Source organism: Dermacentor variabilis, chromosome 1, assembly GCF_050947875.1.
Source record: "Dermacentor variabilis isolate Ectoservices chromosome 1, ASM5094787v1, whole genome shotgun sequence".
Lineage (NCBI taxonomy): Eukaryota > Metazoa > Arthropoda > Arachnida > Ixodida > Ixodidae > Dermacentor > Dermacentor variabilis.
The window spans coordinates 155,497,042-155,569,130 of record NC_134568.1 but is presented as its reverse complement, the minus strand read 5'-3'; the positions used below and the strand labels follow the sequence as shown (position 1 = coordinate 155,569,130).

Sequence of the window (72,089 nt, the reverse complement as noted above, 5' to 3'; positions counted from 1 at the left end):
ATGGACACTCCAGGCAAATTTTTTCCGTTGGCATTGCCGTGATCCGTATAACGTCCAAGTGCGATAACATTGCGGCCACGTGCCACTTGCTGTACGTTCAAGTTAAAGCTTGCAAGGGTAGGTTAAGAAGTATAGTGGCTTGATGCAGCGGTGTCTTCTCGCAAAGGAGGAAGGTGGGGAGGGTGCGCGCCATCTTCTTACACGCACAAGGGGGAGGGAAAGGGGCCAGGTCAGTGCACGTATCCTCTTCTACTCCATCTGCAGCGGCCGAGCGCGGCCGCACGCATCCTATCTTGGAGGCAATCTGCACTGGGTTCAAAGGCTAGCTGGCCGGATAAAGCAGATGGCTTGGCGTACACTGTGTTCTCATGCGCCTAGCTCGTGTTGAAGCAAGAGGCAGTACGAAGCGGAATTCACTCGCCACTGCTGCCGCTCTTCATCGCACCAGCGTTCTGACAGCGAATGTCCGTGGTCATCGAATGAGATGTGTTTGTGTTTTCCTCTGCATGAGTGATATCGTGCTTGTTAATTTAGTTAGTAAGTGAATTTTTGCAGCAATTTATACAACTGATACTCTAGTTGACATTAGGAGAAATAAATGGAGCTGGATAAGCCATGTAATGCGTTGGGTAGATGATCAGTGGACCACAAGAGTTACAGAACGGGTGCCAAGGGAAGGGAAGCGCAGTCGAGGATGGCAGAAAAATAGGTGGGGTGATGAAATTAGTAACTTTGCAGGCTCAGTTGGAATCAGCTAGGGTAGTGCAAGACAGGAGTAATTGGAAGTCGTTGGGAGTGGCTTTCATCCTTCGAGGGACATAATAATACGTTAATGATTATGATGCAGCAGATAAAATGACTAACCTTACTTTGTATCGCTGTTTAATATTTGCTGTCGCCATTAATGATTTGCCTGTCGGGCGAAACTGTAATTTCTTTAATAATGCTAGGAACTTATGACGTTATTGTAGTGATAAGGTAGTCATCTTCAGTAATGTCGAATTTTTGTGACAGTGAAGAGCACAGTAGTGAAAACTGTGAATCGTGAAAGTAACTCCTTATCGTGCGAACCTGTGCCAAGAAAGATAACAAGCAACAGTCAAGCACGACAACAGTGGCAAGCACAGTCGGCGATTGTCGAAAATCTGATCTGCAGGTCAAGCGCATATCCTTTTATACATGACTCGTCAAAGGTTCCAGATGCCCATGTGGTGAACGTTTTGCCATGATTGCGCATAATTGTTTTATGCTTCTTCACCATCAGAATGCAGCTGCTGCAGCTAAAATTCTAACCCCAACCAAGTGTTTAGCGGCAGAACGTCATAGCCAGTGAGCGGCAATGGTGGTTAATGAATTTATTGTAGCCTTCCCACATTGCAGTACATCAGCATAGTAGTGACACAGTGAATATTTAAGGCCAGCATATGTGCACCGAGTTTGCCTTATTTAGATACAGTACTTGAATTACGTCAGTGTGGTTCCTATAACAACATTGTGTATAACAGAAAAGTCTTAGCATGCAATTTTGGCATTCTATCTTTACTGTATACTGATCATCACTGGCTTCATTGTCATCATCAGCCTACTTTATTTCTGCAGGACGAAAGCCTCTTCCAGCGATTTCTAATTGCCCCTTACTGCATCGCCTAATGCTATCCTATATGCCTGCTAATTTCATAATCTCATCACATCACCTCTGCCATCCTCGATTACATTTTCCTCTCTTTTGCTCTTGTTTGTTGCTCTGATAGACCACTGCCTACGTATTCTACACACTACATGAGCTGCCCAACTCAACTTCATTTCAGTCTCAGCTAGAATATCGGTTACACCCATTTGCTCTCTAATCCATACTGTCATCTTACTGTCTCTTAAATTACACCTGTGATTTTCACTCCGTTGCTCGTTGCGTGACCCTTAGTTTATTTTCAAGCTTCTTTGTTATAACTTAAGTTTCGTCAACATTGGTTAGTACTGATGGCTATAGAATGTGCTGATTGTATACATTGCCATTCATGATGTAACAGTGCCTGCCATGTAACATTACAAGCCATTCTTCTTTGTCTGAAAATTTCTTTCTCATTACATGAATTCCCTGTGACTATTTGCCTAGATAAATGCATATTCCTGCACAGTTTCAGCAAACTGACTACGAATACCGAACTCTGGTTCCCTTTCCAAGATGTTGAATTTTACCTTAGATATTTTACATATTAAGCCTCATATCTATCCTTAAACATTGGTTGCATTGCCTGCCATAGCTTAGGCAAAGTTGCAATGCCGAAAATGCCTGCAGAACAACCATTTCGCCACTACTAAGTGTGGTATTCAGACAAGGTCTGTTATAAAGTATTATAGAGCCATGGTCACGCCAAAATGTCAGGTATAACTTTCCATGTGCTGGCATTCTTGATGTTATTGCTACTAGTTACCAGAAGAAATGTTTAATGTTGATAACCAAACGTGTGAAGAATGAAGTGAAAATTACTTGCATTAGGTAAAACCTAGATAAAAAGGCTTTTCCAGTCAACGGCCCATTACACCCTCCTTTCCCCTTTTCTTAAAAGAATAATGTAGTAAGTGCTACAAAGGAAAAATACGTTTAGAAAAGCACATAACTCAAGCAGTACAGAGCAGAGCAGAGAATAATAAAAATCATATTGTAAAGAGTCATCTAATTGCAGTTTTACCTTATCTTTGAAAGAAGTGTGAAAAAAAATTCACTCTGCACTTTGAGTGGAGAACAGCGTCACCTTCTCGTAATGGAAAGAACAAAGTTAGCACGCAGTGGTTTTACATTGGTGCATTTCATATTGCCTAGAAAACTGTGCCACGTGGCTTAGTTCTGACAAATACAAGATTATGCTCAATAGAGATTATGTGTGATGGTCCAATAGGCAAAGTCTTCATATTTATTTTGGTATGTAAAATAATAGAATCATTCCCTTACAAGGGCTTGTATTCTGTTCATCCCCTTCAGTCATAAACTGTGGTAGGCTGTCAGCAAAAGTGCCAAAATTGCATCATTTTATGCAACTGTGGTGCATAATCCACCGAGAAAAATTTTAATGGCACAATAGCGTAATGTTCAATTTTATTGCATAGTTGTAATTACAGGGAAATTAAATCTAAAATTAGCATAATTGCAGTCATTTGTATATTTTCTTGAAAAGAGCCGAGTTACTTGCTCAAAGTGCAAGCTGAAGATTTTCAGTGGCTGGTGCCGACATGAGGCAGGAAATGCTATCATTCACCATGTCAAAATTCCCATGAAATGTAGCAGTGCCATCAGTAAAGTTGTCAAGTTTAACAGTATTCTGAGCATTGCAGGAAAATGAAGCCAGATTAGGCAAGCAGAGGGTTCAGTTTAGTTATAGCTCAATGTCTATAGTGCTTTCGTAATCACAACTGCACGTTATTGGAACAAATAACCAGTGATGTACACAAATGTGCACACCATGACGAAAGCGGTTATTATAACGAGCCTGGTAATAAAAACTTGTTTCTTCTGTTTTCAGTCCTACCTGGTACTCGGTGGCGTGCAGAATCGTTCTTATTATAATCTCAATGGCGGAGTGCCCTCGATGAAGCCCCTTCTTGAGGACCATTCAGATGACGGTGAAGGCAGCGAAGCTCGTATGTATAGGATATATATTTTCAGACTTTTTAACAACAAGAATATTTTCATGAAAGGAAAATAGTCCTCCACTTCGTTTGTTTCTGCATAATTTATTTTGTCTAAGAATGCTCTTTCATTTATTTAATGCCATCAATAACGTAAAAAATTATTTTTGGTGTGGTTATATGTTCAGAAAAGATAACTGCACAGTGAAGTGGAGGGACTAGGCAACTGTCTATTGTCCCTTGGAGTCATAGCCCAATTCAACTCCTGAAAAAAGACTGCCATTGCAGTGGAAAACTTTTTGATCAGTACAAACACACGTTAACGTACTTTCTGTGTAATGACACAACCTGCTGTGGTTGCTTAGTGGCTATGGTGTTGGGCTGCTAAGCACGGAGGTCGCGGGATCGAATCTTGGCCACAGCGGCCGCATTTCAGTGGGGGCGAAATGTGAAAACAGCCATGTACTTAGATTTAGGTACACATTCAAGAACCCCAGGTGGTCCAAATTTCCGGAGCCCTCCACTATGGTGTGCCTCATAATCAGATTGTGGTTTTGGCATGTAAAACCCTACAATTTAATTTTTGTATGTAATGACACTGTGAGTTGCATCTATTTAGTATTTACTGATATTAGTTATCTACTTATGCCTTTCTTTATCTCCATTATGACAGTTAATATTAGTGTCAGTATGTGATAACACCCCTATTTGTTGTATAGTGAAATGATGTAGCTGGAAAAATGCTGCTTCCAACAACTCCATCTTAAGCCCCCTCATTCTCTAGATCAACAGACCTAGCTAATCGTAGAATTACATTACAGGATGAAAACTTTTCAATCCTTTATAGGGCCTTCATGCACTCTGAGTGACAAAGGCATCGTGAAAGCTGAACAATGCTTCATTATATATAGTCTAACATTTCAAGCATGAATCTTTGCATCCAATTACGATTTCAGTGCCTACGAACCTAGCAAGTCAAGACACATTCAAGATTGATTAGTTTCGTTGATGCTTTGGTTTCCACATGACTCAAGATACAAAGTGTGTCACTGTGTAGCGACACACATTTGTTCATTTCATTTCATATTTTATTGACCTCAAAGGCCCCGAGTAGGGGCATGTTACACTGTTTAGACTGCATATCCAGTGTTGCCATTTTTCTTGCAGATATTCTGCTAAAACAGTATCTAAAATTCACCAGAATCTTCTAAATTTCTGCAAATCCACTGAAAATATGCAATAATATTTTTGATGAGTAAGGTGATGAGAATTAGTAAACAGACCTCTTTGAAGTCTGCGAATATCAGTTATCATCATAGCAATGCTGCAAATATACAAGAAAGGCAGGCACAAAGATGTTGATTACATTGATGGCAGAGTGCTTGTCGAATGCCTTGGCAAAATATTCTCTATGTTTTACAAGTAAAATATGCTGAGAGAATCGTGTGAACAGCGGTTTTATTGCAGTGTGCATTACTAAGGATAGGCACTCCAAAAATTTCACTAACACAGCATTCAACATCAGCTAAAGTCTTCTAAAATCATGCCAGGAAAACAATTGTATAATTTGCAAGAATGCATATTGGCTACTAAAGAACCCATTCACTAGCTATACTGTAAGATCCATTAAGGTGGAAACATTGTGCTCACCTTGTCGATTCACACAACAGCATCATGTCATGAGAATAACACTGGTAGATAGTGTGCCTGCACATGCAGCCCTTTGTCGGGTCTGCTTCCTCCAGTTTAGCTACTCGATATGGACTGACATTTATACCTACAAAGTGGTCAATGTGGAATACAGCCCTGCAAACTTGCACACTTGACAGGTGGCATTGCCAGCCTCTAAAAATTTCCTAATTTTTGCTGTACTGCACATAAATGTCGACTAATGCTCATATTTATTTTTATTTCAGCCGAGTATGGCTGCATGCAATTCGAGCGCCGTGGGTCGTTCTTCGATGTCGATGTGTCAGAGGATAGCAATGTCCACTTGCTGACCAAAAAGAATGGCTTCCTTGTCGACTCTCCAGTTGCTTGCTGGTTAGCTCGGCCTGAAGTTCTGACACGGGATGGTTCCAGTACTGAACGGCCCAAGCAACTCCTCTAGTCACCACATGGCATGCCTCGGTGGTTCAAGGTGTCCACTCCTCTGTGGGATCCAGCTAGATAGCCAAAGGCCTCTGGCCTACTCATTGTCAGAAATGGCTGTGGTAACATGGCCAGTGCTTAGTGGCGCTTCTGCTCACCTGGCAGCAAGGACTGAACTGTTAGGCTTCCTTGTGTACTGGAGGCCATATCGCCAACATTCCTCAATGTGTTGCATTTTTGTGGCGAAAATAGCTTACGAGGAAAAAAAGAAACTGCATTGTAAATGTCGCTCACGTACTTACTGTCACCGAGCATGACATGTATCTTTTTTTCTATATTTTCACCATGGCATTTATCATAGGTCGTACGGCACTTCACACTGATGAGGTCAATATTTTTCTTTTCATTGGTACAGTTGAATTTTGTTGTAATGAAGTTGCATCTGACTTGAAAATATCCTTGTTATATCCAATATTTGTTATAAGCATATATCCGTTACATACTGATATAAGCAAGAAAAATTTTAGATTTACTTCATTAAATCTGATATTTCATTATATATCTTGGTTTGTGAAATCGAGGTTCAACTATAATAGCAGCTAAGTTTTCCTTATTATTTAATTTGGCCTTAGGTTGGCTTGTTATTTTTTATGGCAGCGATTTTTCAATGTGAAAGCCAAGCCATTTTGTTTCTAGTTGCCCTTGGCTGACTGTTGCCAAAAACACCAGAGGCTGGTAGCGTTCGCTGAATAGCTTCATAGAGCAGCAAAACTTATTACTTCCTTTGCTTGGCAAGGGAACGATAACAAATTGTATCATGTACTGTAACACTGTCCGAGTAGACATTTCAGCTACTCGCTCTGAAGCCATAGTAGCCAGTGGTTGCAGTGGCAAAAGGAGTGCTTCTTTTTAATTCTGAGTCTCACTACTGATTATCATTAAACAAACTCGGAAACTTTCTCAGGCACCAATGTAGCACATAGATATTTTGTACTTGTGCTAAAGGAGAAAATATTTTGCGATCTGCATGAAAGATAATTTTTGAAAAATTTGGCTAAACTTGGGAGCTTCTTCTAAATTTAAAGAATGAATTTCCATGGTTGATGACAATGGTTCATTAACTTGATGACAAGGAACTTTATCATGTTTTTTATTGTGAGTATGTATTGCATACAGGCGAACTCTTCTATATCAGTGCCATGTACTCAACATCTACTTGGCCTTAAGCCATACTGGCTTTTGCATTGACAAAAGCATCTTCTTCTTACTGTACATGTATGATGCAATAGTTGTTTGGAATTGCTTCATGGATACTGACATTTGGAGAGCACTTTTTGATTCTTAAAGGTCAGCTGCATTGAAATTTCGGACTGTGTAAAAAGCCTTGTATCATATAGTCAAGATATAGAGCAGCCTATGTGCAAAAATGTATGCTTGAAATATGAGTGGACGCGTTTAGTCCTTTGGTGGCTAAGTGCACTTTACAGACAAAATTTCGCTCGAAGCATGGAATCGTCACAAAATTCAGCCCAAAATCGCCCTAATAGTCTTGGAATATATAGAAACAAATGCTAAAAACCGTGCTTGCACCCGCACAGCCTGCAATATATTCGATTTGATTTGAACATTTGTATGAATATTAAGAATATAACACTCGATAATATTCGAGCGTTTCAAATATTTGCACAGCCCTACTAAAAACCTTTTGCACAAGCTACGAAAAGTCCTACAAAATTTAAGTGTACACATCCACAGGGTGTTCTGAAGGACTTACTTGAAGTCACTGCTTTTATGTACGCGATCATAAAATCCATAATCTCTTCCTTCCTAGTACCTCTTAATGGACAAAAATGCTAATTCTTGCTTAATTCAAGATCAGCACTTATGTATAGGAGTATAATATTTGTTGTATTAAATACTCGATCACATTTTGGTGGTGAGCACTTAAATAACTATACTCACATTGTTTCATGAAACTGTGAGAAATGATGACCATTATATATTTCTACTTAAACTGAATAATTGACAATATATCTGCTAGAATATACTGAACCCTTGAAATTTTCCTCTGAAGGTTATCACCTTTCTTGCTGGTTCTAATATTTATCATCTCAAATGATGTATATAATCTCAAAATGAGCAAATCCACTCTGTTCCTAGGGCTAACTCTCACAGCAGCATGAATCATATGAAACTGTCAATTGCGCTCCCACTCAGGGGCTTGTGAAGCATAAATTGAAGGAACGTAAGTACATGGACAAATGTGCTGCACCATTGGTACTACCTGAAACATTGCTCACTTAAAGGGATACTAAAAAGAAAAATTATTTGTGCTGTGTTAGTAAATTACCCTCCAAAATACCAAAAAAGCTACTCTTGCTGCAAGAAGATGCGTGGTAAGGCAGAAAAGATGAAAAAATGAAAGACAGGTGGTGACACCGCCTTGAACTTTCTGCACCAGATCACTATGACCTCATGGATTTTGAAGTCATCTGCTCGAGACCAGTTTAAATTTTTTCTGTAAAAATGGATTACCTTGCATTCTAAAGGAACCAACGACTGAACTTCGGAAGTTTCACAAATTTTTACTGAAGTAGAACAGCCGAAATACAATAAAATACTTTACAATTTAAAAATGAAACTTTGATCATCATTTCTCTTCCAATAATCAGCCTGTTACTGTGAAACCACCAAAAGCAGAGTTCTTCAAGAATACTTTTTCAATCTAAACTGTTTCAGTGCTTCTCTTTGATGTCCCTTTAAGACACTCGCTTTTTTATCTTTTGTTCGTTCTTGGGAATGACGTCTTATGTTTTGTCTTTGCTTAAGAAAGACATTTTATGGCCTATTTTATGGAATGAGCTCCTTTTTTATTCATATGAACGACACCCCTTGTATTGTTATTTTTTACTGGTAATGTTGGCTGTATTTTTGCTCAACTTCAAAACTAAGATATATTATGTACATCCATGCACATAAGAGAAAAGGAATCTCAAACAGTGTGTTAATGGCAAAAAAGGTTGTAAACACTTGTTGAAGCCAATAATTGGTATACCTTTGTATGGAGAGTTAGAAAGCCTGGATCAGCCTGCTCATGAGCCAAAATGTTGTTATTGTGGCATTTTTTGGTTCTTTATTGCCCTATATGTATTTATTTACTTTGCAGGGTGGCAAATAGTACTCATTCAAATTTTTGCTCCCTGGGACACTGCTCTTGTTGGAGCATTGAAGTCATTTGTTTGTGCTGCCACCTATGTAAAGGCTTAAGCAGCGGCAGCTATTTATCCATTGAATGATGTCAACAATAGTATAACACACATGCTAACTTCGGCATTTTTAGTAACAGACAATGTAAATTGCTTGACCGTGTGAAACTTAAGTTGCTGCTTATGAAACAAAGCCATTGCCATCGTCAAGAACTGTAAACTTAAGGACCAAAGCAAACCATCCAGCTCAACAAAGCCTTATCAACAAGTTTCTCTTTCTCCTATAAAATTTTCTTGGTGCTGAATTTGTGCACAAAACAATAAATAAAATGAACGAAAGTGCCGAAAAACATACATATGACATTGTAATATTGCATTTGGACTTGCTGATTGTTCTTAAAAGGTAATTTTTTTTGCACTGGTTGCTTCTACAGCACTATAGTATAGTGCTACATAGCTGAGAAATACACTTTGCACAAATTATACTGCGAATGCGAGTTATAAGGATATCACATGCAGGCTAGCATTACGTTGCTGTTCCAAAAGCCCGTTCTTTCTTCTGTGATGACTGACATGAGCCAGTGTTTCACACAGTGCCTAGTATATTGCAGCTTTGAATACAACCATTATTTACATTGTGTCCATGGTGGTAGCATATACTGTCACTTGTGCATTTATTTTCACATCCTTAAATTTTTTCACATGACCAATAACTTGTTAGCATCTCAATATCGGAAATGAACTCCATACTGTTCGATTTATCTGGTATACCTATTTCACTTACTTTGCGGCTGGCAAGTATACTACAGTTGAGCCCACTTAAACGCCATGGTCACACATGATGCATTCGTTATTGCAGAGCGTTTGTAATAAGTGAATACACAGAATAAGCCAACGAAATGGCATAAACATTTATTGTTTTCCAATGTAATTGGCAAGCTTGCTTTGCTTGTGAAGAAGCAAAGCAAACTTATCTTACTTAATAATTACAGCTTCCAGATTGTCCAAAACTGACAAGTGCTCATTGCCGAGAGCTTTCCTGCATATGAGCTGTTTCAGGGATGCATTGCAGAAGGGTTGAAATCCGGGCCAGTTGGTACATAGGGGAAGGAAAAACCAGTCACAAAACACAACGGACAAGAAGAGAGGTTCACACCACAATGACTGGTGTGGTGAGTCGTTGTGGTGTGAATCTCTCTTCTTGTCCTTTGTGTTTTGTGACTGGTTTTTCCTTCATCAGTGATGCAATGTACTCAACTGTGGTTGATGCGCTTACACATGGTGGTATTGGTTCCGTAGTCTCCTCACTTTCTTCATCCGATTCATCGCTGACAAAGCCTTTCACCTCACGGACGATGTCCTCATCCATGCATGACTTGTGACATCGGCTTCGTCGTCAATGTCGACAAAGTTGTTCCAACCAACGTCAGCAGCAAACCAACTGTGTTTCAATGATCCATTGCTGTAAATCTGCAGACGAATCCACATTGCTTCTGAGGTCTGCAATCGCAAACTCTCTTGCTCCAGACACATACAGGAACCCAGCCTTGCGAAAATAGTTTTGATGCAATGTGTGGTAACATCCATTCAAGCCGCCTTGTTATTTCTACAGCCATGAACATCAGCCATAGCAGAATGTTGAGTGCTCAATTGGAAACAGCATGCACTCTATTGCATGCTGGAACTTGAGAGGTACTGTTTCTGCATTTGTGCTGGGGAATGCACAGCTGAGGAACCTGCTAAGCAGTGGGCATGCAAGGAGGTTGGTGCCTTCTCATCGGACACTGAGAGGTACTTGCCTGTTCGCCCTAAATGAGCTCAGAACTGCAACTTGTTTGTTCTATCTGAGACATGCTATCGTAGACCGCATGAAAATTATAACCGTTTTGCCATCTTCATTTGTAATAACTGGGCATTCATTATAACTGAAATTGTCATAAGTGAGCTCAACTGTAAGCTAAAATTCAGCATCGGGGATGCTCTGCAGATAGAGCATGATGCCAGTGCTCTCAGGTGGCTGAACTCCCTTCTTAAGTTCTGGGCTCGTATGTAGTATCATAGCTTAACAACACCTGCAGACGGGCTAGCTGGTGCATTGCAGATCGATGGAAAATAAGCGCACAGGAAGATACACACAAACTGCTGAGAAAAAGCACCTGTCCTGTGTCTTTTTCAGCTGTTTGTGTGTACCTTCCTGTGCGCTTATTTTCCATCTATATGTAGCATCAGTTTCTTCTTTTACTAATGCAAGGCCTAATTAGGAATGTGCTAAAGACTAAGGTGGCGCTACAAACTACACTACAAAATGTACTCTAGCAAACCTTGTGGTTGAGCGAGTCCGTGCTTACATGCAAAGAGTGCCGGACAGGGACACAAACAAATGCCATGTGTTTAACTAGTTGTTCATGCCCCCCCCCTTCTTTTTGTCCTTGACCAGTTTCTTTGTGCCGACTATACCATAGCAACTACAAAATGTGTTCAAGACTAACTGTGCACCAACAAGTTAGTAGTGAAACCAAAAGGCAATGTCAAAATGAATGTGCCAGTCACAGTATAAATAATTGCTTTGAGTATACTGTAGTTTTAAAACGTTGTTGCATGATCCCTTTCAGTCAATTCGCGGTCATTATTATATCTTCTCTTCGAATTCCCTCCCAACGATGTATATTGCGTGGACAAAATGGTGTGGTCCTTGGTGTTCATATATTTAGCGCAAGTAGATGCACTGATTGCTTTCATAGTAGCATTCTTACTGAATCGCATTTCTGAAAAATATCTGCACCTTGCTCTAAAGCATTCATGCATATACTCCAATAGCACCAATCTGTTCAAAGTGATTATCTCGTTCGCTGCATTGTGGTGTACTATGTAGTGACACATGGCATGAGAGATATCCACCAAATCAACTGTAAATTTTTATTCATCTATATATTCAGTGGAGAATTATTCTTCGTAGTAATTCAAGAGGATAGCTGTTGGATCACTTTCATGGTGAAATGTTACAACTCAGGTTTGAGAAGTACCTGTGCACGAAAGAGGTGAGTTTATGTGGCAGTTTAGAAACAAGACCCTTTAGCGCAGTTTACCATGTAGACTTCATGGTTGGATGCTAACGGCGGTAGAGAAATGCACTAAGAATTGGCATGTTGAAAGCTTTTTGAAGAGAATTTACAGAAGGTAAAAGGCCTGCGTTTTGATAACAGGATTTTTCCGACTTTGTGAGCTCAGACAATTGAGAGAAAGTGCCACTTGTTCGTGAATTATAACAAATATGTAGAGGTGGGCGAATATAAACTTTTTTGAATGCAAATTGAATATTGAATAGTCAAACACAAGGCACACTAATTATAGCAGGAACGTTTAGTTTAGTATAAGTAGGTACCATGACTGTATTTACTAGCAAAAAAAGAAACATAGCTGACGATCACTAGTGAAGCATCAGTTTTAAACACGAGATCACTTATTGTCATTAAAGAAACTGCACGAATAGCCTCTCAACATCCTTAGAGCCTGGTTGCAGACAAGTTTTCTATTAATAAATTGCTGCTGTATGAGCAGTTTTCCAAAAATACTAAATAAATGGTCACCGAAAAAAAATCGGATATTGTGGGAAAAGAAAAAAAAATGCTCCTGAAGGGCGTGTTTGCCACAGGCACATGCAAAAGGATTTGTTGTAAGGAAAACATAGCTCATTCTAGCGTAAAAGATAAAACTGCTACATGACTGAACTGCCAAAAACACTAAATGACAGACTACAAACAAAAATTGCAGGTTGGTGTGTTGGCTGCAAATCTTACATTACCCATTTTGTTTCTGCATTCTTTCGAAAAATTTTATCATTGTTTCACGTGCCATAATTTGCAATACTTTGTTTATCCGACAGAGAACAGTAACCAGACTTAAACATCCAGTTGTTGCAAACTATTTCATTAGTTTTGATTATTAGAAAGTAGTGACTACTTCATTTTCAAATGCGAATAGTTAGTGTGTAATATTTGATTAGCTTTCAAAACTTCGAATATTCGCCCACCCCTACAAATATGTGCGCTGCAAGGAAGGTGACCTCAAGTTAGTAGCCTACATTAGGCAAATGTCTCAATGGCCACTGAGTTTATTCAGTGTAAAGCTCCTCAATGAATCCCATAATGGTTCTCGGTATTGTTGCAATGAACCCCACAATGGTTCTCGGCGATCAAGTTGCTTGCGCATGGTCTCCAGAGTGCTTCCTGTTGTGGTGCAGTCTGACAAAAGGCCAACACAAGCCTAAGGCCCTAATCGACGTTACTTATTCTGGGAAACACAGTGTTTAAATGTGGAGTATGCTACATCTCATTTAGCCGAGAACCATTGCTCTCCCTTCTCCACGTAAGAATTGAGCTGCAGCCTTACAGTAGCTGTAGTAGATCCAGCAGAATACCTATGAATGTCGTTGCTAAAATATTTATGTTATGTTTCTGTTTTGTAAAAAACTATTGCATATTTCGTTAAATGTAGCCATGTTCTCACTATGACTTTGTTCTGTCTCCATGTGTGTGCAGTAATTATTGCATTGTACTGAGTCTTCGTGCCAGATGTTTTGAATTAAATTAAAGAATGTACAGCATGTCTCCCAGCAGTTTCATGCTTTGTTGGCAGTGGTAATGGCGACGGCAGCAGGTGAGTGTTTAGCATTGGCTGCTCATTACATCATAGCAGGCACAGGTGCAGTGCATTTGTGAACATTGTTTCTGTTCAGAGGTAAGCTGCCCGGTGCTGAGCCACACGATGCATCCAAGTGCTGTAGCATCGCTCTCCATGCTGCCAATGCCACAGTTGTGCATTGCAGAAGCAGGCCATGGCACGCTGGCTCCCCTCAGCTCAGTGACATATCCCAACTTGCCAGTGACATCTGCTCAAAGAGGTGCCCTATGCACTCTCTTCTGGCTGCTGTCTTGCCGAGCCGACAACATGGGTCACTGGGTATGTGCGTGAATAGACAACTTGCTGCAGGCTGCTGTCTGGCCTTGTAGACAACTTGGGTCACTGGGTATGGGCCTGAACAGACGGCTTCGGCACTGTGTATGCGATATTGGTATGGCCAGGAATGGAATTGCCAAGGGGACCACAAGGAGTAGCTTTAAATCGATAGCGTCCCATGCGAAACAGACGCCTTCTCTGCGAGCGCGGCTGCTTGATGGACAACGAATGCAGCAGAGTTTCAGCTAATATAATAGGGATAATGAGGGTTGCTACGGGGTTTCAACTAGGGTGCTGTGATTACGAGATATACTATGTTGTGGTATCATTTGTCATTGTGGATGGCAGCAAGATTGCCACTTCATGTGTCTGCTGATGCGCCCATAAGGTTTCGTGATTTATGGATGGCATGGAGATATGCAGCAGGTCACACAAGCTGACATCGGCAATCACCTATGATGGTTTCTGCCATAATTTTTTTATCTTAGCTAATTAGTCAAAATTATTTAAAGATTATACTATCAAATTTTTACTGTACACCTGCAATCTCTCCCAAATTTTTATATAGTCTACACATTTGGGCTTGTTCTATAATTTTCGCAAATTTTGCATCAAGCTTTACGAAAAAAGTTGCCGTTTTACCGGAAGCATTAATATTGTTAGCAAAGAACTAAACAACTACATGAAGTAAATTCGTAGTTTTGTCGGCAGTGTAAAATGCAGTGAACATTCGCTTACAAATTAAATTAACAGACATGGTGTCACGCATGCAACGGCAAACATGAACAGCTCTCTTTCACTGACCATGAGCACTTGTTACAACAAGTGTATGAGTGATGTGATGAGTGATGGCAGTGGGGATTAAACATTTCATGCTGCCTCTTGCTTCACAGAAACTCTGGAACTTCTTTTTTTCTGCATTAGTTTTGAGACCTTGCATCTCCCTGTCTTTCAGCACCTTCACAACTTTCCCACAAGTAGCATGTATTTTATTCATTCAACTATATAAACGCTCCAGGCGAATTTTTGCCGTTGACGTGATGTTCTGTATAAAGTTCTAGTGCAGCGAGATTGCACCCTGCACGCTGTATTCTGTAGGTGCAAGAGTAATTAAGTGCGCGAGTGTGAGCCTATAAGGATAGTGGCTTCATGCGTGCAGTCTTTTCGTGCACCTAATGTTGGAGGTCATGTGATCAAGTGCGCGCTACAGGAGGAGAGTGCATGTCTCTTCTTCCAGCCCGGTTGTGGCTGCACACAGCTTCCTCACGGCTGAGTGCATGAGTGGCCCACGTGCTGTTGCTTGGAGGTAATTGGCAGTGGGCACAAATGATAACAGCAAACCAAGATGGTGGTGCGGCCTCACACACGCTGTCCCTCCACGTGCCTAGTGTCGGAAGTCGCGTAATCTCAATTGGTGGTGGTACCTGTGCCGCACTAGTGCCTTGCGGCAGTGCAAGATGAAATATATATATACCAGAGGGGTCCTTGCTTCGAGCAAATTTAGTAAACATGTTTCTGAAGCAGGTGCAATTGACAACAGCAAAATCACTGAAAGTAGGGGTGTGCGAATATTCGAAACTTTCGAATAAAGAATCGAATAGTGTGCTATTCGATTTGGTCTTCGAATCGAATAAACACTACTCATTAATCTGAATATTTTTCTAATATTTCAAAGCGTCAACTGCACCCAATTGAACATAAAATTACAGAAAGGGTATGGTAAACTTCCACCCCCACGGGCATAGTACAGACATAAAACACGAAAACTTGCGTAGTGGAGCAGGCTACGTCACTTAGGTATCATTCTCTGTAGAGTCATGTGCATGCGAAAAAACTACTTGTGTGCCCCCTAATGCTCCATTTGGGCTTTTAATAAACGACTCTTAATACAGTACTGTGTAACAACAAAAACTTGCTAACATTATAAATATTGGGATGTGAACTTGTGCTTAACGGTCAGTTCTCGAAAACTATTCAGCATATTTGATTCTGGCGCCACTCGATTACCATATTTGCTCGACTGTAACGCGACCATGATTGTAACACGAGAGTCGACTTCTCAGTCCACGAAATAACAAAATAACACCGCGAGTGAAATGTGAAATGAATGGAAAGATAAATGGCACCTTTATTCAAGCAATCAATTCGGAAATGAGTTCACGTATCATCGTCGTGTAAGTGAAACAGGCCAAGTCCTGCAAAAGCGAAACTATTTGCGAAAGTGATCTCCCACGAATGAACTCATCTGTGCTGCTGAGCTCGTTTGACATTTGGTAATCCTTAAAAGACCACACAACCATTAATTCGGGGCAGTACCAGGCCACTACGAGGTCCTTCCGAGCAGTTCCACATATACAAAGGGCCTCGCATTGGTACGACCATCCGAGAATCAACTCATTAGACATATTTAGTTCAGCGTACGTTATACCACTGCGTACACTATAATATAGCGGGTTGGTACTACGCATGCGCAGAACGCTAAACGACCCATAGCGTATAGCGTACGCACGCTATTTCTCAGATTTAGCATTAGTGTCTTTGTGTGGTTTGGGTACCTTGCTTGAAACATGGCGGCGGTCCCAGCTGCCCGCTTCGAATTGAATTTGGCGTTGCTTTTCTAAAATTCACTTCGCTCGTAGCAAGTGACTGTGTAAATGGCTTTCTCTTAGTCTCAGGCCGCTTCGACGACAAAGTATTATGGATAACCTTGTGTATTTTTCAAGATCGCTCCTCGTTTCGAACGAGTCAAAGCCTAATGAAAGAAACTTAGTGTGTTTTACGAGCGACGTTAAACTTGTAGTGTTGTCCTAGTGTAATTACAATTCTTTTATTTACTCACACTGTTGGCTTGTCGGCCATTACAGGATGGGTCAAAAGCAGCACTTCAACAATTAGTACAATACATTGTCGCGAAGCATTGTCGCGAGAGGTACTGGGATCGATACCCAGCACCTCCACCAAATGTCGCGAAGCACTTTGAGCAGTAAGCGTTCGCGACTAGAACGTTGGAGCAGCGAGAGGTAGTGTAGCCGACCGAGCACCGAAACAAGGTTGTTCTTTCTCGTCGTCGTTGTCCCTCTTCTAGCCACAGCCCCACTGCTCCCTATTTTACAGTACAACATGAATATTACAATAATACATATAGCGCAAACAAAACAAGTCAATAGCAGTATTTTGACAATAAGTACAGTACATGAATAAGGCAGTACATGAATAGGCAAACATAAGCGAACAAAAAAGATACGTAAGCGAAACATTCTGCACATACTCTGATCAACAACCGAGGTCAAATTTTTCAAACATAGGGGAAGTCTACGCCAAGTTTGTGTGATGTTAAATTCGTGTCGATAAAATACAGCTTTTGTAAAGAAATCTTAAGCAAGCGTTTGAAAGTTTCAAGCTGCCGTTACTACTATACGTTTCCTAAATTCCCAAGAGAACACTGCATTTCACAAACTTTACACTTAGAAAGAATGGGTGCAGCTTAAGTGCAATTTTTTGCGAAGTTTTAATGTTCTGGCTTATTTAGAAGCATTATAAATAACTATTGAATACTTGTTTTTTGGGGTGGAAGAGCGTATGCGTGGTACGTATATTGGATTCGCCTGGTGTCCTCAGTGAACTAAACAAGGCAGCTTTTTTATATTTGGTATGTGACAGTGAGGACAAGCTAATGGGTGATGTGTAGGCATAATTGAAAGCCAGTGGGTATCGTTGGGGCTGTGGTAATAAATTACGTATAGAAGCGCTCCAGAGCATTATGAGTGTGTCTAACAAACAGCGCAGAATTCGGTCCGTTGCCCTGGCAGAACTACACGTGCCACGGAGATGAAATTTAGCGAATATGGATGGAACGCTATGAAAAATCTCTGTGCGAAGTTAAGCGAGTTGGATAAAACACAGTTTTAAAAAAATGTCTTTATCAAGCTTTAGAACGCCTGATACGGCCACTATCAGCAACGCTTCCCATTGCCCTGACATAGCTGTATGTTACGTGTTTATATTTCGCGGAAATTATAGGAGTGGTCAGGGTAGTACGTTGTCAGGCAAAATTTGTACGTTCCTAGTCCAGTTACAAGCGTTGAAAGTAATTACTGAACCCTCGCTTTTTTTTCCCCGCCCCCCCTATATTCATGCGTAATTAGACGTCCATATGTAGTTAGTTTCTCTGAGGTCCTCTGTGACCTAATCAAGGTACCTACCTTAGTTATATAAGGCTAAAATAAGGAGCGCGTTGCAATGGCACCCTGCAATGAAGCTTGGCTGTATATGTCGCGCCATCTAGCAGCGACAGTGAGCACCCGCGAGCAAGCTCTCACCATTCACCATTCACCGTACTGCGCTCAGGCCCACCTGAAAGCCTCCTTTTCCAATTTTCAATGGATTCACCGCGGCCTCTCAGCAGTTCATCCGTGAGAAATGTGAACAAAAAGAACAAGCGCATATATTGTTGCGTTAAGCCCGGCCCAAATGGTGCGATCTTACACTGCGTTTTTCGCAGCTACGATTTCCGCAAATGCGAACTTCGCATTATCGTTTCACATGCACCGAGCGCGGCAGCTGCGATTTTCGCATTTGTGAGCACCTAGCGGAGCACTGAATTATTCTTGGCGTCAGTTCGCTTCCGTAAGAACAAAGTCAAGCAACTTAGAAGCTGTTTTCGTCAAAGTTCTTTGCGATTCAGTGCGTTACTTTATCAAAACAAAAATTAAGTAGGAAGGTCACAGTGACGGGTATACGATCCACGTTGTGATTGGTTCCCCGACCATGCCGCATGTGGGTTTTCGCAGAGAAGTTCAGCACTCCAAACATCGAAAAACCGCACGCACGAAGGGTCCGACGGCCCATTTGCCGCAACTACGAATTCGCAAGAGCGAAGACGCAGGCAAATTCGCACCATGTGAAACGGGCTTTAAGGATTCTCACGACCGCAAAGGGGATGTCGGCATCAAACTGTACCGCTTCCCTTCAAGACCGTGCGAAGCAGCCCGGCGGCTGAAGTGGATCGTCGTGGTTCGGCGCGTCAGGCAAGTGTCGCTCTTGCGAATTTCTGTTAAACGAACTAAGACGTAAACGCAAAGAGAGAGAGAGAGAGAGAACCAGCAGGCAGCATCCGTAGAAAGGCACAATAAAGTGACAACTGCATCAAAACGCGTGATCTAATTCCAGCTGTTATAAATTGGTTCAAGTATATAAGTAGTTTAGCTCATCTTGTTCCAAAACAAACACGTACCTGTCAAATTTAGCTACGTAAGCGCTCCGTGCTGGAGCTTTGCAAGCACTGTGCTTTTTGTTATGTATTAATAAGCCAACATGAAGCTCCTTTCTGCGCCAGGATCAAGACGCGACTACGGGAATCGGGCTCATTAGTGCCCATGTTATTGTGCTTAGAACAACAGAACTTAGGCTGGAGTGCACCGCGGCACACGTCGAGTATTCGGAAATTAGCTTTTCTATCGCACACGTTAGCATACATTTGTTCAGTCTTCGTGTTGTTTAGTCTCAGCTGATTGCTCTCTATTATGTTTCAGTAGTGATGACCTCTTACATTGGAGCCCGACAATACTACAACAATACTATAATATGCTCGAGGCACTTTGTCAACGGAGGAAAAAAGATGGAGGATGCTTAAGCTTCGCCTTTAAGAGTGGAACGCGATAGCATTCAAAGATCTTTGACTGCTTCTCACACTTCCCGGAACTGGAGCGTATGTAACCGTAAAGTTTACCGGGAAACGCTAGCCGCAAACGCTATGCACGAAGGCGGGCTTTCTGGTAGAAACGCGGCCTCTTGCGTGGGCCGCGATGCTGCGGAGGCGAGCGGCATCAGGAAGTATTGCAAGGAACCGGGTGCACCGCTGCGTGGCCCCCGAAATACTCGCGTGCCGGCGCGCGCAAACGGCGGACGCCGTGGCCGGTTTATGTATGGTGGAAACGCTGGAAAAGGGGTTCCTTTGAGTTTGCGCGTAACAGAAAATGTTTTCTCCTATAATCAAAGTACATGCAATGCTACGCTATATTATGTCTGTAGTTTGTGCGTAAGTCGTACTTTACGATTTTTCTGCGTACTTTAGCTTGAGAAATTCAATTAGTTCAGTAGCTTCCTTGCGCCACATGGAGGGCCTGGGTCGTCCGACGCCGGATTTTCTGTGACATGTGGCCCTTAATGCTATCGCATTAAAAGCACTCACCTGCCAGCTCCCCAAAACTTCGAGAATTGTGAGGTGTAAGGCAGGCTCGAAGTAATGAAGCTACAAATGACAGTTGAAACACGTATACGGCCGTATTTGCACACCGAAGTGGAATAAAATGATGATTTGTTAACTTAATTACTTTGCTTTCGACGTCGCAAGCATGCTTGCTTTGTCTTCGCAACCCGCGGTGGTTGTTTAGTTGCTATGGGGTTGGACTGTTAAGCACAAAGTCGAGGGATCATATCCCGGCCACGGCGGCCGGCCGTTTTTAGATGGAGGCGAAATGGGAAAACACCCTTATACTTAAATTTAGCTCTACGTTAAGGAACCCCAGGAGGTTCAACTTATTCCGGAGTCCCCACTACGGCGTGCCTCAGAATCGTATCGTGACTCTGGCCCGTAAAGGCCCATAATTAACTTAATTTAAACACTTCGCTGTGATGTCCGTGATGTTTATTTCTTAATTGGCACGATATACATGGTGGTAGTCGTAAAGTTGACGTCCTTTCTGAAGCGTCGGTGGTTGAAAATGTGCCTCGGTGGTTTCGATTGCCTTAAAACCACAATTTAAAACACCGACATGCTTCAAACGAGATGCGCAAAAGCATGCCTTTGTATGAGTGGGCGCCTCGGTGTTTTGCGGAACTGACACGGTGGCGCTGACGGCTGAGCCGATCGCTGCGCCGCCTTACCATTGAAGGTAGCCGATAGGGGTAATGTGTATATAGGCTATGTTCAAAGTGAGGGCACAAATTACAAAATTTGCCGTAAATTACGCACGCAAGCGATCCGCAATCTTATCATTGTGTTTTACAAACAAAGCCGAATGTATGCCGCTGCACTTGGAGAACTGGAAGCGAAACCAAAATCAAATCTAGCAAAAATAGGAGGGGATGCTGTGGATAATGTTCTGGCGAAGTAAAATATGTGTTGATGAATTACTGGCTTTTCAACATTCCTAAGAATGAGTGTTCGAAATCGTTACATGCGAGCAAAGTTTCAAACTTAGGCGTCCTATAGGGATATCTTTTTAAAGTGTAATTATAGGAAACTGAAAATGTTATTTAAAGTGCTGGAAAGAAACAGCTTCGTTGGAAAATGGTTTGTAATTCTGCAAGGTCGCAAACACCTGCTGACGTTTGCTTTTTTCTTTTGTTAGGAATATAGCAAGTCTTTTATGTTAACTGTACTTCGTTGTGTATAACCTTGACAATACTACTACCTTAACTAGCCGTAAATTTGTGCGTTGACTTAACATCAAGTAGCGATATTTGTTCAACTATTAAAATTGTAGCGAATGTCTATTTTTATATGCGCTGTACTACTGCCACTGTACCTGGTCACGGACTTATGTACTCACTGCCTTTTGTCACTGCATAATCTTGGGATTTTATATAATTTTGAAAAACACATTGAAGTAATTTTTGTTCACCATGGCTCACCATGTGAGATTGATAATAACTTATATGGCTGGGGACAATAAAATTAACTGACAAACGCGTTTATACACAGTATTTCACGTAACTTGTGCCAAGATTACAAAAAAAGTGCTTAGCCGCAGCTGAATGAAACCAACGACATATGGTTTGGCGTCAACTGGCGCTCCTCACAGTATTCGTCATATTGCGCTTAATTTGTTAATTAACTAAAATTAATTATGCAAAACTGTTAATATTCACTTTAGGGCCAAGTGCGTTTCGTTGCGTTGTAGAGGGGATTCAGAAACGACCAATCGAATTTTTTTATGGCAACGTACATGCTACGTGATTTCTTTCAGAGTTTAAATAACGCCTACGAAATATTAAAGGAAACCACGTGACTGCGCCGATGCGATATCGTATTGCAGCGCTCTTCAATCGCGGTTCGTGCGAAAGAATCGTGCGCACGGACCGTGGCGAAGTGAGCGGCCGCGGTTCTGTATATATATATAGGCTTCGGCTTCACAGTGCGTCAGCATCTTTGGCGGTGGCGCACGGAAAGGAAGCGCCGTCGTCCCTGATAAGCGATAGGCTCGACGCACGCATGAGACAACACCCTATAGAGAACTTAAGGCCTTCTGGCTGTACCCTCTCCCCTTGAGCTACGTCACGCAAAAGAGGCCCACATAGAAGTTCCGTGCAGCGTGCTACAAAGCTGCGAGCGGCGCACCTGTGTTAAAAATGAGACGCGGAAGACCGAGTGGGCGACGGCGGCAATAGCAATTCGATTAGTTCCGGGAACCCTGCCGCTCCTTGGATAGCTTCGGGGTTATAAAAGTCCTGGCATCCTGTGACATGCTTCAGAGCGCACTTTTTTTTTTTGAACGTGAACCGTGCATGAGTCTCTGCGCTTGTGCTGCGATTGCGGTTGTGTCTCCGGCAAGCCTTCATTGCCGCGGAATGTGGATCACGTTCATGCCAGGATATGCCTAATAAGAACGGGGTGTCCGATTGCTGGAGCAATTACATATCGGGGCCAAAAATCATGCGTTCATATTTCCGCAATATCAATGACAGAATATTGGGCGCCAATGCTAAGGCAAAGAAGAGAAAAGCTGGAATTCTGCGGAATAGGGCGGCTGTTTCGTTGTAAATAGTTGCACGAATGTTCTGTAGCTTCATTGCTAAACTCATTTTAGGTGTTGTATATATGTGGACTGCGGTGCTGTGTGTAATAATGCCTCGAAAGCAAAATTATTCATTTAGAGCCCAATCTAGAATGGAATAAATACATGTGTCCCGAATGTGAAGAAGGGCACACCAGTGAAGTTGTCATTATGGTGCAGTGCTAACATCTTGTTGAAGAACTTTTGTGGTAGCATGAACGGCAAACTCTTTGACTCAAGGCAAGGACGCTACTCTGAAGAAGAGGGCAGCACTGTGACTTTTCAACATAAGCCATGCTCCCTGTCATCATTTACCCGAAATTCGTTCTCAATCCTAAGGTTGAGCCATTTCATTTCTTATGGACGGGCTTTTTAACAATGCAGCGCGTAAATAGTGTTGCATAAATAAAATAATCTTGGAACACCCTCTGTTCTCTGCGGGCCATCTGCTCAACTATGCTTTAAAGAAAAAGCAATAACTGCGCTCTGGTTAACGATGCCCATAAGGGCGCGATCCCTTCATGCAACCTGAATCCTCGAGCACGCCGCCGCCCTCTTCTCCGTGACGTCAACTGAAAAGAAAGGTGCGCTATTCAACGTTGGTGGGGAAATGTAAGGTAGCGCCGTGTGTCAGCCGGCCGTGTGTTTTGTCGCGGAAGGGACCTAGAAGACCGCGAGGGGGGGGGGGATATCACCGCAACAGAGACTGTAAAGACCCGTTATTGCACGCATATATCAACCAACATCATTCACCGCAATAAAAGCATGTTCTCGCCCAACGTGCAAAATCTGCAGGCACCTTCATAGTGACCTTAATATTAAAAGCACCGCAAATAGCTATAAACACAAAGTGAAAACTAGCCTTACATGTGCTAGTTCCGATGTGATTCATATGCTTGAATGTTCCTTCTGTAAAGCAACAATATATCGGTAGAACGGGACAATCAATGAACGTCAGGTTCAACGGACATCGCGCGGACACAGCTAAAGAGCTCTCCAAAGCCGTCGCCGAGCATTTCAACCAACCAGGTCATAGCTTTGATGAACTTAAACTCTACATCCTGCAGTAAAATTTCCGTTCTGCGCGAGACAGAAAATATAGAGAATGATACCTCATCCATACGTTCAAGGCATTTCAACCAATTGGCATAAACGTTTCAAAAGGAGTTTCAGAATCTGTTCGCTATGCTAAATTTCAAGCTATAGGCAAAATCACTTGGTTATTTTTCATTGGGTTGCTTAATGTTTTGCTTTTACATTCATTTATATTTTTATTCCATCTTAGTATTTTTTTTTCTACGAGCACCATTTTCTGCCACTTCTTTTATTCCCTCTTTCAGAGAGACGATAGCTCGCTAACCGCCAGCGGAGAAAAAAATCGCCCTCCCCCCAGTCGTCCGGGCTCCTTCCACGACAAAACACACGGCCGGCTGACACCACGGCGCTACCTTGCATTCCTCCACCGACGTTGAATAGCGCACCTTTCTTTTGAATTCTACAACCTCGCCGCTAACACACCCTCAGTCGTTGCCTCGCCCATCCGCCTTACCCCCACTCCCCTTTAGAAGAACCCTACCTATATGTGCTGTGCCGAGGAAAGCATATGTCGCTTTGAAGAAGGCAAGTCCACTTCTCGAAACGTTGGCTCCCGCTATCACCTTTTTCAATGAAATCAAATCAAACATTTATTTATTTTTCTCGATGCATGATTACAACAAGAAGGACACGGAGAATAGGGTCCCAAGGTCACAAGACCGTAGCGGGTGCCTCGTTTGATTTGCTCATCGTCTTGAATTTCCATCTCCCGCCTTAAAAAAACCCCGAGAATTTAACTTTTCTTTAAAATATAACTTCATAACATTTAGAGGTAGCGATTCTAATGAAGAGGAAGAACATGAAGTAGACAGAGGTAAAAATTTCATTTATTTCATTTCATTTATTCAACCTTAAGGGCCCGAAGGCATTACATAAGGGGGGGCGTGCATCAAAGTCGAACAGCTTCATAAGAAGGTTACATAATAAAGTGCACATTGGTTGTAATAGGTACAAAAAAGAAAATATCAAAAAAGAAGAAAACGGAAACATATACACAGCACCAACAAGGCAATAAATAAATAGATGTGGTGTTCATGTGGTTATGTTGGCATTATCAAAATCGTTTAGTTTTTCGCGAAATGTTTTGCGGTCGCTGCACGAGACAATGTCATCCGGGAGTGCGTTCCAATGTGTTATGGCATGGGGGAAAAATGAGCTGCTCATCGCCGTCGTCCGGCACTTTATCGCCGCCAGGGGGTGAGTGTGAGATAAGCGGGATGATGTTCTGAACGGGCGTTTTAAGAGGGCGTGTCCTGAATGGGTGAAGTAAAAGAAAGTGTGAAGAAGGCAAAGACGAGAAGTTACGCGCCGTGAAGCAAGCAGTGGAAGAGACAAAGTTTGTTTTAAGGTGGTTACGCTGATATGTCTTGAATATTGTGACGTAATGAAGCGAGCAGCGCGGTTTTGTATGGCTTCTAAGTCATCGGCGAGATAAGCTTGTGAGGGATGCCAGATGGATGATGCGTACTCAAGTTTGGGTCGCACATACGTTAAATATGCTAGTTTTTTTATTTCAGACGATGCGGATTTTAAGTTACGTCGTAAATACCCTAGTGTGCGTGAAGCTTCGCAGCGAATTGTTTGAATATGTTTCACCCATGAAAGTGATGGCGTCATATGAACTCCTAGATATTTGTAAGTACACGTGTGGTCAATAGGAACAGAGTTAATGCGATAAGTGTGGTGTACGGTGGTGTGTTTGCGCGTGAAGGATATTACCTTGCATTTAGTGAGGTTAAGAGGCATGTGCCATTTTTCGCACCAAGAAGCGATAGTGTCAAGGTCGTGTTGTAGGGCGATTGTGTCGTTAGATGTATGAAGGGGGTTATAAAGAACGCAATCGTCTGCAAAAAGCCGCAGCTTCGTTGATATGTTAGTGGGAAGGTCATTTATGTAAATCAAAAACAATAGAGGAGATAAACCTGCGCCTTGTGGAACCCCGGAAGTTACACTGGTAAGGGTTGACTGAAAATTGTTAGCATACGTAAACTGAACGCGTTTCGTTAAAAAATTTTCAATCCATTTGATAATCTCGGGGCGGATACCGAGGGAGGATAATTTTGCAAGGAGATGGTTATGAGACACGCGGTCAAAGGCCTTAGAAAAATCTAGAAAAATTGCATCTATTTGGAGGTGATCGTCCATGTGTAGTAGTAGGTCGTGGGTAAATTCGGCAAGTTGAGTTTCGCAAGACAAACATTTACGAAAACCGTGTTGTAAGGGGTAAAAAAAATTGATTGATTCTAGGTAATCCATTAAGTTAGATGCTATAATGTGCTCAAGGAGCTTAGATGGGACACTGGTTAGAGAGATCGGACGGTAATTAGTAGGGTTATCGCGCCTTCCTGCTTTAAAAATGGGGATTACCTTCGCTTTTTTCCAATCGTCTGGAACGTTTCCTGTGTTTAAAGATTGATCAAATATAAGGTACAAAAATTTTGTAGAAAGAGTTATAGTACCTTTAAGTAATTTGGTGTTTATCTCGTCGCAGCCAGCCGAGGATGATATTTTAAGAGAGCGAATTAGATTAGATATGCCATCCGGGTTTATTTGCACTTTAGGCATTGTTTTTGCCGAGAAGCTTGGTAAAGGTTCCATAGTGCAGGGATTAGGGACGTGAAATACTGACGTGAAGAATTGATTTAGGGCTGCTGCGGAATTATTAGGGCTTATTAATTCATTATCTGAGTCAACGAGATTTATTTCGTTAGTTTGTTGTTTCGTGGAGATGACACGCCAGAATTTGTTTGGGTTTGAGCGGAGCATTGTAATCAGGTCAACAGAGAAGAATTTGTCCTTTGCCTCATTTATTGCTTTAATATATTCAGTCTCACAGAGGCGATGTCGCTCCCATACTTCAGGACTATTTTTACTTTTGGCGGTTCTGTAGAGGCGTTTTTTTCGGTTAAGTAGTGATTTTAAGTGTTTGTTAAACCATGGGTTATTTGAGTCAGACTTAATAATGATTGTAGGGATATATTTGTTTTTTAAGCTCAGCAACGTGTTTTTATAGAGTTCCCAATTCGCATTCACAGAACGGGTAGCGTAGGACTTTTCGAAGTGTTCATAAACGCGAGTGAGTTCATGATTGATTAGCTGAAAGTTTCCTCTATTATAGTCGGTGATTAATTTCTTCGTAGGTGATCTTCTTTTTAGTGGTATAGAAAGGGATACATGAAGAAGGTTGTGGTCGCTAATTCCGGGCAGTATTGTCACACTTGATATGTCATCAGGGCAGCTGGTGAGTAAAAGATCAATTGTGTTATCGCCTCTAGTGGGGTTGGTTATTGTTTGATGGAGGTTGAAGTCTAGTGCCAAGTCTAGGAATTGTTTGGATTCATTCAATGGCGACTGATTAGTTACTGAAAGGAGGGCCCAATTGATGTGAGGGTAGTTAAAATCACCGAAAAGAAAAATAGGCGCATCGGGGAATTTATCTTTTATGTTTGTAAGGGAACTGCGAAGGTGATCACAAAAAAGCGGATGACTGTCTGGTGGTCTATAGCAAATGCCGTATACTGATTTAATCGAGGAATTATGTACACATACCCATGTTAGTTCTAAATTGGAATCATGGCAGATGAGTGAGGACGATAGGTTGTTGTTCACTGCTATAAGGACGCCGCCTCCTCTCCTTTCCTTGCGGTCATGACGGTACAGCGTGAAATTCTGATTTAAGGGGAAAATTTCACAATCTTTGATGTTGTCAGTCAGCCATGTCTCGGTGAGAAGAATTAGGTCTGCGTCGATGTCTGTGATAAAACCATGTAGCTGCTCACGTTTCGGAATTACACTTCTGATGTTCGTGAAACCAATGTTTACATTTACTGACAAAGATGAACGGTTGCTTGAACGACCTTTGTTGTTTAGTCTGTGTCATTCGCTGTACGTATCAGTCTTATCACGCGACTGATGTGCGTAAGGTAGTAATGCAGGGGGTTTTGCGCATTCTAGGACAGCATCGGTTGCAGTGTCATAAAAATATGACTTACTGCCTACGTGAAGTTTGTCAACGGAAAGTTTAAAGGCACATTTTTGAGGGCGTATGAACTGGATTAATTTGGAGCGCGCGTGGCGAGTAGAGGGAGCGAAATCTTCTCTGATAGCATAGTCAGTTCCTTTCAGTTGGCGGCCGTAAGCAAGAATGTTTTCTTTAGTCTTGTAGTGATTTAGCTTTACAATAATTGGTCTCTTCTTTTCGTTACCATATTTGCCTAAGCGGTGCGCACGTTCAATGGCGTTTCCGTCCAATTGCAGTTTAAAAGTGTCAGCGCAAAGTTTTAGGATCTTTTTTTCAGACTCTTGCCAAGTTTCTTTTTCTGTGTCATCGAAACCAAGAAACAGAAGATTCTTCCTGCGCATTCGATTGTTAGTGTCGTTGCTAGCCGCTTTAAGAACCGCGATGTCACGCCTGATTTGAATTGCCTCGTGGGCAGCTGGGTCGGGATTGGTTTTCGGGTGTGCGATTTCCAGTGCGGCTAGCCGGTTGCTAATTTCTGTGAGCGTTTTGTCCTGTGTTAACTGAGCGGTCTTTAGTTCATTAAGTTCGGTCCGCATATTATCTTGGCATTCTTTGAGTTTAGTTATGACAGCCAGAATTTCTTTGGTAGGACCGGGGTTCAGCTCAACGTCACCGGAAAGAATCAATAGCAGGTGGTATAGCAAATTGAAGGCAACAGCATCCGTACACATGCGAATAGCACGGTCCCAATCGGGGTCGTAGGGGCACGACACCGCAACAAGATAACGGTTGTCACTCCGGTACTCGGCTGAGTAGCGGAGGTAACTAACCTGCAGAAATAGACAATTACGATTTCTAATAGCATATCCCCTTCGAAAAGGGGCGGCGACAAATAATCACCTAGCCTGCTTAAGCTAATCAGGATGCAACACTTATCAGGATGCAACACTTACTTATCGCCTGCACGAAGCAGGCGATAGGCAGCACATAAGCACCTGCAGAAATAGACGTGGGGTAAGCATGGTGTTGCATGCGGTGTCGTGCCCCAAGTGGTCGATTCGTTGCTGCGCCTTAAGTAGCCTGTGCTCGGAATGCGTGATCGGTGACGTAATCGATGATAGGGGTTGCCAGGCCAGGAGAAGAATCCGGGCTGGGTCTGGGATTTCCGGGGGTGTCGGCGGGTCCGTAGGCCATCCAACGATGCAGTCGCCTGCCTCGTGAAGGCGTAGGGTGCTGGGCTGTGGCAGAAGCTCAAGGGAAGAGCACGAAGCAGGCGATAGGCAGCACATAAGCACCTGCAGAAATAGACGTGGGGTAAGCATGGTGTTGCATCCTGATTAGCTTAAGCAGGCTAGGTGATTATTTGTCGCCGCCCCTTTTCGAAGGGGATATGCTATTAGAAATCGTAATTGTCTTCCTAATGCGTTTCATTATTTGGGTCAGTTTTCTAGGCCACTCTACTGGGGCTGAAACCTGTCTTCTTAGCAGTCAAACTACGGACTGTTTTGAAAGCTAACCAAAATTACAACACATTCTAAATCCTACAAATGGCTTACTTAATTGGCGACAGCGTAAAAGTAAGAAGGTGTGCAGTGTAACTGTTGGCTGCTGCTAAGGGCCAACCCTAATTAGGTTTTCAATTTTCGACGTGAATGCAATGTGGTAAGAAAAGCGAACGGAACGGCACGCTTGCAAACTCGTGATCTGCGCTGGGAACAAGTCAGCGCTAGTGCCCGGCACAAATTAAATTAAAGGAACTGCTTAGCCGACTTGCTTTATACAAGGGATGTAACTGCTGATCGGTTGAACGAATTGTACTTTAAGTTTGAGTCTATGTATTCGAATAATATATTTCTTGCCAACAGAACACAATACGTAATCGCGAACAATTCGTCCTCTGCGCCCCTCGCGGTAACGTCAGGCGTGCCGCAAGGGTCGGTTCTCGGTCCTCTACTTTTTCTAATCTATATTAATGACCTTGCTTCCTGTGTGAAATTTTCAACTATTAGGCTTTTTGCTGATGACTGCGTTATATATCATAAAATTACTGACCTCAATGATTCTCGTAAACTTCAAGACGACATTAATAACGTTCTGTTATGGTGTAACCAGTGGTCTATGAAGCTTAACTTAAGCAAATGTAAATGCATGCGCGTGTCACAGCGTACCAATACTACTAATCTGCATACATATTTCCTCAATAATTGCCCTCTCTCAGTTGTCTCATCGCACAAATACCTTGGCCTAAACATCACCAGCTACCTTTCCTGGCACATGCATGTCGACATTATATGTAGCAATGCCAATCGCATGTTGGGCTATTTGCGCCGAAACTTATCATCCACCCCTTCGTCACTGAAACTAACACTCTACAAAACATTAGTTCGCTCCAAACTAGAATACGCATGCGCCATTTGGGACCCGGCTAATATTACCCTCATAAACAGCATAGAAGCCATTCAAAATCGTGCAGCACGTTTCATCTTATGAAACTACTCCCGACCACGCTAGCGTTACCTCAACGAAAACAACGCTTAACTTGCCGGAACTTTCTTTCCGTCGTAGATGCTTCCACCTTCCATAAAATCTACCACCACAACCTTTTGTTGAAAGAACAGCTTATCACACAACCGTCATACATATCATCTCGCTCTGACCACAGTTTCAAAGTTGGTGTGCCGTCTTCACGTACTAAACTTTGTAGTAATGCATTCATCCCTAGCACAAGCAGATTGGAACCACCTTCCCTCCACCGTTCCAGCCATCCTGGATACTGGCACATACAAAACCAGCATTCATGAAACGCCACGTTGAATATGTCTTTGTATCTTGCACAATTTCTTTTTGTTAGGTTCACCCACTCCTTTCTGGAATGCCTTCGGGCCTTGAAAGTATCTCTAATAAATAAATAAATAAATAAATAAATAAATAAATAAATAAATAAATAATGTAACGTCAAATAGAAACTATCGAAGCACCAGGTCCTGCACTAGAGGCTTGGCTCATGCCATATTCGTGTACTGTATGCAGCTTTAGGGAAGCGCGCATTTAGCACGAGGGCGAAAAAGAGACAGTGTTTAGAAGTACTGACCGCTGGGCGTGTTGGTAATCAATACGCGAGGAAGAATGGCGCAAACGAACAGGGACGAGATTGAAAACACGGACGAGCGCCGACTAGCAACAATGGTTTATTTTGAAAAACACGTGAAAAGTGCACCCTGTCCTAAACACATGTAGCAGCTTAAAGAGTAGTGCTTAAATAATCAATTTATAGTTCGTGCAGACTCACCGATGGCCTCGCCACGCACGTGCCACGGGACTTATGAATAAAGAATGCTTCAGCAATCTCCCTTGCTGTCCTATCTTTGTGTGCGTGGGGAGGCCATCGGTGAGTCTGCACGAACTAGAAATTGATTATTTAAGCACTAATCTTTAAGCTGCTACACCTGTTTATGCCAAGGTATACATGTGGCGTGTTATTCAAAGTAATCCATTGTTGCTAGTCGGTGCTCGTCCGTGTTTTCAATCTCGTCCCTGTTTGTTTGCGCCATTCTTCCTCGAGCACAGTATATAGGCGTTTGTATTAGTGACACGTCTTGCATTTGCACATCAATGAGCAAAAGTTTCTGAAAAAAATTTGCTATGATTAGGCTATATTGTTATACTGGAAGATAAGTAAATATTTCTTATGTGCGATGTGCTCAGCGTCCCGTATTTACTTCATTGCATAGGCACGTTGTATGTTGTCAAAAAGTTTAGTTGTGCGCGCCTCTGTATCTCTCTCGTCCTTGTGCAAAGCGTACGCTTGTTTAAATGCTGCAAGTATATGAGCCAACCAAGCCCAACAACGCGTTCTTTTATTGTAGCGTTTTTTTAACGTAATCTAAGACAAAGCTATTCAAAACGTCTTCTTGATTGCAACGACAAGCTGTATAGTAGCTTTACTTTCACGTTCACAGGAACAAATATATTTCAATGAATGTCTGTGCTAAAAGTGCTTGTGATTCGACAAGGCGGCAGTCACTGTGGGACCTCCATGTATGAGAAATATGTGACAGCCACGTAGTTATCATCTATGTCGTTGTTGTAGAAGTAGCGCACTTCCAGACGCACGGACAGTCAAGCTGATGCAGTACTTGTGTGTATTTTTGTGGTTGTCCATCTGTTTGCGCGACGCTTCTGCAACAGCGGTCCACCAACTAGCTAACCAATAACTTCTTAGCAAGTCCGTTGTGTCCACTTCTTAAAATTCGGCACACACACAGACACGCACGCACACGCGCATGCACATTGCCATAACATCCCTGTTATCCCAACACAACGCGAGTGCTGCACGTGGTTGCCTGTCACCCGCGTAATCATTCCGCCAGTGGGTGCCAGTCAGGATGGAACCCTTCGGAAACAGCCAATAGCATTCTTCGTGACCTGGCATCGCTACGAAATGATTCCAGTCTGCGTCGCTCAAAAAGAAGGCAGCTCGCTCCGAGTAGCGTTCGCAAAGCCACTATTGCACGCAAGTAAACAAGAACCATAAAAGTGTAAACCGCTGTAAAAAAAAAAGAAATACTTAAATGGATACTGGCTTCCCGCTTTATCTAAAGCCACCTGCCCCCGCCGCGCCATGGACGATTTCGCTCAATGGGCTTGATCTTCATTGAGGCTCCTATCCAAATGAGTCGGCCACAATCAAGGCCGTTCGTTCACTGGGGTCCAACAGATCACGCATCCCCATCGCGATGTGAGTCAAGGATGGTCTCCGCTTTGTTGCTGTCTTGGCCCGAACGATGCTGTGGGGCGGAAACGTTCAGGACGGCGACAGCAGTGGCCAGTGCTGCATGGCGGCGGGCCCCACATTCCGTGCACTGACAGAATCGTGCGCGCCACTCGTGCATCCCGTGTTCCCCGATAAGGAGCTCACGACGCGGGCCGACCGGCGGGCCTGCGGAGGAGGAGGAGGAGGGAGAACGGGGCTGGCCGGCGCAGCCTCACCTGTCGCCGACGGTGCGCCGCGCGCCCGCGTTTGGGCTCCCGAGTTGTTCTTCCGGGTTTGACCAATCGACGGTGCGCGCCTCTTCGACGTCATCGAGTCACGTGCCGCATAGCGCCTGTCAGGATAAAAAAAGCGTCCCTTTACGCGGGAAGCGTGGCTATTCATCGCCGGCAAGCACCGTGATAGAAACGAGCGGCGACGCGATCGACCTCAATCATGTGTGGAGCACTCCGACTGGTGAGCCTCTCAATTTTCTGCCAAATGGGGTAGCACCCTACGAAGAGCTTTTTTTCTCTTATGATAGTGAGGTTGTCATCAGACGAAACGGTCGATGTGCATTGTTTATCACTGCGCTCCCTTTCATCGTGTGGGGCGCCTTGGCTAATTTCGAAGAAAGTGTCACCAGTCCGTAGAGCTGCGAGAACTTCCGCTCCATTCTCCAGACACCACGTGTCACCAAGTTCTTGTAGTAGTATAACTAGTGTCATCCTGTCGTCAAACATATAGACTGTTCCCTGAACCAAAGTGGCCGGCTGCTGTGAACTCGGCTCTCGCTGACTATAACTGAACAAACTTCGCCAAGCTAACACTGTTCGAGCATGCTGTCCGGTAACGTACAAAATTCGTTAAAGCAATCATGCAGCGTTGGCCAATTTCCGTACCTGCAAGCTCACATAAATGCTTCTAGAGAAGATAAAAAACGCACGAATTGCGCAAACACTCTACCGCATTAGCCTTTAACATCTACTCGTATATCGCGGAAAGCTTTCCAGTGTGCTGTCAAATGGTGAAAAATGCAAAGCTCGATTGTTGCGCTTTGTTCGTCGCTGGCTACGCGATTTTGTTTTCGCGTGCTGAACGACCCACATATATTTATTCACATTCGTATTTTTAATCATTCTTCTGGAAAGAATCAGTTTATATAAATCAAACGAAGACTGTTACAAAATGTTCGCGAATGATGTCGTCGTGGTGTTACTGCAAATTAATTTTGCCCTCTACAGAATTCGCCTGAACACTGGTATGGAGAGTGATCGGGTACATTTATGTCTGCTAAATATTGCTCCTGTTCAATTTAGTAATTTAACTGCCACTGCGGATTGCTTCTGCAAGCACATACGTTGGTCTGCGCGTCAGAATTGAGAAGCGATGGGGCTACCTACAAACAGTTGGCTCCACTTTGTGCTACTTCTGCTGATCGCAATCTTTCTATTCCCGATTCATTCATTGTCAGTGCTCAGTGACAAGCCTGCCTTTCTCTGGCAAGTTGTTATGATACGCGTGCAAACAACGCGAACGTGGGGCACAGGAAAGACGCCAGGGCAGCGCCAGTGTCATTGTACTCTTTCCTGCGCCCCGCATACGCACTGTTTCCTTCGATTTACGGAGGCTATGGGCCAGTCAGCCCCAGCTAGCATATTGCCAGGTGATTTCAGCAGACATCAAGAATGACGACACAAATTACTCAAAGCCTATAGAATCATCTTTTTCTCACTGTTTGTCGTCTAATGGCGAATTGAAAGTAAAAGATGCGAATCATTATGCCGGGTTCCTCGTGCCTTCTGACCTGTGCCGGCGCGATGATGCCGTAATGCTAAGCTGTGTATAAAGTGAATTTCGCAGAGGTCAATGCCGACAGGGCAATATGTGCAAGCTAAAAACGCTACGACTTGAATGGGCATACGGCTGGCTGGAGCAATCTGTCTTGTGCACAGTTTTCTCTGAGGCAATCAGCAATTAATTTATGTTCACTGAATCATCGCTTAGAGTGACAACACCCTGGCCAGAAAGAACTCTGTCACTAAACATGACTTGGAACAAAGAAGGCTTATCTTTGTTTTTTTACTGCGCTACAAAGATAAGTTCATTAGGAAGCGTACACTTATGTACATATGGTTGGCGTTCTATTGGAAGCTAATTATTTCTAATCATATTCATGGTGTAGTGCACTGTGTCCGCCTGATATGGTCTTTGTTTTGTTGGCTAAATGTGTTGATGTCTTAAAGGTAGTCAAGGGATCTTTTGTCCCTGCTTCCTGCGCAAACATATGAGTTTAATTGAATGTTTGTCTGCAGCGCACATCTGCTTTAGTTATGGTTTGAAGAATGCACGAAAAGATGCCCATGTTAGATCGCTTACAAAGTATCGTACAATACACATGGCACTAATAGCACTTGATTAATTTGGGGGTTTATAGCGTCCCGAAGTGACACCAAGGCTAAAATGAGCAATGTGGGGCTCCCTGTCGAGCGGGGGTCTCCGAGTCGGGGGGTTCCAAGGAAATGTTGGCCACCTCGAGTTTTGAATGTGCCTCGAAATATCGTCACATGGGCGTGTTTTGATTCCGTCACCATCAGAATACGGTCGCTGCGACCGTGAATCCAATCCGCCGTCTTGCGCTGAGCCATGTACCCATCGCGTCTGGGTACAAAAAAGGTCGTTGCAGTTGCGTTTCAAATCGCTGTGTAGCAATGCTGTGGTACCCATCGCACCGTGATGGAGTTCCACTTAACATCAATTTTTTGAGCAAAGGCTGTTTAGAGACGCCAACTTCTGGCACATATGATAAAACAACGAGAGAAATCTTCACGCATGATTCATGCACAGTGGTCGCTGATATGAGGCAAAATTCAGGTTTATCTCATTACGTCTACTCCTTACGCTCCTGTATCCACTGTCTTTAGCTTTTTGTTTGAGCAGCAGTTTGAAACTAAGAAATGAGCCGATAGTGTTCGTTCTATATACTTTGGTATACGGGCATGAGCAGAACGTGATAAAATATCTGGCTATAGCGTCGGACGAATGACTCTTACGTTTTCAAGCCGAATTTACCCACCCGAGCCGAGACAGATTAACCATTGCGAGCAGCTAACATTTGAATTTTGTGCTGACGAACGTCGGCTTTATATTTTTTACTTTTCTATTTTTTCAGTGTCAGTTTCACCTCATACATCGTACCATAGTGCACGGCAGTGCACAGCCAGGCGCTGCCTTTAGGTAGGGTACGAGCAAAAGCTGGCAAATTTCCCTATAGGATCAGGCGTACGCTGCACAACAATAGTGAATTAATTACCGTGAGAAGTTCCCGGGCATTCCTCGTGAAACCGCCAGTCCTTTGAAGGGATTTGCATCTTACACACGCGCGCAGCTGTGCCGCCTTTTAGTGGCATGAGCAGAGCGGTAAGAAATAGTGCAACTCTGTGAGCGCTCTACAACTTGGCTGGTATAGAAGCATTATGCTGCCGCCCTAGAGCGGAAGCCTATACTTCTCTCCATTCCGTTGCGCGAGTATCGTCTTATTTGCTCATTTGCAGCGGAAGAGACGGCGCTTTACGCACGTGTAAGCATAGTCAACGTGAGCCACAGAACAAAAGAAAAAAAATAGATTTCACAATTGCGGCCTGTCTGTAAAAGGTGAATCTTCGTTACAGCAGCTATACGTATATCGAACGCGTTCAAGCTGACAAAGCTTGTCACAGTAGACTGCACCAGGAAGTTCAGACAAGTCGCTCACTGCACTCCAAGAGGCCCAGTACGGCGAGAGAGCACGACTTGTCCTCCGAATTTGGGCTGCGCCGAGGATGACACTGTATTCAAGCGGCACGGTACATAGGCGTATTTACTTGCCTCCACATTGTTAAAAGTGGACACGCAAAATATGTCATCTGCACCCCCCCCCCCCTCTTCGTTTTTGAAAACGCCCACTGTCGACTGCGCACTGTCAAATCCAACAGAACAACAGCGATGACCAATTGTTCTTTCAGGAATAGCGGCCAGGGAAGTAATGCTTTATGTATTACCTATCCTCTGCTTCTGCAGTGAAGACTCTTTGGTGGCTCGCTACGACGCACTGTTGCAGCCAACGTTTATAAAACCAAATTCAGTTGCCAAACTGAGCGATGTCATGCGGACGGAGCCGCCACCGTCAGTGATGTTCGCGGCGCCGTGCTGTCGCGGCAGCCAGAAGAAAATGAACCTAATAACGCGGCCGCAGGACCCGATGAAATCTCATTGCTGGCAATCCAATAGCTGGATCCAAAGAGCAAGGCACAGCTCACTAGAGAAAGTCATTGAAAGTCACTAGTGAAGTCATTGAAACAAAGAAAGTTTCGATTGGACGGCGTGAAAGCAAGATCAACCTTATCTATAAATGCAATGGTGGCAAGGAGAAGAGCTCGTCCAGGTCTGTTACAGTAACATCGGTGATACATCGAGTGACAATGCAAGTAACAAAATTAGAGCTGGTGAAGTGGGGGGGGGGAGGGAGAAAGATTACATATTGGGGGAACTACAGAATAGGTTCAGACCAGGCATAAGCTTAGAGGATATATTTTATTGTGCAAACGCAGTGTATATAGATTTCAATAGCTCAGAGTAGACCTTTACGGGTGGAACTTCTAAGTACTGAGGGAGCTTGCGACAACGTAGACAGGGAATTGCTATGGGATATTCTCAAACACGAAAGCATAGATGGTGATTTCGTGGAGCTGTTTAGTGATATATATATATATATATATATATATATATATATATATATATATATATATATATATATATATGCAAAGAACTAGTGGAAATTCATCTAAACTTGAAGGAAGGATTCCCGCATAGCGTTGGCATACCGTTCGTTGTCGTGTGGTCGAGTGTACATCGGACAGACGGGGCGCTGTGTCAATGTTTGCTTAAAAGAATATAAAAAGTCTGTGACGTCAGGTGGAGGGGCAAACTTGCCTGCTCACTGCCGAAGGTGCCCTTGCTGTCGTGTTTATTAAGACACCCAAGTTATTGGCAGGGGAGGCGCGAAATGCGGGAGAGAAGTCATGGAAGCTTAGCAAATCCAAAAACATAGTCACAATCAGTGCGTGAGCGCACCCTCCTTGTCGCTGTCTTGCAAAGAAGAGACTTTTTGGAGAAATGCCGTCTTTAGAATGTGTCATTCATCGATGTTTTTTTATGTTTTTTATGACTGCCTGTTTTTGTATGGCGCATGCGCGTGTTCGTTTTCTTCTCTTTTCGACCCAAGTGTTTCACTAAACTCTTTTGCTAGGCCCAGCATGAGTGGTTGTGTTTCTCTCCTCTTGTGTACGCTCGAAGGCTGGGTGGGTTTCGTTATTTCTCCAATCTATTGATGAAAGGTGGTTGGCACCATGGAGGCAATCGTAGGCGTCGTCAATGTGAGGCAAAGGGTAGGCGTCCTTTTTGATAACCCGGTTTATGTGACGATAATCTACGCAAGAACGCCAGGTCCCGCCTTCCATTTTAACAAGCACTACGGGCGACGCCCAAGGGCTCGGCGAGGGTTTAACAATTCCTAGCTTTGGCAAGCATCTTGTTCACATCATCTAGAATAACCTTACGCTCTGATACAGAAACTCAATATTGGCGGCGATAAATGGGACGAGCATAACAAGTATTTATGTGATGCTGAACAAAAAATATAATTATGGAGTTTTACGTGCCAAAACCACTTTCTCATATTGAGGCAAGCCGTAGTGGAGGACTCCGGAAATTTCGACCACCTGGGGTTCTTTAACGTGCACCTAAATCTAAGTACACTGGTGTTTTCGCATCTCGCCGCCATCGATATTCTTAACAAGAGAAGTCCGACCCAATGGTTGATTGTTGAGGTCGAAGATCTCGCGGTAGGGAACCAAAAGGCGGCATAGAGCTCATGCTTGTTCAGGCAATAGGTCCGGAGCAATCACGGGACTAAATGTTGCATTGAGGCAAATTGCATCCTGTGAACATGGTGAAGAATCGGAGCAGAGATCTACGAAAAAAGTCGTGACGGGGTCATCCGTTATAGCACGCAGCGTGACAACCGATATGCCTTAGGGTAGAACTTGCTTTGTCGGGCCAAAATTGACGATGGGGAGTCATTTCCGGTTATCACAAATGGTTACGACGGAGTGGAGCACAGTGATATTGGGCGTCAAAAGTACACCAGGAACAAGTGTGACGAAGTAATCACCATCGGGCACAGGGAAAGATAACAAATCGACGAAAGTCAAGGATTTGGGCGGCAGGCGGGAAACCCTGCTGAGATGGCCGTGCTATTGGAGACTATCGAAGCATACCGGTGAAAGGGGTTTGCCCACATAACGGTAAATTGCGGAATCAATAGACAGTTCCACAATCTAACATTCACACTCAATAATCCGCCTGTGAACACATACCATTGACTGGAATAGTGGTAGTCATGTGCTCACGGCTATGAATCTTGTAGGAGACACTTATGTACATTGTTTCGCGTGCAGAGATGATATGGTAAGGCGGCATTGCAGCACTTCGATCAATTACGGTATGCTCAACTTGGTTATGACATTTTCGCAGTCAAACGCACAGGACCGTCTAATCGCTACTGAAATTGGGAAACAGTGTGTGATTTCAGGCGTGGAAGTAGCACTTGAGCGGTTGATGTCTTCTTCCTGCAGCCGGAATAGCTGTACAGGAAGTCGTTGAGAAGCTTGCGAGCGTCTGGACATGCAATCCAATTCTATCAGCTTTTTTTTTCTTGTGCTGCTTTTTCGGCAACTTCTAGCTGCGCTCTAAGACATTGGCGGCCAACGATTTCGTGGCGCCCCTGCCCACTTTACGATGCAATGAGTAAAGCACGCTCTTCTAATAACAAGTAACTAGAGGCACTGCATGCGACTTGAGTGCAGAAAATGGGTGGCTGCCCTAGTTTGCATCAATGGGCACAAATTATTCTGTGTTGGGGCAATACATGCAATACTGGCGCATGAAATTAAATTTTCAATTTTAATTTCAATTCAGTTTATTCACGTCGTGTAGATGTGCGCAAGCTTGGGCAGAAAACGAAACAATTCGCTTGAGGAAAGCGTTTAGACCCTCATTTACGAGGCTGGAAAAGAGAGTTTTGCCGTATTTCTCCCACACAATGTATCATTTAAAGCAGCTATTATTAGTAGCCTGGCTTTTGCAAGTTGTGAATTTATTAATGCGAATAGCATTCTTTGCATACTTCAGCCATTTTCATACAGATAGTCTCAAAGCGCCAACCAAGTGACCTAAATTGTCTACCTGCTTGGGCCGCTGGGTGTGTGAGTTGAGCTGAGTGGTTGCAGGCTACTGGTGGGATTAGCCTTGCAGTGGCTGCCGGCAATTGCTCCACCGTAGCGACACTTAAAATAAGTGTGTGCTCCTGGTCGAGATGCTATCGTAGTCGTTCCATTGCCGTCATTTCAGCCTCGTGATCTTACTCTCGTCATGCCGTCGTCGTCACGTCATCTACCTCGACAGAGACGCCCAAGTTGTCTAATAGGTTGGGCCAATATATATGGTCCCATGGTCGTGATGCCATCGGGGTCGTTGTATCGCCGTCATTCAGCCTTGTCATCCGACACTTGTCATGCTGTCGTCATCACACCGTTGTCTTCATACAGTCCTTATGCATTTGTTGTCACACCGCCGTAGTGTGGCCATCGTGGTCGTTCAATAGTCTTCAGTCCAGATTTGTGATCTAACTCTCATCATGTTGTTGTCGTCACGCCTTCTGCTCCGACTCAGTGGTCAAAATAGCTTGGGTCACTAGATGTGTTCGGGATCGTGATGCCGTCGTGGTCATTGCATCGTCGTCATTCCAGCTTTGGCATTCGACTCTCGTCATGCCGTCGTCATCACGACATCGTCGACACGCAGTCATCCTCACGTCGTCGACGTCACGTTGCTTTTTATAATTGTCATCACTTCAGTAACATCATCCCATTGTCGTTTCGCCACCGTCGTCATCCTGCCTTCAGGGTTCCATCGACGTCATTGTTTTCTGTTATTGCCTTGTAATCGTACTGTCATCATTCAATCGTGATTATGACGCTCTTGCCATGCCGTCATCGTCTGTCGCTATCATGCCTCCATTGGCAGACCGTCGTCGTGATGTTGTCGTGGTCGTGCCATATCATGTCATTCCTGCTATGTCATCCGACTCTCGTCATGCCATCGTCATCAAGCCATAGTCGTCATACTGGTTTCGTGATACTGTATTCGTCACGCCATTGTCATCATGGTCATACCACTGTCCTCATGCCATCGTCGTCATACCGTTGTCGTCATGCCATCGTCATCACGCTGTCATTTCACCATCGTTATCACGTCAGTATTAGCTTCCCATTGTCATCATGTCGTCATCGTCACACCACGTTCGTCGATTCATCGACGTCATTCCTTGTTCGTTATTTTATAGTGATCATGCTATCGTCATTCAATCGTGATTATGCCTTCGTCGTCACTGCGTCGTCGTCACAGAGACGCTGCTAGCATGCATCTGTTGTCATACCGTCGTTAACATGCCGTCTTGGTAGTGCGATTGTCGTCATTCTCGCTTCTTCACTCGTTTGTCTTCATACCGTCTTAGAAGAAACCGCTGTTTTATGCACTGAAGCACAAAAGTAACTGGAACACCAATGCATTTCGACGGACACCTTGAAAACTGATGTCCCGGAACTGGTGCTGTCCAGAGAATTCATTCCAAGTTGATACACCGTGCGAACTCAGCGGCTATAATTCGTAGGTTGAAATATTTGGTCTAAAGTAAATAATTTAGAAAGTTAAATAGCATAATTACGCTAATTATCCAATTGAACATTTCGAGTTCTCGTAGAAGTAATGACCGCCTCATCGTATAATTTAGATCAAGGGTTGGAATTGCTATCTGTCATAGGCAATCTTTCAAAAAATGTGGTACAGCTAAAAAGCACCCTGTATAAATGAACAACGCATATACGAATTGCAATACATACGAATGCAATATAGGCGAAGCACTGAATGGAAGTACCAACAAACGGGCTTATGTAACCCTTGTCTGCTGACTGACGAATTAGTGATAGTAATCACACTTCTAGTCTGCACAATAAAAAATACAGCCCTACACAAAACCTGAGCATGTTATGTCGCCTCACATAATATCTTTAAAGCACACCGGCCTGTTAATGGGATAGCGCATTATATTCAATGGATTCTTTGATTTTCTTGAATATTCCTTTATTTTAGCCACTTGATATGTGCCACCGAACGTGTGCCTATATTCTTGACCAATGCTACAGAATGGGTATGTGCCAATGTGACACCATAGGTGGACAATCTTAAAAAGTAGCTACTTCTATGTGCATATAGCTGTCATCGTCTACTTTTACCTCGCCAAGCATTATACATCGCCTCCGTCATCGTGACATTGCTTTGTATACGTCTAGCACTGTACATAAGCCTCTTTTGGCGTGTGAATTTCGGCATAGGTTATGAACGATGTAGTGCAGAAACAGAAACATTCTATGGCATTAAACTTCTGACCTCTGCGGTGGATAAACATAAACATTGCTCGAGACTGCACGCTGCATATATAGGATGAAGGTAAACTCATCCTCTAGGATCACCTCACATCGATTGGAACATGTTGCATCGGCATTATTTTTATTTTATTCAAGATGGCGCCAAGTAAGAACACCTGTATTTTGTGCTCCCGGCCTTTTTCCGGCAAACAACCATTCTTACGCTGTGTTTCCTGAGGAAAACGTGCACACGCAAAGTATATTGCGTGGTCGGACAACGACCTCGAGCTGCTTAAGTCGGGTGAGCAGGCATTCACATCCACCTGTAACTTCTGCGAGAAGGCCGACATTTCTGCGGTTAGGCTTAGCGGCGTCAACACGCTAGCCTCCCCATCGGTGACCGCGTCTCCTAACGCGACAAATTTCGGTGGGGTCGTTGGCTCGACCACCCTCCGCGGCGCCGAGGCGGTCCTGACCACCCTTCGCGGCCTTCTCCTTCGGGCGCTTGAGAGAATATCATACCTCAGCCATGTAGTGGCGCTGCTGCGGAATGATAACGCACAGTTGCACAGGGAAAGCGCGCAGCAAGCCGAAGCTATATGGGCGCTCTTCGAGCCGAGGTGCGCGTTCTACGAGACAAGCTTGCCAAAGAGCGCAAGTCGTCATCGCCCACTTGTGCTGCTGCGCCACCGGCGCACACGTCCAAGGCAACGACGTATAGAGTGAGGACGGCTTGCCCAATACCACTGACCATCTGCTGCGCTTACCTCCTGCACTGGATCGGCCTGCTACGTGGAAGGCTCCCGCTGCTGACCAGTTGCTGTGCCTACCTGCTTCAGTGGACCTGTCATGTGCCAGTCAGCCAACGTTGAAGCGAAAGTCAACACTCAGTGCTGGCTGTTGTGCCACCGCTGGGACTGTTGCTGTTTCGCGCACTCCTCGGGCTATGTTTGTGACAAAGCTTGCGCCTGACACCCATCCCTTACAGCTTGCTGTCCACCTATCAGTAGTTGGTGCAAAGGCCATGTCCTGCACTCGACTAAATACCACATACAATTTCTACGCGTCATTTCATGTGTATGTTAATGAGGACTGCTATCAGCGTCTAAGGGACCCTTCACTGTGGCGGCGCTCTTGCTTCTACAAGCTCTTCAGAGGTGAACATTACGATGCTAAGATACTGAAAATTGTTCAGCTAGACGAAAAGAAGCATCAGTGACGTGAGAGTTTTCTATCAGAATGTTTGTGGATTACACAAAAAGGTGAACGAATTTTTCTCCAACGTGATTTCATCTTGTTTCCCCATCATTGCCTTAACCTTGTTGTGCCCTGAAATGCCTTCTAGTTTATACTTACTGTCCACCTATCAAGATTTACGACGAGACCGCGACCATTCTTCACTGAAATCAAAGGGTGGTGGGGTCCTAATTGCGATCAATCAATCATTCAGATCCGTTCGGTGCCTTCATTTAGAATGCGCAACAGAATGTGTCTGGACGGAGATTTTTGGTGCTGGTAGTAATAGGCTATTAGTACGGAATTTCTATGTTGCGCCTGATATGAATATTGTGATGTAAATGACCATTGTAGACACTATTGAAAATGTTATATCGTCCCATGCTAACCATAAAATATTCATAATTGGTGATTTTAATACGCCTGGCATTTCCTGGCAAACTGGTGAAATTCAACCAATTCTTTTTACTTATCTGCCGAGTTCAACTCGTTACTTGATCTTATAACTTTTACATCTGTGCGCCAATTTAACAATATTCTGAACTCTTATGGCAATGTACTAGACCCATGCCTAAGTAACGCAGAAGGTGTGAATGTGGTCATGTGGCGACTTTCCCCTTGTTAAGCCAGAGAAATTTTATGCGCCGCTTCATATTTCATTACAGTTCGCGATACCTAGTAGCAGGAGATTAAAGGATACAACAACACCTCGGTCTTTTAATTTCTCAAGCGGAGATTATGTGGGTCTTTTCCACTGTTTGAATAATGCGGACTGGTCCCCAGTAGCAGAACTAAGAGATGTTAATGACCAAGTCACGGCATTCACGAATGTTATTCACGATCGAACGAAGAACTTTGTGCCACTAAAAGGTGATAAACGCTCTAAATACCCCCCCCCCCCTGCTTTTCTGTTGAACTGAAAACAACTTTGAAGCTGAAAGACCGTGCTCATGCACTGGAAGGCACAGCGTACAAATAAGGAACACTGGCATATATATTTTAAAATGCACAGAGTACTCTCTAAACATCTTTACAAGCATGATCATTCTATTTATATAGCACATGTGGAAGCTAGTACTTCTAAAAATTCAGTCTTTTTGGAAACACGTTCGTTAACAGTCACCCAACAATACGAAACAAGATATCTCTCTACTTAGTGGCGACGGCCAACCTGTCACATACGTCGCGGGGGCTTTCGCCCTACACTTCTGGTCTTTGTACGGTGAAGGGTACAGTGACGGAGTTAGTGAACTTTCCAATCACTCTTTCCTGGATGTCTATCGGTCTCAGAGGAACTTGACTTTAAGAGCATCAAACGCTTAAAACCGTCTTTTTCGTGTGGTCCTGATGACATTCCACCTGCTTTGATTAAGACGTACGGGTCCTTGCTTGTTCCAGTGCTTACTTGTATTTTTCTGCTTTAAAGACGAACACATTCCCAAAGGCTTGCAAAACAGCGCGGGTCGTTCCCGTCTTTAAGTCAGAGGCAAAAACTGCTGCGAGTAACTACAGGCCTATTTCTTTCCTATGCGCAGCATTTAAATTATTCGAGTCGACTCTCGACTCAATAATTTCACCTTCGAATAAAAACACAATCATTCCTCAGCAGCATGGACGCACATCGGGACGCTCCACAGCTGCCGACCTCGCTAGCTTCGTGACGCACGCCTCTCAGGCAGTGCGTAAGAAAGGACAGCTGGATGTCATTTATTGTGACCTCAGTAAGGCGTTTGCTGTCGTATGCCACAAAATACTGCTTCAAAGGTTGACACAACTTAATCTGCACCACTCTGTCACAGCGCTGATAAAAAGCTACCTACGCGACCGGTATTGCTACGTTAGCGTAAATGGTCAGTTGTCAGAATTTCATGCGGTTACAAGTGGAGTTCCTCAAGGGTCTCTCCTGGGCCCTCTTCTTTTCTCGCTGTTTATTACTGACGTTTCAACAGCCATTCAAAATATTCAATTTTATTATATGCTGATGACGCGAAACTTTTCAAAGCCGTAAAAAGTGGTAATGATTGTGTCGCTCTTCAGAAGGACATTGCAAATTTTGCGTCATGGTGCGCTGAAAACAAGGTGGTCATAAGTGCATCAAAAATGAAAGTTGTAAGCTTTATGTGGAAGGCTAACAAGACTTTATTTCCGTTTAGCGTTAAAAATGTTCTTGTGCAAAGAGCTCAGGGAACGAAGGACCTTGTAGCGTACTTCGATAGCTCTCCGAGTTTCTCGTCCCACGCGCAACAGACAAGGCAGCGTGCACTTCGAATGCTCGGCACAGTAGGTCGAGTGACGAGAGACTTCAAACAACCTGGGTCATTTGTAACTTTACCGTATGAACGCGTGTAAGGGCCGCACCCGTGTATGGGCCGCACCCCCAACTTCCCGAAACAAATATTTAAAAAAAAATATCCGTGTAAGGGCCGCACCCCGAACTTTCCACGACCCACGTGTGATTAGCCTTCAAAATGCGCGCGCACGGAAGCTTCCAGATGCCGCCCACGGATGGCGCCGATGTCGCGGGTCATCATCATCATCATCATATTTTCTTTCTGCCGCGAGCTTCCGCAATCCATATCGTCATCGGTATCATCAGCCCTGGCCACCATGCTGGCCACCCCGGCTTTGTTTTGCGACTGTCGAAGGCACGCGAGTTGTAGCAGCGTTGTTGGCGTGGGCGCACGCTGTTGTTGCGGCTCTCGTGTGTGCTCTGCTTTATTTTTCACGAATTGCCATCGAGCGTTGCCATTCTAGCACGATGGGCAAACATATCAATAGCTACACGGCAGGCTTTAAATTGAAGGTAGTGGAGTTTGCCCTCGACCATGGCAAGCGTGCGGCGGGTAGAAAATTTAACGTGCACGAGAAGTGCGTCCGAAGGTGGTGCAACCAGAAGGATGCGTTGAAGACCACCAGCTCCAAAAGGCGTGCTTTTCGAGGCAAGCCATGCAAATATCCTGAGCTCGAAGAAGAGCTGTTCCGCTACGCAATGGAAGTGCGGAACAATGGATATGCGCTGACGACGGACATGCTGCGCGTGAAGACGCAAGCTTTGGCGCGTGCGAGAAGCATACCCCGCGAGGAGTTCAAAGGTAGCGTCGGCTGGTTGCGGAGATTTTTAAAGAGGAAGGGCCTATCCTTTCGGCGAAGGACCACGCTGTGCCAGAGGCTCCCCCCGACTACACCGACAAGGTGCTGAACTTTCAAAGGTACGTGATCGGGATGCGCCATGAGCACAACTACATGTTGTCGGAAATAGCAAACGCCGACCAGACCCCCGTGTGGTTCGACTGTCCTGAGAACTGCACAGTTGAGCTTAAAGGAAAGAAGAGCGTTTCTGTGCGGACAACTGGCGCGGAGCGCCAACGGTGCACAGTTATGCTGTGCGTCACTGCAGACGGGCGGAAGCTGCCCCCGTATGTGATTTTGAAAAGGAAGAGGATTCCGAATGAGGCTTTCCCCAAGGGAATTGTAGTTCGAGCCCAAGAAAAGGGCTGGATGGATGATGAGCTCGTCCTCGATTGGATCAAGAGCGTTTGGCAGAATCGCCCAGGCGCGATGTTGGCCAAACGATCGCTGCTCGTCTTGGATAGCTTCCGCGGTCATTTGACGGATAGAGTCAAAAAACAACTGGGCAGTATCCGCACAGACATGGCCGTTATTCCGGGCGGCCTCACCGGCGTGCTGCAACCACTGGACGTGAGCATTAACCGGCCTTTTAAGGTTGAGTTCCGGAGGCAATACTCGGAATGGATTGCAAACGGCGGTCACGATGAGACTCCGACCGGGCGGCTCAAGAGGGCACCGCTCGCGACTGTGCTGGGCTGGATTTTGACCGCGTGGAATTCGGTGTCTACGGACATTGTATCCCGCAGCTTCAAAGTGACCGGGATTTCCAACGATTTGGACGGAACTGAAGACGACGACTTGTGGGGTGATGAGCCAGAAGAATGCAGCACCAGCTCGGAGTCTGAGGACTCCGCGAGTGATGATGACTGATTGTAAATAGTGATGATTGATGAGGATTATTGTAAATAAACGCGCATTCACTTATTGGTCTGTTTTTACTTGAAAAAAAAAATTTTTTTTCGTATGTCGCGTGTATGGGCCGCACCCCGAAAATAGGCCCTCGAATTTGTAAAAAAAAGTGCGGCCCCTACACGCGTTTATACGGTATATAAGAGCGTGTGCCTTCCAGTTCTTGAGTACGCCTTCGTGGTTTGGGGCGGCACTTGTAGGTAAAATTGTGAACTTCTCGAAAATGTGCAAAAAAATTTCGCATCTATATTTAAACATCGATTCTGTCAAAAGACTTCCATCTCCATAGAACTAACGCAGACACTCCCGTTACCTATCCTCACCTGTAGCCGCAATAAAGTGGATGTTCTTTTTCTTCACAAATTAATACATGAAAAAGTCTGCTGCTGGCACTTGCTTTCTAATTTGCGCTTTTACATTCCACAGGAAGGAACAAAGAAACAGCATGCCTTTCAGCCTTCAGATTTTTGTGACCCTTTATCTAGAATGAAGGCGGCATGCGTATAACGCTAATTCAGAGTGCCTGGATATCTTCATGCCTTATTTTAATATTTTCCTGAAAGGAGCTGCAGAGGTATTTCAATAATTGAACAAAAACTTTCATATCTGTTGTGTGTTCCGTCATTGTGTAATCCTTCCTTCTGTTTCTGCACTTTTGCTTTGTATTCTCTTCGTGTACACATTTTATGCTCTGTTAAAATCTGTATTCGCGAAATTCTTCTTTTGTTTATGTGTACGCGCGTATGTGTGTGTGAGCTAGCATTGTTCTTCATGTGCATTGGTTTGCCGAGTGCGCCAGCGCCAAGACCCTTGAGGTTGTCCCTGGAAACTTTAATAAACACCTTTGAGTGATTGATTATTATTATTATTATTAATTTTATTACTTAGTCTTCATTACGGTTATTTTCATGATCTCGATATTTCTCTTAACTCGCTGTCACTGTTCTTTTCTGGGCTTTGCCTTGTTATGCAATAGCTTCACACATTGCTTAATTGCCCTTCTCCTCCTTTTTCTTTGTATTCACCTTGCGCCTTGTTTATGAACACCGTTCTTTTCAAATGTTGTTTTTACCGATTGCTTTTTTTTTACTTATATTCCCCTGCAATTTTTCTCTTAATGTATGAGTGCGCCTGCAGTCAAATGTTATGGTTGTTCCTGGGCATGCTAAACAAACGATTGATTGATTGCTTGATTAATTGTTTGATTCGTGTATTATTAGTATTACGAACACTCCTTTTCTAATTTTCAATAATGACGCAGTCTTTACGCTATTAGGAATTCTTCATTCCTTCTACATGCCTATGACATGAAGATTTTAAAGGAAATTCATAATTTTTATGGCTGTCGGAGCCTGCAGTCTGTCCTGTTTCCTTTTCCTAAATGGTGCAAAAATAATAACCTAATCCTGAATCTTGCTGAGACCAAAGTCATCACTTTCACGCGCAAAATAGCAAACATTTCTTTTTCTTATTCGGTAGATTCTGCATCATTCTCTAAACTTTGTGAGATCAATGATCTCGGGTACTTTTTTTTATACAACTTTACACATACCTGCCTACACAAAGCGCGTTGCAATGTGGGGTGCGCGTATGCGCTCTCTTGCCTGTTTGCAGACTATCGAGGCAATTCCCCTACACCATTCCTCAAGTTGTACGCAACAATTTGTCTTCCTCAACTCTAATAATCGTCGGTCGTCTGGAATGGTATTTCTAGATCCAACAGTGACATTATAGATCAGGTCCAACAATAGTTCATAAGCATCACCACTTTGCATACACGGACACTGGAACTTGTTCTAACAGTGCTGGGTTATGGTCATTGTCGTTACTTCGATGCCGACCTAATCGCGCTGACTGTTTGCTTTTTTTCAAACTTCTTCACGGTATCCTCACCTGCCCCGAGGTACCCAGTCGTATCATTCTTCGTATTCCGCACATAATCACCAGAGAACATAGACATTTCTATGTTCTTCTGTCTATTCCACTTCTCCCTTCCCCCATCGCAAGTTAGCCAACCGGACTCTTGACTGGTAAACATATCCCTGCTTTCCTTTTATCTCTCTCTCTCTTTCTCTCTCCGCCTGTCACCACCAATGCTCAAACGTCTACAGAATACTGAGTCCTTTTCGCGATCTCGATATTTTTCATAACTCACTGTCATTGTTCTTTTTCGAGATTTCCGTTGTTGCGTCGTAATTTCGCGCATTTTTCAACTCCCCTTCGTCTTCGTTCTATTTTGTTTTTACCTTGCGCTTTGTTGTGTGCTCTTTTTTTCAAGTTTGTTCTTCTTATTAATTTTTTTTATATTCCCCTGCTGATTTTTGTTTTTTCGTTTCTTTTAGTGCATGCGTGCGCCAGCACTCCGCCCTTAGGGTTGTTCTCGGGCACGGTAAATAAATGATTGCTTGATAATTGAAGATATGTAGGAAAATAAGTTAAGGAAATAGGAAAAAGAACACGACGACAGAAGCCACGCGCGAATCAGTCATGCTCGTCATCAATTTTTTCTTTGCTTGTACGCTCCAGCACGGCACCTGATAAATCAACCTTTGCATAATGTTTAGCGCACAAGACGTGAGAGAAACCGGTCGGTTGGAAACAAACTGGATGGCCTTTCCTTGAATGCAGCGGTGGCACCGTCCAGCCAGTGAGATAGCCCTCTGAATGTCGCTGGTATTCCACACTCTGTTAATTGAGTTAGCGCAAGCACATTCCCTAGTCGCTCACTAGGGAATTTACGTAACATTTGGCTGGAGATCAAACCAGGCATGATGTCGTGCACATTGTGCAATCAAGCCACTCAGGCTGGGTTGCAGCTACCTTGGAATAAACAGCGTATCCATTTACCGCAGACGAGCAGGTTCGGGACTGGGTACGCGGCCGTGGATCTCCGAAGTGCGTAGAATACATCGGTTACTCGTCGAGCTGTTGACAACAGATTAAATAACGTCTGACGAGCAAGAACGCCATCACACTTGAAAACATACGGCTCAAAGAGAGCGCCGCAGGTTTCGTGTATGCTGGTGTGTTGCTTCCTTCATTGCGTCGAATGTAGTTTTCTACTCAGCAACGCCCTTGTGGAGCCTCAAAATGATTTTATTAATAACGGACAATAGGTGATCGTGTGTGTCTTCTTGCCAGAGATCCCTTCGCTGTGTTGCCTTAAGCCAACAAGGGGCCCTATAACGTAAACCTATTCCAATATGTTTTATTCCAATCTCTTGACGTCAAATTTGCGTAACCACCGACGCAAGCAACGGGTGGTAACCCGCAGGCTTGTCTGAACAGACCAATCAAACTCTCTCCTCGTTCACCGGAGGTCACTTTTGTTTGCTTGAAAAACAAATAACATTGCCTGCACTGAGCGCCTTGTCGTATCTAATTGGCTGACAAGAGGCGAGGAGAACGTTTAAGTGGAGAGAGATTCGATGGGGCAGAGCCAGTGCACTGAGAGAGAGTAAAACATCTTTATTAATAATATTTGAAAGGCGAGAGCAGAAAATAGATAACTGGATGAAGAGGGTGGTGCCAGCGTCTGCGATTGGTCCGCATTCGCTAACTTAGCTTGCGGTGGCTGGTCGAAAAGCGCAGCGGATTGCAACGGAAGCTTAAGACTGACGCTAAAACGGATCCTCAGCAAAGAAGAGTTGGCCGAATGAGGTCGTAAACGTGCAGGAAGTGCTCGAAAACGTTACGCGGACACGCAAGAAGTTTTATTATACGCAAATAAATCCATGCTCTCCGGCAGGTGCAAGTAGCCAGCGCGAGCGATTGGCGGCAGACATCTTTTATTCAGCATCTTTCATTCCTTTTGGAACGGGGCAGCCTGCGGCCATTCAGAAGCAAATTCAGTTTTATTCGGCATATTAATGCATCTTTAATGCGTACACGTTACTTTGACGCGGTGAGTTTTCGCGGTTTTGTGACGCAGCGTGACAGGCAGGTGAAGTGGGCACAGTCCTAAAACTTTTGACCGATAGCCGGGGGGCTAATGGCGAAAAGGCGTCGAATCAGAAATAACTGTTTTTCTTTTTTCGTTCAAATCATGCATATTCAGTGTGTACACATCATATCAGATGGGGAAGTATCGCGGTTTTCGTGGCGTCGCGTGATAGACAGGTGAAGTGGGGGTGGTCCAAAAAAATTTTTGACCAATCGCGGAGGGCTTAGCAGAAATGGAATAGAAAAGTTCGGAATAGTTTTACGTTATAGCGTCCAAGTTCTTAAGTAAGAAATTGATGCAATGCGCTCAGTTGCTGAAAAACTTGACTTGGGAATTTCAATTTGCAGAGAAGCGGCCTCAGTTGCTAAAGCAGAACGATTTAGCAGCGTTCTCAACTAAGAGGTTGAGTGAGCCGTTTTATCACCGTTAAAGTTTTAAGCTTTGGAAAAGGCGTACCTGGGGGCCTGTTTCAGAGCACGGTATCCTCGCCTGCCCCGAGCTCCTCAGTCGTATCGTTCTTGGGACGTTAAACGCCAAGCCTGTCGGCTTGGCCTTCAACGTCTCAAGCCGACAGGCTATGGCAGACGGCGTATAGCGAAGCGGTCTGGAATAATTTTGGCTATTCCGGGTTGTGTAACCTGCACACCCAAAGAACGGTACGCTACCGGAATTTTTTTTTTTCGCATTTCACCTGCATATATGAATGCGGCGTCTACGGCCGTAAATGTAACTGGCGACTTCGTGTTCAGCCGCACAAAGCCGCGGCGCGTCGCGACTGCTGCGGAGTCGTTCGTATTCAGAACGACGTAGTAATTTCAACAGTCATTCTACTTTGCGGGGAAAAGCTGCCGATATCGTGCCTATAGTGGAGATATCCATTTGTGAAATATCTTTCCACAAGCATTATTTGCCATTGTTTGCCATTATTTTCCCATTTAAATGCTAATGAAGTGTCTCCCCAAGGAGTTGATGGCGTGTGCATACGCAGATATCATCTTCAGTGGACGCGAACTGAGGGAGCGGATCGCTGGACAGCGGAATGATAAACTACTTTGGTGTCGCTTCTTATAGACTGGCTTCGGCTGCACAAGAATTCGTAGAAAACCCCACCGTTACTAGCCTCGCCACCCGAGAACAACCGTAGACACAAGTTTGGAAAAGCATGGAAGTATTGTATTTATTTTCAAATACTGTTGGCCGTCTTGGAAGTAATAGGGTGAGTACAGCAAGTTTGCACATAGCGTAAAAAATGTAAACACCTTACAAACGTAAATAGGATATGAAGCAATGAATGTTGGAAATACAATGCATTAACCATCAAAACAAATAACCAAATACAAATACAATATTTTGGCTAAGAAATACATGTTTGTAACATTGTGACAGTGATATCGGATGCAGAATAAAAGAAAGACTATAGTATGTATTCTAGAACGGTGTGACAACGTTTGCACGACACCACTAAGATTCAATTTCATAAAAGGTTTTGAACGCGTTCCTCAAAGCCTTTAATGCTACTCGACTGCAAGACAGACGCCCGCAAACTGTTCCATTCCTTAATCGTTCATGGAAAAAGTGCGTACATGTCCAGATATGCTTTGCGAATTGAGAATAAGCAGTGATTGCTTGACCTGACGTTTCTAGCCTGTCTGGGAGCAAGATATGGTGTGGTTTCAATATTGAAGTGGCCTTTTGATAACAAAAGAAAGAAATATAAGTCTAGCCAACTTCCGCCGTTGAGCCAGTGGAGGCAAATCAAGCAACCGAAGCATTTCAGAAACAGAGTCAGTACGATAATACCGGGAAAGAATGAACCTTGCGGATTTTCTCTGTATCTTCTCAATGCGATTGATTAATCCTGGTTGAAACGGATCCCAAATGATACTGGCATTCTTTCACGTCGGTCTAATGTAAGTTAAATGTGCAAGTTGCTTGACAGGTGTGGTTGCTAGCTTTAATTTTCGGCGGAGGCACCACAAAGTTATTTCTGCAGCTCCACAAATTCTGTCTATACGTGTGATTTCCAACTTAAGTCTTTCGAAATTGTTAAACCTAGTTATTTTATCGTTTCAGCTTCAGTTAGAATTATTCAATTCATCTCATAATTGCACTCAATAACATGCTTTGTTTTGTTTGTAACTCTGAGCATGACTTATTTAAATTCGTTAATATTCATTTTACATTTTGCGGCCCAGACTTCTACAGCTTTAAGGGCTTGACTAAGTGACGCCTGATTGTTTTGGTTGTTGATTTCACGATATAACAAACATTCGTTTGCAAATAACCGGATCGTTATGTCGTTACTTATGCGATGAGCAACATCATTTATGTAAACTAGAAAAAGAAGTGGTCCTAAAACGGATCCCTGTGGAACTCCTGAGGTTGTTTTTAATTGGTTAGGCTTGTTACCATCTATTTCAACGTATTGTGTCCGATCTGTAAGATATGAGCGGATCCACATAACAACATCATATTTTTAGTCATTTCTATCAGTTTATTAATTAATTCGTTATGTACGACCAGATCGAAAGCCTTCGAGTAATATAAATATATTGCGTCGACCTGCTTTCTATTGTTCAAGGCAGCTGAAAAATCGTTGATCGTTTGTATCAACTTTGTGACAGTCGAAAGATGCTGTCGAAATCCACGCTGGTTGGGAAAAAAAAGCTTTCTTGTCTTCAAGGTAGGTGTAGATTGACTTTGAAACTATGTGTTCAAGTAGTTTCCTGCAGCATACACACGTGAGTGAAATTGGGCGACAGTTTACAATATGTTGCCTTTCACCAGACTTGTGGACCGGAACCACTTTTGCGACTAGCCAGTCATCTGGGACCCATTTTTGTGTTAGCGAAGCATTAAAAGTTATCTCTAGATAGTGGGCTACCCATTCCGCATATCTGCGCACAGAGGCATTTGGTATGCGCCGTCTGGACCAACAGATTTCTTATCGTTAAATTTAAGCAAAAGAGCTACAATGCCTTCATGCGAAACTTGAATATTAGGCATTGGTGATATGTACGGAGATTCTAGGGAGAGGGAAGAAAAACTATCTATAGAAATGTCAGTAAAGACAGATTGAAAAAAAAAACATTAAAACATATTGCCATACGCGAGTTGTCCGTCACAAATTCGCCATTAGCGACAATGTCACTTGGACCTTCGTTATTACGCGACAAATGGCGCCAAAAACTGCGCGAATCGTGCTTCATTAGATTAGTTAATGTCGCGTCATGGTAATTTGTTTTAGCAGCAGACATATTTGAGCGCAATATAGAGCTTAGCGCCGAAATTTAATTATGAGCTTTCTTGACTTCTGTCTCTCCTCTCACGATTAATTTTCCGCTTTAAATGCATAATTACGCGGGTTATCCACGGGTTCTATTTATTTATTTTCTTCTTCCGAGTTGGCACAAATCTGTTTACGCCGTGAAAAAGCGATATATTTAAATGCAATCCACATCGCATTGAGGTCAACCGTCGAATTGAATCCATCAAAACACAACGAAAGATGATCAACAATGCTTGTGTCATCGGTTCTATCAAAACACCGAACATGCGTAGTACTGCCAGCCCCCTTCGGGTATACAGCGGTACACTTTATCTCCACATAAACTAGCTCATGATCCGAGAGGCCGGTTTCAACCAATACATCATAGCCTTCAAATCGCCCGTCTAAGAACACCAAATCTAACATATATCTTGATTTCCCAACTACGCGTGTGCACTCGTGATCTACCTGTTGTAAATCCTTACTGAAAGCTATTTCTAGAAGTAGTTCACAATGGGTATCTTCGCGAGACTGAGCGCTAAGCGTGGACCAATCAATCTCTGGCAAATTGAAATCCCCAGCAATAATTATGTGACAGCTGCGCTTTTTAAAGCTTTCTAAGTAAAGCTGCATATTTTTAAGATAGGAAATGGGTGATTTAGGCTGTCTACAAACAGTTCCAAGGATTATCTTTGTTTTATCTAGCTTAATTTCACACCAGATTCTTTCGTGTGTTGGAATGCCAGTCATTTGCACACAGTCAATATCAGCCTTATATACGACAGCAACTCCGCCCCCACGAGCATCGCCGTCTCTGCGTATGATTTTATAATTAGGTGGTACGAGCTCTTGGTCTTGTATTTCGGGCCGCAGCCACGTTTCGGTTATTGTAAGCACACGAGGATCGTAATTAGCCAGGATGTATTCTAAGTCTCCAATTTTGTTTACTAAACTTTTAGCATTTAAATTGATCAAGCGGAAGGCATTCGAATCACATTCTTTGTTCCGTCAGTCACCCCTACCGGCAGCAGGGCGTCTATTGGGATGCGGAACCTTCACACAGCTGCGCTTTGGTTGATCCCACGTGTGCACGTCACAGTTGTCGCAATTAAAGCGCCCGCGGCACCCGCCCACCTTTCTTGCTTCGCGGAATCCCAGAGCATTTTACGCTTTGCCAGTGTTTCTATTGAAAAATCATCATTTTGAGTGGTTGGAGGCCAGGAAGAAAGACAGAAATATTACAATCGCATCAATTCACGCAAGCTATTTGAGGTTTGTAGATATATTTACTTCCTTAATATTCTGACGAACTGCATTTTTCTTTGTATAGTGACGTGTTTTTTCGGGCCCCGTTACTGAGAAAGAGCGGATCGTTAATTTCGTCTCGTTAATTTCGCTGTATAGCGATGCCTGTAGAACAGGCATGGCTATACCGTGGTGCTGAGTGCAAGAATATTTTCTACTTACTTTTGCGCGATCAGTGAAATAACGTCGATAAAAGAAGCTTTTATTATTTTATCGACAATTTGCTATTGAGAGGATGTCATTCCCCGCACTTTGTATTCACTGTCTTCCTAATATGTTATTTTCTGCATACCTACTACATTTTTGTAGCCACTCCTGTCTAAGGCGTTTTACCACAGGCGCGTAGTAACCTTGAAATAAATAAATAAATAAATAAATAAATAAATAAATAAATAAATAAATAAATAAATGTAGAAATTGAAGGGTTATTGCTCTGAAGCAGGCCCCTAGGTACGCCTTTTCCAAAGCTTAAAACTTTAATGGTGATAAAGCGGCTCACTCAACCTCTTAGTTGATAACTTATCCTTCACTCGCATATTCAGTGCCGCACGCATAATTTTCGTCGACTTACCGTTTTCCTTGAACCAGTTATGTAGACAGGCCGTGAACCTGAAGTAATACCCCTGTCACACGGGAAGATTTAATGTCATTCAAATCGAATGGCATTCGCATATAATCCCACTAATCGGTATTCCCACGGGAAAATTTAATGTCATTCGAATAGAATGACATTTTCCATCGAATGAGTTAAGGGAACTCATTCGCATTCGATTTCGAACCGAATGTCTACTCTTGTCCCCAGATAAACAACAGCGACACGAAACGCGAAAAAAATAATGCGTGCGTCAGCAAAGTCAAGGTATTTTTTAGACTTATAAAAAGCAATAATTATCGTTGCCGCGATGATATTTTCACCACGGGCTGTGCTCAAGCTCTATTACTCTTTGCATCAGAAGTTTTTTGCGGCGGTCGGCCACATTGGATGTGTTGATCGAAGTGCTTTTAGCTCTGAATAATTGGCGTCAAAATGTTTTCGTCCGTTTTAAAAGTACTCGCAAAAGTTCTCAAACGCGTTTAATAAGCACAACATTTCTTTGAATTTCACAAATTTCGTTCCAGATCGTCATTGCTATCATTTACGAATGCCATTATATTTTACTGTGTAGCACCGCAAGAGATCGAATGGCATTAAATCTTCCCGTGTGACAGGGGTATAATATGAATAAATCTGGCGGGAAACGCAATCGGGTGATAAGTTCGGGCGCCCTCGACCCCGAGAATGTTGCGTCCACAAAAAATGCGCTCCAAGAAGGTTTCTGCGAGCAATAACGCGCACGACGAGTTGCTCAGGCACAAAGAAATACGTTAGCACAAGGCAAAAGTACGCCGTTTCTCATGGCATCGGCTCCAATCGCGCTGCCAATAGCAACCGGTAATTTAGTAAGCAGACGGTAAGCAGAGGTTACTTGTGTTTGAAAAAAAAAACGGTCACCGCAATACACAAACACTTAAATCTAGCAGCATTCTAGCATAATAACAACCCACGTGAAAGAAGCTGTTGCTCACACATTTATTTATTTATTTTTTTTGTGATTTTTTTTAGTTTTTTCATCAGAGCTTATGTTGAAAAGACATTATTCAAGCGCACTTCATCGTGCATGATTATGAATTCTGTGCGCCACATATAACAGCCACAAATCTGTCTACGGTAAATTTCATTCAACCAGAAGCGATGCAAGTACGTTACAACTTGTCCCTAGCACTCGTATTGCCTACGGCGAGGAAAAAGGCGCGACGAAGTACTCGTGCTGGTTCCGAAGTCACGGAGCGGAAATTGAAGCGACGTACCTGTGCGAGGCAGAGGAGCGTGTCTTACGCAGCAACGACGCAGGGTACAGCTACCTAGCACAATGCGGCCACGGGGTATACGATCGTGAGGTATACATGTACGTAAGGAATGAGAAAAATAAACAAACAAGACACTTATGAAGCGCGAAAATAAGCTCTGCATCACCTTCCCGGTCGTCCTGGGCGTTTTCCGTAGAAGAGGGCTTTCACGGATCCACGCGGTTGGGCTTCCAAACGGACAGATCCGGCGTTGGCAACAACTCCCTGCTGACAGGAACGTCTCTCTTCATTTTGCCGCATCTGAGCCCCGAAGTGGTGCTTTGACTCCGAGAGGTTCTTTGAGTTGGTTTGATCCTCTGTTCTTTATTATTATTTTTTGCTTCTTTCGTGGCTCGAATGAGAGCGGTATAGTGGGGGCTTCATTCAGCCGGCATCGCCCAAAGGTAAGGAAAACAGCGGCAGTGGCGCTCCTTCCAGCTTCTCTCCGGCAGATGCATTAGGAAGACCGTGTGTGTCGCTTCGGCGTAAACACTCGGCCGCGATGTTGACACGGTCCACGGGCTTCCACGTGGTCACACGAGCGCTGCTCAGGTTCAAGGTGTGCGGGAGGAGACGCAAACTGCGGGCGATGAAGACAGCACCTATAGTCTCCTGCGATCCTGCCGGCGGGATTGATTGACCGGCCGCCCTCTGAAAGTGCGTTCGTTGAGAACTCTGTTGCGCAATTATTGTGAATGCGGGCCCTGATTCTTTCATTTCGCATTAGTTCTTTGTTGGGTCCTGTTTAACGTGTGATGCGGTCGAACGGTAGAAGAAAAAATTACACCGACTACTCTTATCTTTGTGTTCTAATGTAAATATATAAACAAAATATATCGAGAAAAGAAAACGGCTACCACAACTCGGGCATAAATAAATACCAAGTGATGTGCACAGCAGCACAGGAACACAGGATGCGCCTTACAGTATTTACACCTTTAATTAAGGAGTCCCCCACGTACTAATGTGTACGGGAGGTTGAAAGACTCACCTAAGCTTAAAAAGAGTCCGCGGCACACAAAATAAAAGGCATTAGTGCGTACCGATCCATCGCTACGCATCTCAGCCTACCGTCGAGTCTTAAATAAGGTGTTGTGATTTGCCCAACGGGTCACGTGAAATCTCAGCTCTAATGCGGCAAGTATGGCAACAGCGCGAGCTATGCTGGGAAGCTCTTTGAAGCCGTGATTTAAATGAATACAAAAACATACGAACGAAGAAAGTAACATCGGAGCTATTGAACTACTGAAAAGCTCACTTCCATATTGAATGTTTGCAATGCGTTCTCGATTGACCGGCGTCTGTTCATACAAATAATTTGAGCATAAAAAGAAGTGCCGACTAATCTGGATAAAGTATAATATATTAACAGAAGCTGGCCGGACAATGAAATTCTGTTCTTAGTAATGAAAAACTTTGCGAATCAGAAAGGATTTTCATTTGTAAGTGCACATGGCCATTGGCCGGCCACCTACGCTAACAATAGGTAGACTATCACAACTGGTTGACAGCCGCTCTTACGAACAGTTCAACCGCAAGAAAATTTTTTTCCTTGTGAATACGCGCCCTAAGGCCCGTATTCACAAAAACTGTTTCAGTTTAATCGGTTGACCGTAGGCGGCTGAGCTCATTATCAGTCAGTCCATTATCAAGCCTCATAGACACTCGTTGCAGAAAAGAGCGCAAAAATTTTAATTCACAGAGGTACTCACTTATAGGAGGGAATCCACAATTCTTACTGAAAGGCATCTTCGCCATATAAATTTGAGGGCTTAATAAAAATATAACCTACTTAAGCGACGAAGATCGTTGCTGTCACTCATTGGGGCGGTGTACTCAAAAGCCTCCCCATGATAGCCACCCTATGCGAGATATTAGCTCTGAATAACCACGTAGAAAAGTGGAAAGATATTTCTGAGCAGCAGAGATACGCCTCTCACGCACGAAGTTGGTCCAGAGTGGTTGTGCGTCGTCAAGGGCGAAGCAAACATCTATAAGCACCCGTGGAGTCCTACGTGTGGAGCACATTGACTGCGTTATATAAGTGCACCTCTTGCGATGGAGTGCTTGACAATTCAGAACTGATCGGACCTTAAGGACGACACCACGGGGAACGTCCTTAAGTGGGTGAAGCTGAACGTCCTTAAGTGGCTTAAGTGGAATCCGGAGCCATCGAGTTGTAGAACGCGCCCGAAGCACGGCGCGAACGAGGCGCTCGCGCACACCTTCGCGTCTGCCGCGTGCGCCACTGATTGTTAACTCAGTCTGCCTGTTTAAGCAGCAGCATCTCTATCGATGCAGCGCGAACAACTGGTTAACTGCGTGCGTGCTTCTTTCATTCTGAATAGCAAAGAAAACTAAGTATATATATATATATATATATATATATATATATATATATATATATATATATATATATATATATACACAACAGGAGGACGTATTCCCTAAGAATTATATTCCTTCAAATAGATTTCTTTCTCATCGCACGTTGCGCTGCACTCCTTCCGTTAATTCAGGCAGCCTATTCGTATAAAACAACGGTGTGGTCACTGGACCAAGCGATGACAATTCGGTCAACGTTGTGGACCTTGGCTTGAACCTCTCCGTTCAGTAAACCAGTAAAATGAACGAATGAATGAATGTTGTTTAGTGGCGCAAGAGGCCAGTAAAAGGCTGTTAAATAAAATTACTGGCGCGAATAACTCACTCGTAGGTTGTGATATTGCTTCATTGACTTTTTACGTGTTCGCTGACCACAATCCGGTGCTTTGCGGTACTTTACGGTGTTATTCTGGAAAATGCATATTTCATGATATAGTCTATTCACAACAGGACCGCTTTGATTGTCAGAATGATGCATTATACTTTACGAACAACTGGCAGCTGTACATATGGACGATCTTACGGCAAGCCAGACAAGTCACTTTCTGGTTATTTGTAGAGAGTAGAAGCGTTCTTTGGCGATCATTTATGTTGCACGAAAAGTACCATTAAAGTAGTGGCCACGGAGAAGGGAGGAGCCATACCGTGGCCATCCTGCATGCAAAGCTCGAAGCCGGCTCTTGTATAAAATTCATGATGTTTGCGGAGGTCAGCCCTTGCCTTGCTTTCAAAATTTGTTCTCCTGTGCTCAAACATGACCTGAGCTTACACTTTCGATATTCAAGCAAAACTATGGGTCACTTGCTAGCTTGCGGGGGCCTTCCACTGAGCATTGCCTTTCTATTCTCGTTATGGAGGAAGCAACAAATGGACATGCAAGCCATGTGCAGGTCACAGGTAGGACGGCTTCTAATAGCATCACTGTATGTTCCAGTGAGCTCAGTCGAGTCCATAAAGCACATTCGCCTTGCTCCCTTGGGGGCTTTTGTTGCCGGATATATAAAGGAGTGCTCAATTTTTATTCACATACACTGGGTGAAGCGAATGGCTTCTGCTTACGCCTGTATTACCGCATCCTGAAATGTGCACGAGTAAATCCCGCGCAGCATGCCTGACCGCATTCGTATATTCTACGAGAAAGGAGCAATATATATGCATAATATACTATAATGTTTGCTTATACTTAGAGTTAGGAGTGTAGTCAACGTTGTCTCTGAATGCTCCACACGTATTGGATAATCACAACAAATGACACGTATTAAGAAATGCTAATGTTAAAGAAAGCAACACGCTCACGACTAGGATAGGTATGTACATGAATTTAAAATTAATTTCACCCCACGGGCCATAAGATGCCTTTTACCGAGAATGGGCCGGACTCGCACCATTTATCTACCCCCCCTCCCTTTCTCCTACGAAAGGGAACTGTGCTTATTCAAAGTGAAGAACACATGCATGTACACTATTCTAAGGAAATTTACAATTGTCCATGTGCTACTGGTGAAATCCTAGCGCCAAAATTTGGAACAAGACAAAGAAATGTCTAGCCATGCACATCGAATATGGTAAAAAAATGACGGTTTTGCTATCAAAACCGCGTCCTCCATTTAACGCTGGTTTAATTATGTGGGATAAAGTCGGCGGGGCCCGTCTCTGCTTAAAATTCTGCATCGACATTCCGGACAGTGTCGACACGTATTTTCTCTAAGTGTGCCTTGGAAATTTCTCCTCATTACTGGCGGTCAAGTGCATCACTCGAAACATGCTGCGTATCATCGCTCGGATCGCCTTGATGTTTGGCCGGAAACATTTACCTTGGGAGCAACGGTGACTAGGCGTGATCATGGGCGTACGTTCGGGGCGCTATGGGTCGAAACCCCGCTCAAGTTACGCGATAACTTCGAGCTCCTCCCCAACACATCAACACCCGCAGCTGCCTTTCCTTTAAGAAGGATAAAGTTATCTGTCTGTCTGTCTGTCTGTCTGTCTGTCTGTCTGTCTGTCTGTCTGTCTGTCTGTCTGTCTGTCTGTCTGTCTGTCTGTCTGTCTGTCTGTCTGTCTGTCTGTCTGTCTGTCTGTCTGTCTGTCTGTCTGTCTGTCAAACAAATATGTTAGCCGGAGACCGCGCCAAGTCGACAGCACTATTCCTTCATGATCCCACCAACTTTTTTACCAACCTTGCTCCTACCAGTTGGATATAATTTTGCATTGTTCTTTCGAAATCTTACTTGTGCGAAAACACACGCAAATTAAAGAGGACAGTTTCTTCCCCCCCCCCTCCCACCTATAGCTGCATATACTCGGCGTTCACAAGAAACGTTAACCGTCCGTATACATTTTTCAAGCTGCCCCGAGTACCTTGTACCAGGCAATAATTCCATCGCACATATACAAAAACGCTGAGTCGAATGGGGAGGAAGTGATGCACTTTTATCACATCCTCTGCCACGAGTGAACCATCAGTTTTGGCCGAACTTAGCCAATATTACGACAGCAAGATCTCGAGTACCCGCTGAAAGAACTTGTGGAGAATAAATGTTGCATTTTTTATCCACATAGGTGCTACTCTTAGTTGCCTGCTAAAGACCGACAAAGGCAGCATAGCCCAAATAGCACAGTGTATGAGGCTCGTGTGGGCCTGATGTTGGGCCATTGCTGGTCCCACGTGGGCATACATTGACCAAACGTTATGTGTTAATATACGTTGTGAGAAAAGCTAGACAAACATTTAACTTCGGTTCTGGAGCGGTCGTTGTATCACTACACCTGCGAACCATTCACAAGAACTCCTCCTTGAGCGCTAATACATTCCGGAATGCGCCATTCAAGGTATACTTGCGCGTTACTGGCAAAAGTGACCCTTCTTTGTATTCCATAGCGCAGAATAACATGTGCTTCATCCAAATTTTTGTATTTTGTATTCATGCTCATGTTTGTTAATGTGGCGGCCGAAACTTCGCCTGTTGGGGCAAAAGAAAACAGTCGGCGCCTACACGCACTGGAGCTGGTGCTAATGTTGTCGCCTGTAGTGGACATTCTGTATCTTGTGAAATAGACATTTGAAAGCACGAAGAAAAAACTTTCTTGGCTTTTTCTGTATGCATATCGACAGCAAACTAAAAAGTAATCGCAGCTTGAAAGTGCGATTTTTCTTCACGCAAGAAATGGATGCATTTTTTATTTAAGAAATACGAATACATCCTTTTCTGAGAAGGAAAATGGGTATCTCAGTCTGCCGAATTCAAGGAAAATGAAAGATCTCCGCTTACAAAACTAAAGAATTGTACAGCGACATTATACCAGTTGTGTTTCAAGCACATACGTTTCGTTCTTCATCGCTGGTTCCATCGGCGACCCTCCTACGCTGTCACCAACATCACCCACTCGGCGGATCATAAAAATGGCGCAGTATGGAACTAAAAGAAGACTCGTATCATAGCTGCGCATGCTCTAATTGTACTCTCATTGTCATTATCAAATTTCACTGAGAAAATTTCACGGCATTATTATTTTTTTTAGCTCGAGCCAGGCAGGTGTGCATGGACGATAGCAAATACAGAAAGAGCAATGGCTTTTTATAGTACACGTTGTCTAGTAGCCGCCAAATATTGAACGCTTACGTGATACATGAACTGTCACCATCGAGGCGATGAAAGCGCGAATAGTAGGAATGCAGTCTTTGTTTGCGAACAGCTTACAAATTAAGCCATGTCTGGACACATCGATTTGGAGATTGTGTGACAGTTTCCACAACGGCTGCGTTAATTGTCCCCACTATTCTACCACTCACGGGTTAATGCTATCGATCACTGCTCCAGATTGTCGTAAAGGCAGTCTACTTGTTGCCTTTTTTTCCCGAAGGCCATAACTTCTGCGCTGTATAACGAAGGTGGCGTGCAATAAATGGGTTCTGATAAGACTGCAGGACGTGACACAAGAACCAGGAGTATATGCTCTGCTCCTTCAGATAACATTATACTGACATTAATATAATGCATATATATGATGCACATATACTGCCATCAAAATACGCACATTTAGTGTCTTCCTAGCCGAAAAGTCGGCAACATTAATACTTCGGTCCGAAAGAAGTGGTTAGGAAACTATGTACATTGACAACCTCCAGTAGGAGCCGACAACCCAAAAATGCCCTATTGCTTCGAGTAACCACGCTCAAAACTCAAACCAGTCTAGTAAATTCCAGTGCCAATAGCTAACATATCAGGAAGTAGAAGATCCTTTTTCACACGAGTGTTGTGCACGGCGCTCTATGTGTCGCGGTTTTTGGAAGATGGACTAGAAATTAACTGAGGCCGAGCGTAAGTGCCTTTTGTCATTAGCCTTATGGTAGAACTGGGGTCGAACTGACGAAGCTTTTTGTTCGTAAGTGGTGTTTGCCATCGGCCGCCCGACTTCCCTATATAGTGATATGTTTAACAGTATGATTCGCTGGCATCCACTCTTACGAACAATACTAATGTAAGTGCTCTTTAGTATATATGACCCCGGGTCCATATTCACGCACACGCACACGCACAGAAAACCATTTTTGCCTTCACATTTCTAGAGAAGAGTACTTCAACGTTGAACGGCTATATAAAATGAAGACCGATATTCTCAAAGCATTTCGAAGTTCGTAAAAGCAATCGCCTGGCAACAGTGATACGGAGTATGCCATCAGTGAAGATCCAGTCAGTGAGAAACCGTTCCTTCCATTTAAGAGTTTTCTAAATGTGGCTTTTTTTTGTGCAAGATTGTGTTTACGAGGGCTGAGTGGTATATGGCTTACAAAGAAAAAAGAAACAATACCAGTACGGGACAGCCCTTCGTTGTGTGGTTCCTTCACTCGGTGTGCTGTTTTCGAGCCGTCATTTTTTTTTCAGGACTACATTCTGATAGAGTTTTGTATTTTCCTTTAGTTAAAAAAAAGAATAAGAAAGAAAGCACTGCGTGTACTTGCAGCACGGCACTGTTCGGTGCCGCACGTACAATGTTTTAATTACGGAGTCATTCAGCCAGTGACGGAGTGTGTGTATATATATATATATATCGTTTTTTTTGTTTTTATTGCCGGTGAGCCTGCGAACGCGTGCTGTTCTCTCACGTCCAAGGAAGCCTTCGAATGGTGGCTCTCATATTGAATGACGCAGTTTTGTGCTTCCTACAACTATGTGGGTATGAACGATTGTGAAAGAGCCAAGCGAAGCGCTACCGTAAGTTGTGGAAAAGCATCGAGTCGTAGCCTGCTTGTGGCATCGGGAAGTGTTTTTCGTCCTCCTTGAAGTCCCTTATGAGTGCATGAAGAACACCGGATGCAATTAGGTTTGCTTTTTCTTTGTCTCTCTGTTTGTATAGTTGGGTGTTTGATTTTTTTTTTTTTGCTTTTGTAGAACACAGGTCTACAAGAAATAGGCTGCGAATTTTCACTTTGTGCTCTTCGTCACTTAGGATAGCTGCAGTATGATAATAAAGTTGTGATTCTTGACTGCAATTGCGTGGACACATTTTGTGCTAGCGCAAACGGAATGGGAGAGTTTGCAAGTAACATAGTTCAGCAACGACAGCATGGGCACCAGGATTGCTTGTCAGTGCCAATTTCTATTAACTGTCACGGCCTGCGGTGGCATTTGAGCCAGGAATCCACCAAGCCCAACGACGAGTACGTCAGGTAGTAGGAATGAAGGAAAATGGGTTTATTTCACATTATTTGCACTGGCTCCAGATACGGGAGCTCACTCGATGCGGGAGCATATTAAACGTCTGAGTTCACATCAGGACACGTCAGCCCCATTGTACGAAATGTCTCTTCTTTTAATAAGTTGTCTTCCCTAGGCGAGTGGACTAGGGAATCTGATGACTGTGTCCTTGCCAATCACAATTGCCGAATCGGTCGCAAAATCCAGCCCATGGTATCGCATCGTCCCGCCGCACTCCACCTCTGATGGTGCTAAATATGTCCCCGCATATTTAGCAAGCGCGCAGAAATCTGGGAATCAAAGCTCGGCACCGTTCTTTGGTAGCCGTCGACTTGGTCCCCTTTCGTTCATTAGTTCAGCTTGTCAGGTACAGGTAGAGGGGCCTTTTGGGTACCCGTCAGCAGTCGGTGTCAACGCTGCGGTGACTTCGATATAGGCGCTGATGAATGGGTGGGGTTGCCTCGGAGTAATCGTCTAATTAAGGCCCTTGGTCGTGTTGAGACGTAACATCAGATACGGGAAATAACTGCATGGGATTATTTGTGTCATTTAACTTCAAACTAATTAAATTAGTCAATCCGTAGTGCTGCGGTGCATCACAAAATTTGGCTTGACTAACGCAATGATCCTTGTTTGATCTATTCCTGTTCGCGCTCCGGCAGTGGGCAGAGCGGTTTCCTCTGCGTTATCACCTGTACAATATCCTCAGGACATGTTAATGACGACAATGAAATAGAATTAGGAGACGAAATTTGTTACATTATATCGGCCCTATTTGTGATTACTAAAACTTCAGAAAAATAAATTGTGAGCTGTTTCAGATGTTAGCATTAGACGCCTACACACAGTTCCATTTTTTTCTAGTGAACACGCTAGAAAATAACAACTAGAACAGGAAGTTCCAGACGCGTGTGGGTGCTTCGGAATCGAACTTTCCTTAGTGGGTCCCAATGTGTCATTTTCCCACTATTCTTAGAAAAATGCTCTGAAGAAAATTCAACACAAGGGTTATACCACAAGGCTGAGCCGAATTTAAATGCCTTTGAAATAAGTGACTATAAACAAAATTAATAGCTTGGCTAAGTTTCTATAATTAATTCGTACAAGGATTGGACGTATTCAGACAACGTCTTCCTTGGACAGCATTCGCACAACATCTTCTTCGGTGCTAGTATTGTGCAACACGTAGCCCTCAAGTCGCCTCCACCGCAGAGCCGGAACAGCAGAGCCGAAACAGCAGCAAGTTCGGACTGTCTGTAGAATACTAGCGAGTGAGTTAGTGAGTGGTAATCCACAAATGGTCAAGCTATCCTAACAGCTGCTACTATTATTTCTTAATTAATCTTATGTAAACAACGAAATCACCTTCACATAGCCTATCTTTGCGTTCGAGATGAAGCGGTCCAAGATAATGCGCATTCTCGACCGGCTGAACGAATCGCTGAGTAATAGGTGTACGCTATGCTACGAACTCAATGGCCCTGCGTAGACTCCACTATTCCAGTTTACATCCACAGGCCTCAGAGAACGCACTCGTCACTGTCACTCGTGCGTGTCCTGGAGCCGATATTTCTTCCAGCATCAATTTAGACGACGCTAAACGGGAAGAATGTGCAGAAACAGTAACGCTGCGAGGACAGCAGTGACGTCAGCGTGGAGTGCCAGGTCCAGTGGAAGGAATAGTGATCCTAAGCATGAGTCATACTTTCGCTAAGATGATCGCACTCTTGTGAAGCGCACAAGGTTGTACAATCAAAGGTCGTGTTTGTGGTGCCGTTAATGCGCCATCTTCAGTGAGCGATTTCTGGGTTGGCATAATGTAGTGTCCTTATTCCAAATATCACCAGGACCGGCATGTTTTGAGCGGTGGATGATAAGAAAGCAATAGGATTCAGCGAAAGTAATCGCTACGTTACCCCGGCCTTGTTTTCTAGCAATTCTAGCTGTATTTTTATCTCGATGCTTTGAATACGCATTATTTCATGAACTCTCACAGTAAGATATCAAGTTCCCATTATAGATACACACTAACCTAGCCTCGGATAGTTGGTGAGAGTCCTTTCGTGCCTGCCCTCTCTTTTTGGGAGGTTCTGCAATTCATGTTTGTGCTTTTTCGCAGGTAAAATGCAGGCTGCTGGTCACTGCACTCGCAGCATTGTTCCTGGCGAATCAAGTAGCCGCCGATGTTACGAAACCGAAAGAGATTACGGACAAAGCAGGGGCCAAAGACTCGAATGGCGGTGACCTGATTGGCGAAAGCACGGGCTACAAACACAGACGCATCACCAAGCCATCTTCACTCGAGGTGGACACTCCGGTGGAGCCTGTCGGCTACCAGAACCAAGGAACCTATGAACGCTCTGGGTATGTAAAGGGTTACGCGAAGCTCCGAGACGCAACGTATGGCAAGATAAGCTACAGTCGCGATGATTCCTACCGGCAGGAGCGGGATTACGAGAGCCCGTCGATGCACGAGAGGGTTAACTATGGCAAAGTTAAGTACAGCCACGGAGGCGACGACGATGCAGGCTACAGAGAGAGTGATGACTCGAGGCCTGGCGCCGCAGTTGATGACAGCAACACGTACAGTAACGACGGCTACCTGACGCCCATCTACAACCGAGGAGACTACGTGCGAGTGAGCCACCAGAGAGGAACCTACCGCCACAAGAGCCGCCCGAGCGGAATGTCCTACGTACCGGTCGAGTACACCCGCCAAGTGTACCCGTACGAGCAAGGGGACCAGCAGGCTGGAGGCCAGGTCGGCTACTCCTCGCGGCTCCACAACAACAAGATCGGCGGCAGCAGCTCGGTGTTCGACGGCGGAAGCTACAACTATGCCGACGCCAATCGTTACCAGGCCGTGGGCGGCGACTACGACTTCGGGTCGAACAAGCCGCACTTGCAGCCGGGATCTTCTATCCAGGGTGGCCTAAGCATCTTTGGCGGTTACGGTCAGGGAAATGGCAACCTGCGGTACCGAGACTTTGTCCCGTACTACGGCTCGGACGGGTACTATAGCCGCCACGACAACGGAGGTTACGGGCTCCAGAGCTTTGGCTCCAGCGTACGCGAAGGTCAGTCCAAACCGTACGAAGAGTACAGCAACGCTCTCAACGAGGGCGGCTATGACGAAGCGTACGCTGGGCAGAGTCAAAGGTACGGCACGAAGCCCTCGTCAGGGAAGAAGACGCACAAGCAGAATGGCAGCAACCGCAGTGGACTGGGCGCCTACATAGTCGGCGTCGAGTACATTGGCCGCACCCCGCTTCTCCTGCAGACACAACCACCGCACAGCGCACCCGCCAAGGAAGAACAGTACTGGAAGTGACGGACCCGGCTGCCGCACACACATCTCCCGCTCCCCCCAATGTATATCGGTCATAAAATTATCGTCCCCAGTGTAGCTCACACCTGACCCTGTTTCTACTTGAGCGTATGCACCCTCTAGTCTCGTACCAAGACATCATACTACATTACAAGCTAAACTGCAGAACATACTTTCTCCCACACAAGTCACTACCTAAAGAGCAGGAGCGGTTCCTCTGAGCTCTACAACTCAATACATTCCCCCACCCAACCAGAAATAATCTCATAGCCTCTCTCCGCAATTCCGCTTCTGCGAAGAACCTGCGTCCCTTAGGCACACAGTAGGGGGTTGCATACAGGCAACACTAAACCCTCCGAACACTTATCACACCAACGAGATTTGGGAGAAAGCCTTGGCCTGCTCCGACCTCGAGGGTCAGCAACGGCTGATCTCGAGGGCCCAGGACGCGGCTCAAGCTCAAGGAATTCTGGAATGAGGACGCCTCTCCAAAGCTACATTTACACAATAAAGATGTTTATTCTCTCCCTATCTACTTGGAACATTCAAAATGTGCCGCGTATGGCGGTAATTCTCGTACAGTGGCGTCTAACTAATACAAATACACTTAACTACGAAAGCCGGTGATCATAATGTGTTATCAGCAAGGTAGAAGCCCATGCAGTTTCTGTCTCACAGTGCAGACAAAAAAAAAAGATTGTTTTCCCAAACACACTGAAATTTTATCTGCCCGATACCAAGGTCTGTATTCATAAATAGCTTTTATGCTAGAATTCGTCTTAAGAGCATTCTTCAGCGAATCCTGATGCTGGGGATATTAGCGAAGGCGGCCAGCCAATAACAAAGAGGACTTAAAAACCAAAAGCTTTGTGATTTCTGCGCCACGTTCTTTATTAACTATAACTGTCAGCTTCCGCGTATTTGAATTTTCAGTGAAACCCCTTCTTTGACATTACTTGTCTCAAAATCTTCCAGCGTGCTGCTATGGCTTTGGGATATCAATAATTTTTATCAGGCTCCTTGAGACGTAGCTATTCACACTAGAAGTCGCTTTGCTTAAGCAGAATACCTCGCTCTTGAGGTGCCTCAGAAACGGAGGATATGCAACTACCTTGCAAATATGGAGCCGAATTCACAAAGCGTTAAGTTCGTAAGTGCTCTTTGCCATTGGCTGCCCGCCTTTAATAATATGCCAGCATCCTGATTGATGGAATTTTATTACAAACAGCTCTAGCGTAAGAGCTTTTTGTGAATACGGGCCCTGCCCTCTTCTGCAAATCTGTAGCGAAGTTTCGTGGAATCACTTGGTGTAGTTTCTTTTTTTTTCTGGCTTAGTGAAGGGAATTGCATCCGAATGAAATAATTCGGGCATTTCCGGCTATCAGGAAGATCATCGTCCTGTAAGAGGATGCCGGCTTTCTGCACTGCTGTATGTTGGGCTTTTTGGTACATACGAACTTGGATAGTATCTTAGCACCAGCAAACAAGTACAAATTGGACACGTAGGCACCCCGATGTGCCAGTATCAACGTTATGTATTCGGGAAATTCGTACATTTGTACACCATGCACACCAGCGCCACTTTCTGTCCAAACGTCATACTGCTTCTTCAAAAGAGGTTGTCTCTTTATCTAGTACCTGATCGACAGACGCCGCGCTAACTCACCTTTCACCACTCCTCCTCATAGCTGCTGCTTCTATGATTTGATACACGTCCTTATCTCTGTATTTGGCGAGAATCAAACAATCATTAAACAAACATGTTCGGCACACGTTGACACTGAACAGATAGGTGACCGCTGCGGTAATTCTTCACATTCAAAGTATGTTATCTTAGGCGGTCATTAATAAGGCATCGTCCCATTTGTCCGATGTACATGCTACCAAAGGACAATGGTAATTCCTACACCACCTCCTGACATTCAACGAACTGGTTTTGATACCTGTTAGCATCGCAACCATCTTGTTTTGCTGCTCCTTTTGGCGAGAAACTTAAAGGTTTCACCTTCGATGCAGCTCCTTCTGGCCCGTTAGAAACGTTTCGCTTTACCCTAATAATTGTATAAGGAAAACACACCCAAAAGCTGCCTATTTTATGTTGGATTCAAGCAAAGACGACATATAGCTATATGGTGCTTAGCAATGCTGAGGTGACAGGCTTCAGTGACACGAGTTGTGATCGAGCCAGATATGAATAAAGTTTCTCGATCGGGTTTGGCTTTTTCGCACAGCTTGCGAAAAAGCATGAACAACGATCGAGAATTTTGATACTGAACGGGCTCGATGGTGATCGCCAGAGCTCCGTGTAAACGGGGTATAAGAGCAGGCGAAAGATTAAAGCCTCCCGAGTGCACTGATGCAAACGACCACGTATGTTTACTAGTGTATAATCAGCTTATCGCACAGGCGACTGGTTCGCACAAACGTGCTCCTGGGGCTCGATGCAAGAACGCCCAAACTGGGGACCTCTCGCGACAGCACAAATGACTGACCGGACGACGAATTAGGAACGTTCGGTGCGTTTTTATTTGATTCACTGGAATGTGCGACGTGTGTCACTGAATAATCAGCACTCACAGCGACAAGCTTGTCCACTTTTTTTCTGCGAGAGCCCCTCAGTTCCGTTGAACCGGATAGTTCAAGCATTCAAGACAAAAAAATAGCTCCCATTCTCAACGAGTTTATTACGCTGCATATATGTAAAGTACGAAATAAGTAATCGCGTGTGTTTTTTGAAATCTATAGAAATCTCACTTTCCTGCCAAGGATTTCAATGTGGGACACCATTAAGTACCGATGGGCCTTATAAAAACGGCGGCTTTTTCATTTTTCAAAACGACGCACGAAATAAACGACAGGGATCTTTTAACCTTCGTTTGAAGTATATTCATTGCGATAAGAATTTCTATGCCGAGTGTAGCAAAACCACAAACTGAGTCTGGTCGAGGAGTCAAAGTAAGCCTTAGTTTATTCGTACACTTTGAATACGAGGGCGAACGCATAGTATTTGTGAAGCAGC

The 72,089-nt window shown here is 44.0% G+C and overlaps 2 protein-coding genes across 2 annotated transcripts in view; both read left to right on the top strand.

Annotated features, from left to right (window-relative positions):
* Positions 1-10,047, top strand: part of LOC142587196 (proto-oncogene tyrosine-protein kinase receptor Ret-like) — a 352,467-nt gene extending 342,420 nt beyond the window's left edge. The window contains exons 21-22 of the mRNA XM_075698074.1: positions 3,519-3,636; positions 5,541-10,047. Coding sequence (XP_075554189.1) covers positions 3,519-3,636; positions 5,541-5,734 — 312 coding nt within the window. The 3' untranslated portion in view covers positions 5,735-10,047. The remainder of the gene's footprint in view (positions 1-3,518; positions 3,637-5,540) is intronic.
* A 22,788-nt stretch (positions 10,048-32,835) lies between these two features.
* Positions 32,836-69,603, top strand: LOC142587184 (uncharacterized). Its single transcript, XM_075698067.1, has 2 exons — positions 32,836-32,937; positions 67,862-69,603. The coding sequence occupies exons 1-2, from the start codon at positions 32,917-32,919 to the stop codon at positions 69,071-69,073; spliced, it is 1,233 nt and encodes a 410-aa protein (XP_075554182.1). The 5' UTR covers positions 32,836-32,916; the 3' UTR covers positions 69,074-69,603.
* Positions 69,604-72,089: the final 2,486 nt, after the last annotated feature.

What these genes read in the sequence shown, in the direction of transcription:
- LOC142587184 (XM_075698067.1), top strand. Translation starts at nt 32,917, where the DNA reads ATGTGTGGAGCACTCCGACTG. An exon ending in TGTGTGGAGCACTCCGACTG is followed by an intron (nt 32,938 to 67,861) that starts GTGAGCCTCTCA and finishes GCTTTTTCGCAG; the next exon opens with GTAAAATGCAGGCTGCTGGT.